We start from the raw sequence: 67,952 nt of genomic DNA on the forward strand, positions 1-67,952 counted from the left end.
TCATGGAGAAGAAGGCTCAGCAATTAGCATGGCCCCGATAAAATGTGCTGGTGGTTTGGGTAAAAGTTGGAACTTTTCCCTCAAAATAAAAGAATGCCTTTTGCATTTAACACCTTGAGAATTTCAGAAGGACGGAACCCGCCCATCCAGAGGAAGCATCGCTCAGCCGTCGTTGCCCACAAGCCAGTCATAAGGTGGAACACATCTGATCTTGCAAGCATAGCTCTCAGGTGGAACAGCTCATCATAGTGCCGCATGCACTCTTCAACAATGGTCCCAAGGTTTGCATCGATATTTTGAGCCTGCAGAATGCCCTGAAGCTGTGTCATGTGCTTGCTGTCATCTTCTAACCATCGGGCGTACTCCATGTCAAACATCAGAGCCCCTGCAATAACACATCCAAAGACCTTGAATATGAAATGTTGAGTGGTGAGGGTGGCTTTGTTCTGAGTGGCTGGAGGTGATGGTTACCAGAATTCATATCTCCAGACGCGCTGCCTCCTCCCGGGAACAGGCCCTGAAAACCATTGCAGGTCATGTAAACTCTATGCAAATAAGATCAAATGTTGATGCCCTGAGGCTTCTAGAGAATTTGAACCTGTGAACGTGCCCCCTGTAGTTCTTGCTCGATTTGCTGAAGCCTAATCCGACTTGTTTCTAATTGCTGCACATAGGCCTGCGGAAGACAGACATTTTTGTATATCTTTATTAGGCATGGTTCCAGTTAATACAAACATTTTTTTAATTTAACTTTTCCACCTTTTTTCTCAGCCTGCTCTTTCTTGCAGCTTCTCGGTTCTGAGCCAATCGCCTTTCAGTCTAAAATTTAGAAAAGTTTAAGCAAATATTCGGCAAACCTGAAGGTCCATGCAAGCAATAAGTTGTTATCAAATGCAATCATACCTTTGCGTCTAACAGCTTGCCATCTTTTCTTGTGGATCCTTGCTTCCTCTGCACCAGCACACCGAAAAGGTGACTTAGAACAGTGAGCAATGCTAGTTATACAGTAAGATACCTAGTCAACATCAATAAAGGTAGTATATTGGAGCTAAATCTCCTGTTGGGTGTTACTACTATTGATTTTAGGTAGCAGATATTTACCTGTTTTTCCCTCCATTCCACAGTATATCCATCAGCTCAACGACAAGCCATCAGACGAGCATCTAGAACTATTTTTGTTGTTTTCCCAAGGTACAATTCAAGGAGGTCACAGTGTTACTTCTATGATTCTATCCATCCCAGGTCCCACGGAGGCAGAAGAGTAGTAGTATGCCCCAATTATCATATGGATTCTTTTTTTGTCTTATTTTTCTCCGGGGAAAAAACTTCACCAAAATCAACAATAACAGTACCAATATGCTCTGGTTTTTCATTATAAAGCTTCCTTATTTTCTCCAGAATTTTTAGTAACCCATGAACACGACAAAGCATAGTATCACTATGTCACTATTACCTTGTCCTGGCTTTCTGTATGCTGCTGAAAGATTGGAGCAGTGGTTGCTGCCACTCCAAGGCCTTGCTCGTAGTTGTAGTCATCAACGGTCACCATCAAAACCTCCTGTTGCTGCCCAGAGTCGGCCCTCATGCTCCCTGGGGACACCAACTCGGCCTGCGGCATGGCGTTCTGACCTGAGCTCGATTCAGAGGTGCTCCCTACTGAGTGCGAGTTACCCTGTGCAGCAATTAATCAAGAGGAGCCGACAGACGAAGGCAGTGAGCAGTTAATTAACCAAGAACACCTTTGTCCGATGTGGTCAGCAAGAAACTGTAGGCCACTGTAAATGATGAAACAGAACCAGTGCTTACACTGTATGGCTGCTGTAGATGACTCATTGGCCATGAAGGGAAGATCTCCAGTGTGGGGGGCCTAGCTGCAAGGTATCCTGCTGCTGCATACATACAAATGGAATTAAAGGTCTTTTCAACCGCTCTCTCCCCTCAAAGAGGTTGCAAAATTGGACAGAGATAGAAGGAAGGTGTGAGATGTGGGACACTCCGGCCTGTGGGATCACACAATTTATGCTGTCTCCCAATTGCATCTGGTCATGGCTCGTCTGTGCTTGGCAAGGCAAAAGCCAAGGCATGCTGCCTGTGCTTATCTACGGTGGTGCTCTGGAGGGGGAGGCAAAGAAAGATGTCCTTCTCGGAGGTGGTTAAGGTACGTATTAAAGGATAGGGGTGTAGAGAAAAAGGTAGTCTTACTCTTATTACACTCTGTGTCCACATCACGTCCGATCATGCTAGGATCAATAGAAGTACAAGAGCCATGGATAAGGGCCTCCTCCAACTCACCAAAGTAAGCAGTAGCTGAAGGTTGCAACTCCCTGGACCAAGCAGTAGTGCACAGAGTTCAGCACCAATGGCAACCATATGAAATAGAAGGCAAAGCAGCTAAAAACCAACTTGTCAACAATGTAAAGGCAATGGCTCAAAGTGAGGGTCAGAGGTGTACAGATAAGGATGAGGGCTAAAAGGAGGAGCAGGAAGGTAAGATCACTTATGGGATCAAGGCCTTAGGCATTAAGAAACTATTTGGTTTGTGGGAAGAGGTGTAATCCAATGAGAGGAAGTTCTGGATATATATAGGAGAGTTTGTTATAAAGATAGTTAAAAGGAGGATATGGGAAGCAATAGTTTATAGCAAGTGAAAGATTTGAAAAATGAAAACTAACAGGTGCAAAAAAGAGCTTTATCCGTGTTGTCTTTGCATTTACTAGTAGTAGCAAGAGGGAGAATGAGGTATAGAGTATAGACTAGAGAGGAGAAGCAGCGTACAAGAAGTTGGCAGGTCGCGCAGCAGGAGCATGGCTTTGGATTCCACATGCAAGTGCTTGGCTGAATGGTAGAGCTCTACCATGATCACTTGTCACCCACCACGAACTCTCCTCACCTTGCGCCATGAGAGTGAGCAGAGCTAAGCTGCAAAGAGAGATTAATGAGCTACTGAGATAGGTTCACACATGCATGTTAGCACGCGTCCATGTGTGACATGTTCAAGAAAGGACCAGAGAAGGGGCATATATAAATACCATATGGTAGGCCTTTGCTTCCTTCCTTGTTAGTCTTCTCCGACAGTGGTAAGTCGAATCCCTCTTGTGGTTTCATATACTACTGTGCCCCAAGAAGATCTTGTGTCCTTTTGAGCATGCCCTATGAGCCTGTCCTGCCTTCAGTTTTCAGAGGCAAGAGAGAAATGAGGGCCGAGGAGGGATGGGGTGGGAGATGTGGTAGGCCTTTGTCAGGATTTCTGTCCCCCTACTTCTTCCAACCAACTTTCATCCCTCATTGGCTGCCCTCTGACCTCCCCTCTGGGACGAGCAAGTACTCAGTAAATAAGGATCACTGGGGAGATGGAGGTGGGAGGGAAAAAATGGCCCACAATACCATTTTCTAGAAAATAAAAAAATAAAATTGGGGAGTTGCTCTAGACTTTCATCCACATTTCTATCTGGAAATGAAAATCCTTGCAAGAATATTTTGGGAGCCAAGGTTTGTTTGACTTCGGAAATTAAAATCCTTGCAAGAATATTTTGGCTGCAGGAAACAGGGTTTGTTTGACATTATCTATGAGACTGTGACTTCGTGTTGATAGGTCAATATCACTGACTTGTCATGCACCAACACCACAGTATTTTCCCTTGAAGAGAAACTTAGACATTTCCACACTGCCTGGTTTCTCTCTGTTTGGGAATGCTATAGGTCAGGAGAATATATGTTCCAACCAAGTTGCCTGTTATTTAACTTATTAGTGCTTAACCCTTTGGATAAAGTAGGGTCGAGTATATTTGAAAGAAGTATGGTGGGTGAATTGAAGGTGCATTTATACTCACTGGAAAGCTCCTGAGGTCTGCGGCAGATTTGCTGAATCCTTTGGCTACCTCAAAGCTTTTCCCGTTCTGACTTATGCGGTGCACTATGGAAAAGGAGACTTGTTTATGCTCTTCTCCTGATGCCAAACATTAAGCAAGCTCATGCGGCTTCTGCGAAAAAAAAAATTGAAATGTATCAGAAATCCAGAGTGTCAAATTTCTGGTGGAGAATATTTTTGTATTGAAATTAATATATAATGTAGATGAATATGCATTAAGCGTGCTGGATATTTCAAAATTGAATTTGAATACCTCACCCTAAACCAGTTGGGTGCCATGGGCAGAAAATAAACATGACATCTGCTGGGATGTGTCCCCTTAATTGTGACAGTGATGTTAAGATATGACAAAATATTAGCTTAATGTAACATTTCCGTTTCATTGGTATTGTTGTGTCTTAGAGTACTGTGCCATGCATAAGAGAAATAATAGCAGATAAGTTGGTGATCTCTACTAAACCCAGCTACCAAACAACAAAATTTTAAAAGGTAGCAACATTTCTTCAGGCAAAGAAACGGTGGACAAAGTACATCAGAGAATCACACGGGTCATGTTAGCTTGTTTATGCCAACCAGCAGTTTCATGCTTTTGCATCAGAAACTTTTATACTGGAGAAATCCAGACAAGCTCATTTGTCTCTTAGATTGTGTTATGATTATGAGTTATCTGACTCATACAGGATTTACCTATATTGGCAAAAAAAATTCGACTGAATAATGGAAAAATTAAAATATGTTACTACCGCTCTAACAACATAAAAATGTTCCTTCTCAAAGTAAGAGACAACATCAAACAATAGTAGACAGAACTTAATAGGTAACAGTGGAAATATGCAGTATTTTGAACAGGAAGAAGTTGATAGACTAAGTCATGTGTGTGATGGGTGTGCTATCTATCTATCTATGTGCCTATGTACACTTTATCTACTTAGATGCTCTTTAGATGTTTTGCTTAGTTTCTAAGCCACCTACCCATATGAAAGGATCTTGATGTCGCCTAGAGGGGGGTGAATAGGCGAGTTGACAACTTCTTCTAATTTCAACCCACTCAAACAGTACTGCCAGGGCTGACCGGTCAGACCGGTCTACCAAACCGGTCAAGTGCTGTGTGGCACACCAAGTGCTGTTAGAGTCCCTCTTCAACTTCTAGCACCAACCAAACTTGGAGAGTAGCTTCTGTAGATAATTTCTGGCAGGACAAAGTAGTAGCTACACACAAGAAAGGCACACCCAAGTAGATCGAAGCGGAAGCACAAATATTATGCTAGAAATTAACGAATGAGGCAAACCAAAGGGAGACACAAGGATTTGTTTCTCCGAAGTTCATATTTACCCCTGTGAATCCTACGTCTCCGTTGAGGACCTTATTGGAATACGAGTCTATTTCAACTCCCTTCCAACAAGCCAGGTCTCTTTCGACCACTTTCCTCGTTTCCACTAGTTGATCTTTTTCCTTGCGGAAGTAAGATCACAGCCCTCATAAACGTGCCGCTGCTCACCACACCTTGGGAGCTAACCGGCGACGCTTAGCCGTCTAGGAGGCACACCTCCAAGAGTAACAAATGCTTCAATGCTTTCTTGACGTCAACCACAAGTGCTCAAGCTATGGATTGCTCTTCTTAGCTCACAGTTGCTCTCAATTGGCTTCTCTCTACCACCCAACTCACAAGATCTATCAACGATCACACAACCTCACAAAGAGGGGTTGGGGAGAGCTTTTCTTAGCTTTGGCTTGGCTTAGAATGGGCAAGAAACACTTTAGGAACTCCCAGAATAGCAACCTCCAATACCCCACTGCCCAAAAACTAGCCGTTGGGTCAAAGTTTCGGAATTTTCCGCAAGTTTCTTCGGAAAACTCCGCAACTTCTGGAATATTCAAAACATCTTCCGAAATAATCTGGAGCTCTTAAGTTAGCACCACCTAAAACACCCTGAGACCGGTCTGACCGGTCTGGCTGAGTCAGTCCCAAATCTCTCAAAACTCACTCTTGATCCACCCATAGGTTGAACCAACTATTGTTAGTTGATATGGAACATTTAGCACACTCAAGGACTTTTATCAAGGTTAAACTCATATAGGTCAACTAAGAGCACTTTCGGGTGTTGTCAGTTAGCTAATGTTGCATCCCTCTTGATAGTACGATATAGCTATACTCAAGAATAAATATAAACACTATATCATCCACTTGAGCTTGTAAATCTTCATTCACACCGTACTTTAATCAATAGTCACTTGAGGGCTTTCAACATAGCTATATCCTCTTGAGCACATCCATCTTGAGATAGTGACTTAGGATTTTCCCTTATTTATGATAAGATGTACTTGAATCGTTAAGCCACTCCATTTTACCAATCATAATAGATTAGATGCATTGCATTGCTTCTCTCGGTAAGGCTTGACTTGATACCTCAAAATCCTCAAGAGATAGCCACTTCACCTTAGCAAAGTTCATGGCTCAAGTCACCACTTGACCAAATCTTGCTTAGTACCTCATTGCAAATCCCTTGCTTGATTTCTTCATCCATTCATGCCATTTTGAGTTTAGCTTTGCTTTTGATATCAACAATAAGATCCCATTTGAATTCCACTTCAAATGCTTGTTCTTGATTGATAAAAAAATCTCTTATGAGTTGCAATCTTCCAACAAGACCAATAAGTAATCCAAAGGCTCATGTCCTTTTATTATATGCACATGAAGTCTTGCAACTATCCATTTGTGAATATTACTATTCTTTTCTTGATGATCCCTTTACTTTGTCGAACAAGCTATCATATGATTTGGAGATTTATAGATCAACCATCATAGAACATATCCCCAAGTTTCACTTTACTCTTACTTGTCATTGATCTTTTATTTGTATCATGGGATCACACACTAACTTGCTATCTTCATTGCGTGTAGGGAGGAGGAGGCAGCAGCGGAGTGGCGCCGGTCATGGCGTGTGGATGCGGCGCGCGAGGAGGAGGAGGAGCAGCGGGTGGAGGCCACGAGGCAAGAGGGCCGGCGGCGCGCTGCGGCGATGCGCAACGCTGAGTTGCGGGAGGCAGCTGCGGCTCGAGCAACACGCACAGTGGCCATGAAGACTGCGGCAGCGCGCGCAGCCGTGGCAGCCTGCCTCGCCGACGAGGAGGCACAGGCGACAGCGGTGGTTGGAGACAGACCGGCTGTGCGAGAAGGCGGAGGCGACGCGCGAGATGGCGCGGCGCGACGCGAAGGACCTAAGGCGCGCACCACAGGACGCCAGTGCAGAGACGCAGGACAGTCGTTCCGAGCTGGAGGAGGCGGACCGGTGGCGGAACGTGGAGGTGGACCGATGGGTCCAAGACCCGGGTCGAGGCACGAATGGCGAGCGTCCTTAGAGCAGAAGGAGGTCCGTCCACGAGTCCGGCCTCGATTCCGACTATGACTCCGACCTCGACTCCGGGCACCGATCCCCGAAGGTCGTGAAGACCATCATCCGGGAGTCCGTCTGCAGCACGTAGTGGCCGATGTTGACGAAGACCAACTACATGGAGTGGTCCTCGGTGATGAAGGTGAAGCTCCAGGTGCAGGAGATGTGGGACGCAGTCCAGTACGGTGACGTCGACAGCCACGAGGACCAGCGAACACTCAAGGTGTTGCTCACCGTGGTCCCGATGGACATGGCGGCGAACCTCTCGGGAAAGAGGACTGCCAAGGCCGCCTAGGGCGCTATCATTGCAGCCTGAGTTGGCAGCGACCGCGCCCGTAAGTCCACTCTGCAGAAGCTTCGGCAGGAGTGGGATCATCTAGCTTTCGAGCTGGGCAAGGACATCAATGACTTCGCCCTTCGCCTCTCCAGCCTGATGCAGTGGCTGGAGTGGTACGGCGATGAGATCAATGGGGAGAAAGCCGTTGTACTCACAGCTCGGTATCTCCATCGAGACACTGCTCGACCTCTCAGCGTTGTCGATCGAGGAGTTGACGAGGCAACTCAAGGCGATCGATGACTGCGAGGAGCTGATGTCTGGCGGGCCCATCACCATCGATGGCAAGCTCCACCTCATTGAGGAGCAGTGGCTTGCCCGCCACAGGGAGCGGTAGAAGGGGGAGCCTTCTTCTTCGATAGGTGGTCGCAAGCACGACAGGCTGCCCAAGGTGCGAGGAGGCACCGAGGGCAGCGCGCGAGGAGGTGCCCAAGGCGGCGCCGCCTGCGAGCGCAAGCTGGCATGAGACGACACGTGCCACAACTGTGGCAGGACTGGCCACTGGGCCAGGGAGTGTCACCAGCCGAGGTGTAGCCAGACCCACGTCGCGCAAGGTACGGAGAAGGAGCTGGCTCTGTTCCTGACTCTCGGGAGCATCGAGCTACTTCCGGTAGCATCGCCCGCGACGGCTCTCCTCCACCTCGACGAGCCGTGCGCACACGTCTTCCTCGGTGACAGTACCAGCGACGACAAGATCGACGGCTGGTTCCTCGACAGTGGTACCACGCACCACATGAACGGCCGCAGGGAGTACTTCTCCGACCTGAACGTCGACGTACGCGGCTTCGTCAAGTTTGGCAACTCTTCGACTATGGACATCAAGGGCATCGGCTCCGTTATTCTCGTTGCCAAGATTGACGAGCACCGACTCCTCACCGAAGTCTTCTATATCCCCGTGCTGAGAAACTCGATCATTAGCCTTGCGCAGTTGGATGAGAGTGGCTCGCGCGTGAAGATTGACGGCGGAGTGCTCCGCATCTAGGATCGACGACAGCGCCTACTTGCCAAGGTGGAGAGATGGAGCAACCACCTCTACGTCCTCTACACGGAGGTGGCGCAGCCTGTCTGCCTTGCTGCTCGCCGTGACGACGAGGCTTGGCGGTGGCACAAGTGCTTTGGGCACCTCCACTTCGAGGCCCTGAAGCGACTCAGCACCAAGGAAATGGTGCGGGGCATGCCGTGCGTCGACCACGCGGAGCAGCTCTGCGACACCTGCATTGTGATGAAGCAAAAGCGATGCCCTTTCCCTCACCAGGCGAGCTTCTGAGCCAAGGAGCAGCTTGAGCTCGTGCACGGCGACCTCTGCGGGCCGGTGACATCGGCTACACCTGGAGGATGGTGCTACTTCCTACTATTCGTTGACGACATCTCCCGGTACATGTGGGTGGTCCTCCTTGACACCAAGGGAGCTGCTGCGAACGCCATCAAGCACGTTCAAGCTGTTGCGGAGAACGAGTACGGCCGCAAGCTGCGCGTGCTGTGCACCGACAACGGTGGAGAGTTCATGACGGCTGAGTTCGTGTCGTACTGCGCCGACGAGGGGATCCAGCACCACTACTCCACGTCGTACACCCCACAGCAGAGCGGTGTCATCGAGTGGCGCAACCAGACGGTGGTGGCTATAGCCCGAGCGCTCCTCAAGAAGAGGAGGATGCCAGCCATCTTCTAGGGCAAGGCAATGCTGACGGCCGTCCACATCCTCAACCGCTTGCCCACCAAGGCCCTCGACGGTATGACACCATACGAGGCTTGGCATGGGCGCAAGCCGGCGGTTGCCCATCTCTGCGTCTTCGGCTGCCTCACGTATGTCAAGGAGCTGAGCCACGTCGACAAGCTCGATGACAGGAGCATCCTAGGGGTGTTCATCGGTTACGCTTAGGGGGTGAAGGCCTACAACATTCTCGACCCAGAGACACAGCGTGTGCGCATGACGCGCGATGTTGTGTTCGACGAATGGCGAGGTTGGGCGTAGGGCAAGATGGTGGATGACAGCTCGACTCCGACGTACGATGATGGCGAGTACTATTCCGGCTGCGACGAGCTCTCCACCGCCACCACCATAGCCAGCCACACCACACTCTCCTGCACCGACAGCTACTTCTTCGGGCACGCCTGCACCAGCATCGGCTCACGACGAGCACAGCCCGGTGGAGTTTGCCACTCCGCTCTCTCATGATGAGGATCGCGTCGACGCGTACCATGACGGTGAGCCTCTGAGGTATCGCACCATGGAGGACATTCTCGGCGACCAGCCGGTGCCGAGGCTGGTACCTCGCAACTTGGAGGTGGAGCTGCACCTCGCGTACGATGACGGCGAGCCTCGCTCTTTCGCTGAGGCTGAAGGACACGCGACATGGCATGCCGCGATGAAACTGGAGATGGAAGCTGTTGAGAAGAAACGGTCTTGGGAGCTAGTTGATCTTCCTCCCGATCACTGCTCGATCACCCTTAAGTGAGTGTACAAGCTGAAGAAGGATGAAGTTGGTGCTATTGTCAAGCACAAGGCTCACATGGTGGCACACGGGTTCGTGCAGCACGAGGGGGTCAATTTCGACGATGCCTTCGCTCCTGTTGCACGGATGGAGTCCGTGCGTCTCCTCCTCGCTCTGGCAGCCCAGGAGGGCTGGCGCGTCCACCACATGGACGTCAAGTCGGCGTTCCTCAACGGCGACTTGAAGGAGGTCTACGTCCACCAACCGCCGGGATGACGAATCCCCGGCAAGGAAGACAAGGCGTTGTGCCTGTGCAGGGCCCTCTACGGCTTGTGGCAAGCACCGCAAGCTTGGAATGCCAAGCTGGATTCCACCCTGAAGACTATGGGCTTCGAGCAAAGACCGCACGAGGCGGCCATCTATTGGCAGGGCAACGGAGGCAATGCTCTGCTGGTGGGCATCTACGTCGACGATTTGGTGATCATGGGCACCAAAGACGAGGAGGTGGAGGCATTCAAGGAGGAGATGAAGGCCGCCTTCCAGATGAGTGACCTGGTGCCTCTCTCCTTCTACCTGGGGATTGAGGTGCACCAGGACGAGTCCGGCATCACACTCCGACAGACCGTCTACGCCAAGCGCGTCGTTGAGCTGGGTGGGCTCACCGACTGCAACCCGGCTCTCATTTCGATGGAGGAGAGGCTGAAGCTAAGCCGCGACAGCACGGCTGAGGAGGTGGATGCTACACAGTACTGGCACCTTGTGGGGAGCCTTAGCTACCTCGCTCACACATGGCCAGACTTGGCATTCTCCGTCGGCTACGTCAGTCGGTTCATGCAGCGATCGACGATGGAGCACCAGCAGGCTGTCAAGAGGATCCTCCGCTACATCGCGGGGACTCTCGACTACGGCCTCCACTACCCGAGGTGTCCTAGGGTGGCACACATCATCGGCTACAGTGATAGCGACCACGCCGGTGACATCGACACCAGCAAGAGCACGAGTGGGATGCTCTTCTTCCTTGGCAAGTGCCTCGTCAGCTGGCAGTCGGTCAAACAGCAGGTGGTGGCCCTATCCAGCTGTGAGGCCAAGTACATCGCTACTTCTTCCGCTTCGACTCAGGCTCTCTGGCTCGCTCGGCTGCTCAGTGATCTCCTGGCAAGGACGCTGAAGCAGTGGAGCTCAGGGTGGATAGCAAGTCCGCTCTGGCTCTAGCGAAGAATCCCGTCTTCCACAAGCGAAGCAAGCACATCAGAGTGAAGTACGACTTCATCCGAGGTTGCTTGGAGGAAGGGAGTGTTAGGGCGAAATATATCAACACCAAGGATCAACTTGCTGACCTCCTCACCAAGTCGCTTGGAAGGATCAAGTTCCAGGAACTTTGCTCTAGGATTGGGATGGTCCAGCTGCTGCTCAAGACACGCAAGATTTAGGGGGAGATTGATAGACTAAGTCATGTGTGTGTTGGGTGTACTATCTATCTATCTATGTGCCTATGTGCACTTTATCTACTTAGATGCTCTTTAGATGCTTTGCTTAACTTCTAAGCCACCTACCCATGGTTGGTCTATATGTACCCCAAACTGCCCCTTTGTGGGTGTGGTTAATGTAAAAGATCAATTTGGGCCAACAGAAGTGAACAGTTAGGGAATTCTGGATATCCATTACTATCGCTTATGGTTAAAACATGATACATCCTAGTCAATAAGAAGGTCAACCTTAAACTAAAATGAAAGGTAGTGACAAAAGGTACCAACCAATGAGACAGGTATATGGCACAATGAAACAAAACAAGAGAAAATCGAAAAAAAAAAGAAGAACCGACTTGCCTGTCTGTGCTAAATAGCTCGAAGAATCAATTTTATTGAGAACGCATGGCTCACCGAACTACAATGGACAAGAAATTAAAAGACATTCACTGAGGCTGGTGGAGGATTGCTCGAATTGAAATAGCATGTAACCGGACTACAAAAGAATTTAAGCTTGTAAAATGAGGCTTCTAAAATGCAAGTTTCACTGTCACATGGCCAGCTTACCATCATTACAAGCCTCCAATCCAAACAGATATAGTCCAAACTGCTCGTTTGCCACTGTCCAGCAACCCAGTCCAGTTCCAGATACGCTATCAAGGGGGGAGCCGATTCATGCATTTTTGTGTTATCTATTTTCATTTTATGGAGGAAGGGGAAGGATCAATGCATGCTGGCTGTGATACAGAAGTCCATGTCAGAACTAAATTCCAAAATGTTTTAGATGTGGAAATGAAACAGCAATAGTTCTTTCCTTCCTGTTCCAGAATATCACAATAGTAACACCCTGCATCATGAATACATGATTATGCTACAACGGACTCAGTATTATGCAGTAGGCACATCCAAAATTCTCAGCTGCAAGATGCAGCTCAGACATCACCGCGCCAACCACGCGATTTCGTTGAATTGAGAGGGTTCCTAAGGGAATTTCGATACTTCACAAACATTTTGAATTTTTGGCCAACTCGTGGACAACTTAATTCATCTACCGCAACACCACGCCTAATTCGTCTCCGAGCTCAAACTTAATTCGGGAAGGTCAGAGACGAAGCGGAGAGGGGATATGCTCAGTTTGAGCTGGGCCATCTCGTTGTGTGGTGGTGCCTAGTCAAAAGGCCCACCCTTGCTTGGCCCAGTCGCGAATGGCCCATTAGCTCCAGTCACGCAACTTTTCCTTTTTTTCCTTTCCCTTTCCCTTTTGCCTTTTCTTTTCTTTTTTCTTTTGGTAATAAAGAAAACAAAATTGGAATACTCGTGTCGTCGCTGGGCTTGGCCACTCCGCCAGCACTCCACCAACTCACCGAGTCGTTGGCTCCGCCCGTTGCGCGTTGCCTACTCGCCGAAAACCTCGCCGAAGCCCCCGGCGCGGCGCAGAAACCCTTCGCCAAAACCCTTGGCGGCCGGATTCCCCACCTCCAGCCTCTATCTGGCCGTCTCCTCTGTAGTCGGGCCGGAGGTTGAGCGGGAGGATCTGCCGACTTTGCCGTCCACGCGGCGGCTCTCCGGTGGCGTCCTGCACGTTCACCAGCACCGCACCCTCTTCATCCAGTGAACAGGTAAAGAAGCGATTTTTGCCAACGACAACTCCATATTGACCCCATTCTCGGTTTAGCCTCTGTGCCTAGCAATTCTTGGTGGAAATCATTTTCCTGGATGAGATTTTGGAGGGGGTTATTCTTGAAACTTTGCCGGCTTGGTGTTTCCCCCAGATTAAACCCTTCTGTGGATAGGGATAATGAACTCCTTGGACCATCCAGTAATCCAGTTGTGTAGGGTAAGGTCGGCCATCGTAAATCGTAATGCATGTCGGCCTCAGTTTGAGAACATAAATCTGCGTATTTTTCCAGATCCATTTCGTGGATATAATAATTTACCTCGATTCCGTTTTGTTTTTGTATATTGTTAGTTCGTGTTTTTCACCCCTCTGAAACTATATCTCATTTTAAAATCCGGAGTTGAAATTAGATTGCTAGTTAGGAAAGTCAGTTGGCTTGCAAGTTGCAACCATATGGTAGCCTAATTGTTTGGCCCGAGTTTGCAACCCAAAAGCATCTGAAAGCTAGCCAATATTTTCTGTGTTCTCTTGTAAATTTTGTGTCATTTATAATGAGCAAACAAATACAGCTAGATTCCATTGTTTTGGCTACATTTACGAAAAAACAGAATTGAGCTAATATTCTTGTTTTCTTTTTTTTTTGTTGGCTAGTTTCAAGGCAAAAACTCCTCTGGAACTAGTTACCGAGGCATTTGAGGCTACATTCTCTTGTGCAATCAAAACTCTGATTCAGAGTACAGGATGGCAGCGCAGCTAGTCTTTTCCAATGTTTCCAGTTGCCAGTGCCCATTAGGCATTTCACCGAAAAATGTTGGGAACACACTTCTTGGTGAAAGTGCAAGAAATTTTCAGAGAAAGAAGTGGTTTTCTGGTGGTTTCTATCGTTCTTCTCGATTGGAGTGCTCTGCAAACTCCCGTCGAGCTGGGCCACGGCGTACCAAGGATACCTTATATGACCTTCACCCTGAGATCTCCTTGCTTTATGGAGAGGATAATGGTGCAGCTTCTGTATCCAGCAAGGAGCAGGGTATTGACGCTGCAGCTGAAAGACTGGTAGACGCTCCTGCCTCTTACCGCTACAATGAGCCTAGGATTAAAGTCATTGGTGTTGGGGGCGGTGGCTCCAATGCTGTGAACAGGATGATTGAAAGCTCCATGAAGGGCGTAGAATTCTGGATTGTGAACACTGATTTTCAGGCCATGCGGATGTCACCCATTGACCCGGAAAATAGGTTACAGATTGGCCAGGAATTGACACGTGGCCTTGGTGCTGGTGGGAACCCAGAAATTGGCATGAATGCAGCCAAGGAAAGCCAGGAGTTGGTAGAACAGGCAGTTGCTGGTGCTGATATGGTTTTTGTGACGGTAAGTATATGTTACTCTAGCATACTCTTTTCAATTTGTCATCAAATTGTATTTTCATTTGATATAACTACTGATATCTATCATTTCATTGAGAAGAAATATGGTAACCTCGAATTTGATACTCAAATTTATTTTGCAGGCTGGAATGGGAGGTGGGACAGGCACTGGCGGGGCGCCTATTATTGCAGGGATTGCAAAGTCCATGGGTATATTAACTGTTGGAATTGTGACAACCCCATTTTCATTCGAGGGAAGAAGGCGAGCTCTTCAGGCACAAGAAGGAATTGCATCATTGAGAAGCAATGTTGATACACTGATTGTAATTCCAAATGACAAGTTACTGACTGCTGTATCACCAAATACTCCTGTGACAGAAGCATTCAATTTGGCAGATGATATCCTTCGGCAAGGTGTCCGTGGGATCTCAGATATAATCACTGTAAGAGAATATGCTACATGCTATATTATATATCTCACTGTTTCTTAGAATAATTTCATTCGTGTTCCGTCCAAACATTCCTGTATTGAAAATTATATATTATAGACAACTGCGCAATACAAAATTGTTGATACTGTATAAAAATTATGCTAAAGATAGTATTTTTATACATCTTATTGGCCATGTTTTAATTTCATACATTTTTTTATGTTCCCTAATTCCCTTGTGTTTTCCTGATATGGCATATGAAATATGAATGCAAGTCCAGGTAACTGCACTCTAACAGGTTTTCAAACAGAAGCCTTATTATCTATTTGGTTTTATATTGTCCATATATGCATTACTAGCAACAGAGTAAAAGTAGATTGACATTGTCATGCACTTGGTTTTTCCTGAGTAATTTATTTTGTAGAATATCTTGTTGCTTAGCATGCCATTTTGAAAAAGTCCAGAAATTGAAACATTTTTAACATAAGCTTTCTCAAAATATTCATCCGTATGACAATTACATGTGATCTACATGACTACATGGCTAAACATGTCACTCGCTGCTACCTTCTTTGGCTTTCAGGTGCCAGGTTTGGTGAATGTGGACTTCGCTGATGTTCGGTCAGTTATGTCAGATGCAGGTTCATCATTGATGGGTATTGGAACAGCAACAGGTTAAATTTCAGAACTCAGATAACCATTATTTTTTCAGAATCAAATACAACTGTGAGGTTTGTTTGAATTGGTCCTAATAATGTTGAGTTTGCATTAGAGCATTTGGAACCTGCCCCAACCAACACACTGACAACTAACCACTCCTGCCAATCCTGTTGCCTGTTTGCAGGTAAAACACGAGCCAGAGATGCCGCACTTAATGCCATACAGTCTCCTCTACTTGATATTGGTATTGAAAGAGCTACTGGAATTGTATGGAATATCACTGGAGGGAATGATCTAACCTTGACAGAGGTAACATATATTCATACATTTATCACTAAACTGTCAGATGCCTTCTGTAATAGTTACAATACATTCGGTCTGAACCACACTGGCCATCGTTTTCTACAGGTGAACGCAGCAGCTGAAGTAATCTACGATCTTGTTGACCCTGGTGCAAATTTGATTTTTGGCTCTGTTATAGATCCATCATACACTGGACAAGTAAGTTGCGGAATCATAATATTTTTATTGTCTTGAAAATGATTTTATGCATCACAACTTTCACTTAGAGGTCGTTAAGATTCTCAGTTGTAACTAGATCTCATGGCCCAAGTCAATAACATGCTACACTGTTCAGGTTAGCATAACTCTGATTGCAACTGGATTCAAGCGCCAGGAGGAAAGTGAGAATCGATCTTCACAGGCACGTGTTGCATCGTTTGCCTACTTTCGGTCTATTTTGTTTCTTTATTCTCATGAAAACCGTTCATGCTCAGGCTGGAGGAGACAGCAACCGCGGTCACTCGGGTTGGTTTTCTCCCACTTCCCAGGAGGAAGGTCCTGCTTTGCAGATCCCAGAGTTCCTGCAGAGGAAAGGGCGTTCAGGGTTTCCGCGAGTCTGAACACGCACTGTAGTAGTTTGGTTCATTGCTTTTCGTTATCATGGTTTCCCCCCTCTTTTTGCTAGTTTGGTATGTTGCAACTTCCGTTTCTAGGTCTCTTTTGTAGCAAGATATGGATTGCTGGCTGTAGTGTTAGAGCAGATGTTTGAACCCTGACTCTGTGTGCAAACTAAGCCGCCTGAGTAGATTGGCTGGGCTTCTATGCTTCTGGACCTGCAGTGGATCAGGATGTGAGATCACAATTTGAACTCCATAGGAGCTATGAATAAAGTCAGCACAAGAGAGTGAATTATAATGTTCCCGTGTGAAGGATTATCTTCGATTTCCTTTGCTCAATTACGACTTCGCATGGCACGCAACAGATGGACTGATAAGGACGACCCTTGATTTGCACACGAAGCCTGCAGGCAGAATTTGCAACTTCTTCGCGAACCATTTTGCAAAATGACCGGGAGCACAGCACAACGCCTTGTTCGTGAACCACCAACCCGGAAGGGGAAAGCCCCGAAAGAGGAAGAAGCCAGGAGGAGCGCAACGGAACCGCAAGAAGCGCCACCAACCAAACGAATTTCCCCTCCAAAAAAGGAGCACGAAAGCCACAACGCACGCATTCGCCCCCTCGCGCGCTACCTCGCAGCGCGCCTCGCCCTCCCCCTCCTCGCCGTCTGGAGCCCGCGCGGGCGGCGGGCCGGACCGGATCCCGCTCCATGGCGGAGGGCTTCGGGCGGTGGGAGGCGGATCCGCTCTTCCCCGCCGCCGAGTGCGTGCAGGACTCCGCCGACAGGTACGGCCTCCCGCTCGCCCTGCTTTCCCGCCTTGATCTGCTGCTTGGCGCCGGGTCCCGCGCTCGGTTGGTAGCCGTAGCCTCGCGAGATTCGTGGCCATTTCGGGGAATTCGTTGCCTGGTTCAGGTTCTGGAGCCCCGGGACCTGGTGTAGTTTCTTAGGCACCTCCTTTCTTCTGTACTTTTGAATTGTTTGCGGATTACAATTTTAGACGAATAAGCTAGGCCCGGAATTGTATGCGAGTATGAATAGCCGTTACCTAAACTTTCATGGATGCTCTTCATGAGAAGTTATGGGAATATGCGAGTTTGTTTGCATAAAAGGTGACCTAAGGCCATTCGAAAACTTTGTCATGAACTCATGATTGAGGTGGAGCCGTTCAGGGAGGAGTGGCATGCATCTGTTCTTTCTATCTGTTGGTGAAACCTCGGGCAAATGTTAGCATGATTTTAGCTTGCCCAAGTTTCATTTTAGCCTTGTGTTTTAGCTAAACTAGCTTTGTTGTCAGCGCCTGACACTCATGTGCCTGAAAGGCTGCAGAAGATGAATAGCAATTTCTCAGTCTTTACAAGCGCTGCAGATTTTGTTCTGACTAGATTTGGAACTTTCAACTACAAACTTACAGCTTTTTGCTTCCTTAAATTAATATGATGCCTTCTGGGGAGCTTACAATTAATGTGTATATGATTTTTACTAGTAGGAACTAGGAAGATATGTGCAGATTATCTGTTTTATCATGATGAAGTACAGCCCGTTGAATGCAAACCTCAAAGTTATTTGTGGTAAATCTTGAATGGCACTCGTACTTGGGCTTTGCACTGCTATGGCTTTTCAAAAGCCTTTTTTGCTAGATTTGGATGGTGTGGGTAGTTAGAGGCATACAAACTGTTTCTGGAATTTGTAAAGATTTCTGCAAAAGGCTATACTCACAGTGCAGGGTGGTGTTACAACCACAAATTAGCTCTAAGCGGTCTACAAAGAATAAGTAATGGGCAGCTTGCTGATGGTACTGATAACGCATCATTTTGGATTGGTGTACAGGATGGAGGGCGTCTACCGCCTGCTCTTGCATGAAAGGAAAGTTATGCAGGATGGTACTTCAGATGCAAAGTTTCATGCTCCGATACAGTATGAGAGAGATGTGATTACTGCTCTTGGAACTACCAAATGGCAGGTTCAAACAGTCAAGCTTTCCATATAAAATATTTTTTTCTTGAATTACGCAGGAGAGCTGCGTGTCATTTCATTAAGGTAGAAAAGAATTAATATCTTCAATCATTCTCAGCCCTGTATGATTTGACTATGTTCTAGAAACATCCATTTGTATCTCTATTTCTTTTAAGGCCTTTATTCTTCTAACATGCAGTTGGAGCAATTTGAGAGGGAGGTGAATGCAGCTGCATTCTCTGACAAGTCAAAGTCGAGAGAAAATGCAATCTTAAAATTTAGACAATTCATTAGAGCTATAGCGGAGCAGATTTCTCAGGTGGAAGGAAGTTTGGAGAATCTTAGCATAGGTTCTAGTAGAACTCCAAAACATTTATACTCAAGTGAATATGATGGAGATGGACTGGCATCCTTTCTTTCTGGTAGCAACAAGGATGACCATGTGTATCATTCCACTGGTACAGATGAAATTGTTGAGCTTAAGCTCGACAATGTACCCTTGGTAAATGGCTATCATTCCACACAAGAACATAGAGCATATGAACACAGGAATTCAGAAAAGGATGTGGAAGGAGCAGGGAAACTTAAATGTTCATGTGGAGGAAATGCATGTGAAGGGGGTCATAATAATAGCAGTATGTATAGTTGTGATGCTGATGATTCTGTAGGTAGGAGGCTTTTTGGCAAAAACAAACTGAGTAGGCACTACCATAGTTTTATAAGAAACTTATGGTTTACAAAGCGGGGTCGTGAAAGCTTTACAAAGAGGAGGAAGGATGGAGAAGATATGGATAGCTTGAGAAATGGAAACACGCTACCTTCCTTCAATCTACATCAACCTAGAAGGGTAGGTCACTCTTCCTTAATCATTTATTTCATTTTCTAATTTTCTGCATACTGTAATCTAGGTATTGTTTTATGCTAAATCTAGAAGTTTGGCGCTTCAAATAAATTTTATATGCACTAATATTCACATGTAATGACTTTATAGTTATAATTCTTGCAGGCTATGTATTTCTGGCCAGAGGTCATCAAGAGGAGATTAAGTAGATCTGAGTATTTTACAGATCGTAATCGTCCTCAAATTCGTTTGGTGACAGCAGTACTAATCGCGCTTGCTGTTCTCTGTGAGTTTCTTTCTTCCATGAGTCATCTGCTCTATTTAAGAATTTAACTCTTATGATTGGTAATACTTTTTTTAGAACAAAAGGCTATTTAATCAAACAAAAAAAATTAAGTCAGCTATTTATACTTTATAGTTGAGCACCTGAAGAAAATCGAAGAATGGAAACCCTATTTCTCTTGGTATTCATCCCTCACGAGTGTATAATACTCCCTCCATCCCAAATTATAGGTCATTTTGGCATTTTAAGGTTCATAGATTTTGTTATGCACATATACATATTATATATCTAGATGCATAGCAAAAGCAATGAACTTAGAAAAGTCAAAACGACCTATAATTTGGGACGGAGGGAGTATCAATTGGTGGTAACTGATAGCTTTCCTGAAAACTGGTTACTGGAAATGAATGGTCCAATGTTGATAATACTACTGAGATTCATCTTGCGTATGATTCAACAACATACTGTTGATCATTTCTTTGACTAAGACAATATTGAACAGTAGAGATCAGTGTGAACTCTCTTTGTGATTCTTAAAATGCCATTTTATGCGTTTAATGTTCTTTTACTGTCAAAGGTTAGCAAAGTCTTACTTTGTTACTGATAAGCTATTCTGTAGATTATCTGTTTGAGATCTAACTGGCATCAAGCCAGGATAATTTTTATGAGATCTGCCCTCCTCCCTTTTATCTGATGTGATTGTGTGCATGCTGCAGGCTTGCTGGTATCCCATGTGAGGTGACTGTGAATCCAGTTTTGATTCCTGTTATTTTTATGTATTACCACGGTCCATGGTGTACTCTACCAATCATGCTGTGCTGTGTCATGGTTTCTGATGGAGAAGGATACATTATTCTTTTGAAGCATCTCAATGTTATGCTCCAAATTGTCATGCCGTGCAGACACAGGTTTGAAAACGTCTTTGTGCAGTTGATTGTTGTGGTTGCTTGTGATTAGAGTGACCAGTCATCAACACTTTGAAAAATTTTCAGTAATCCACGTCATTTAGTGAATGGTGCCACATGATCCATTGTAGTTTTTTCCCATCTTTCTAGTATAACTAAAGAATGCCAGATCGAGTGATGATTTTCTGGGAGCAGTTTCCTTGTGCATTATACAATTATGAAAGGGAAGTCCGAATTGAATCGAAATGGTTCAATGTATTGTACCTGGTCTGTTACTTCCCCCACCTGGGATATTGTATTAAATTTGGTTTCTTATGGACCTGGAACTCTCCTATTGTTCCTGTTGGTTTGACTACATCAGGTTCATTGAGCTATGACGGCCTTTCGGGTGTGCTCATTTGCTTCTTGTGTTGTTGCGCCTTTCTGTGAGCGTCAACTCTCGCAATCATACAGTGACATGTATGAGAACAACTACAAGTTTGTCAGTACCAAGAATATCCAAGCTTGGCTTTTCTTCTTTGAACTGAAAGCACTTCCATATCCCCCTGTTTTATTTTCCTTTCTTGGAATAAGACTTGCATCTAGTTCTGACTGCCTGATTGAGCTAGGAAGAATTTTATTTCTAAGAAAGTGGAACTGAGAAAAGAGTGCCAAATAGTTTCGAACTATCCATTATGTTTGATTAGGAAACTAAATAAATTGTGGACGTGGCTGAGAATTCTGTTACCGTCTCTAACTGAATTTGTATTTGAGCCTTAATCAAATATTTTTTTTGAAAGAGATTATTATATTAGATTCAAGAAAAGAACACAGGCTCTTAATTTTCCCATTCCATCAATGTTCTGTGAACAAGTACGGTTGTAAACTTGAAGTCCAACATATATAAGACAACTCAACACGTCTATATAATGTAGTTTAAAAAGCAATGTTTCTTGAACTTAAATTCGATATAATTTCTGTGCCTCCAAGCATAGTATAAGTATTGCTATGATCAAGTAGCTGGTCGACTCCAAATGAGCCCACATACTCCAGGTTTGAATAGAAAGCAATTCTGAATTGAGTTCAGGTCAGAGTTTTGATGACCCTGATCCCCCTCTCCCAAGTCCCAAGTCCCAACCTGTCTCACGCCTCACCACTGGGCACTGGCGCGTGGGTCCATCCCGTCAGTAAGGGCACCTGCTCTGGCCCGCCGCGCTGATCCCGTCCCCTGATCCCCACCAAGAGGCGCCTCATCCCGCGAAGCGGGCCGCCCTAATCGCCGCAAACCCCACTATCACGCCGTAAAATAAGCAGCTCCTCGTGGTCGGCTTGGCAAAAATCTTTGGCACCACCACGGCCTTTCGCCCAAGCAGCAAGCCGTGCGCCGACCCCCACGGCCCAGACCAGAGCAGAGGCGTCGCAACCGCAGCCGCGGCCGCGGCCAGTTGGGTTGGGTCGGAGCCAGGCAGCCAGCCGCCGAGCCGGGCGGGGGCAGGCGGACCAGAGGAAGCCGCCCTTATTAATAAGCCGCCGTGCGCGTACCCTGCCGCATCCACCACCCCAACTACCTCCTCCCCTCGCGATCCAGCCCCCGCCTCCGCCCCGCCCGGAAACCGGCGTCCGCCGCGCCCCGGCCCCGACCACCGCTGCGTCTCGTCAGGAGGAGGAAGAGGAGGTACGCATCGACCGATCCGTCACCTTGATCGCACGCGCGTAGCCACTGTAGTCGTAGACCGCGTTGTCTGATGTGACGCGACCCTCGTGCTTCCGCCTCGGTCCCGCGTAGCGGGCTAGCGGCAGCAGGTCCGCACTTGCCTGCCTGCCGGATCTGTCACTGTTGCTGCTGGGTTGATTTTCCACTCGTAGCGTAGTAGTGTTGTCACATCGTGGTAGTAAAATGTAAGAATTGGTGATAATTGCAAAGATACTGTACGAATTTCTGCATTTTCATCCGCATTTTCTGTGTTTTCGTATCACTTCGTTATGATCCAGCAGTAGTAATCATCTCTCCTGCACTCTCTCGCCAGTATAATCCAGCGGGATCACCGGGCCAGCAAGATGTCAACTGCCACCGCCCCAAGATTGTCCGTCCCCAAATCCGGGGTGAGCTTCCAGACCGCCGCTCCGGCGGCCAGGGCCCCTTCCTTCGTCGGCTTCACGAGGCAGGCACCCCACGCGTCGGGGCTCCGGCTCTCCAGCAGGTTCGTGGCCTCCGCGGCGGCCGTGCACATGGTGAAGCTGGTCGGGCCGGACGGGGTGGAGCACGAGTTCGAGGCCCCCGAGGACACCTACATCCTCGAGGCCGCCGAGAACGCCGGCGTGGAGCTGCCCTTCTCCTGCCGCGCCGGGTCCTGCTCCACCTGCGCGGGCAAGATGTCGGCCGGCGAGGTCGACCAGTCGGAGGGGTCGTTCCTCGACGACAACCAGATGGCCGAGGGGTACCTCCTCACCTGCATCTCCTACCCCAAGGCGGACTGCGTCATCCACACCCACAAGGAAGAGGAGCTGTACTAGAGTGCTCGTGCGTTCGGTGCTTCAATGGCGGCGCAGTCGCCGAGACCATGCCATACCATGGTAGAGATTGTTGTGGGGAAAGGGCTAGCTGTTGATGTCTACTGATGAACATCTGTTTCATGAGATCTTGCCATATGTGCTGTGACAATAATTGTTGTAACGCGGTTCTGCAATTCAAACTGCGAGTGTTTTTCGAGCAGCAATGGCAAAAACTGCACATTATGATGGAAGTTGCAAAATTGGTGTTTGAAGTTAAATTGCAGATTTCTTTCAGAGTTGTGGCAAAATTTAGTTTGTCCTCTATGTGCTTACTGGTCTGCAAGCTGAATGCGACTCCTGAAGTTCACACTCTATCACAATTATTTTGAAATATGTTTCCTATCGCCATTGTTTGGACACATTGCAGCTCCTTACCTGAAGTGAAATTCTCAGTGTTGAACCTCTGAAAAGTCTGTTCAAACTGTCCACTATTTCCTGCAGCTTCAGGTTTTCAGAAGGTGACTTCAGATCTTCAAAACAGAGATGCAGGACTTGGACCCGCTTACTATCTGTCCTCTGCGATATGCTATTTACCCAGCTAACTGCATGTTGAACTGTTTTATCTGACACCTTGATTCAGGCCACACTGGCCATATGCATTCTCCATTTAAGTTGGAATTGGTCTGATATGAGTTCATACGAATCGTGACAATAATTATTGTAACAAGGTTCTGCAATGCAAACTGCAAATTTTCTTCGAACTGCAATGGCAAAACTTGCATGCTATGGGAAGGGAAGAAATTCGTGTTTAGTCTGCAGATATCTTCTTCCAGAGTACCAGTGGCAAATTTTGGGCAGTCCTCCGTGCATACTGGTCTGCTTGCTGAATGTGAATCCAGAATTTCTGCAATCCAAACTGCAAAAAAAATTTATTGGGAGTGTGGGATGGTTGCGCCCTTGCATCATTTTGATGGATGATAGCTCTTCTTACTCGAAGTCCGAATGTTGAACCTCTGAAAGTCTGAATGCTCATATGCATAACATTCTCTGTTCTGACTGTCCCACTATTTCTCGCAGCTTCGGTTTTTCCGAAGGAAAGCTCAGAACCGCGGAGTCGGAGCTCAGATGCTCATGGATCTGCTTACTCTCTGTCCTGTGCGTTATGTTATTTAGCTCAACTACTATCCTAACTAACTGCATCTGAACTGTTTTTCTCAGTTGGAACTGAATACGAATTGTTTTTCTCGGTTATGCATAACATTCTCTGTTCTGACAGTCCCACTATTTCTCGCAGCTTCGGTTTTTCCGAAGGAAAGCTCAGAGCCGCGGAGTCGGAGCTCAGATGCTCATGGATCTGCTTTCTCTCTGTCCTGTGCGTTATGTTATTTAGCTCAACTACTATCCTAACTAACTGCATCTGAACTGTTTTTCTCAGTTGGAACTGAATACGAATTGTTTTTCTCGGTGAATAGCATTGCAGTATCAGGTGGTGTCGGGATTTTTAGGACCTCCTAAAATTTATTTATGTCACATCGAATATTCGGAGGCTAATTAGGAGAACTAAATATGAGCTAATTATAAAACTAATTACACAGATGGAGGCTAATTCACGAGACGAATCTATTAGCATCACATTGTCAAATCATGAACTAATTAGACTTAATAGATTCGTCTCGCAAATTAGTCTCCATCTGTGCAATTGGTTTTATAATTAGTCTATATTTAATACTCCTAATTAATATCTAAACATTCGATGTGATAGAAATTTTAGGAGGGAATAAAGAAACAAACACCCCTCAATATAGCTTCTGCTCCACATCATCGTGATAGTAGATCAGCATTAATGCATCTCCTTTTTGCCGTTTTCATGGTCCGGTGACGCATCTGGTCTTGAACCATTAGCATCGATTGCCGATTTGGTTTGCTCAACTTACCACTGAGCATCTGCTCCCAAACAGAAAAAAGAAAACAATGGGCATGAAAATGCTGGAGATTTCTCTTTTTTTTCTATTCAAATTTTGCAATTCAAATCAAGGTCGCACGTGCCCTTTGGAATTTGGAGCCAGGCGGACTTTTTAACCCTCAAACAATTCAGGAATCGTAGCTTGGATTTGATGAGATATAGAAACTGGACTTCTACCTCCCCTCGTGTTGATCGTTGAACGTTCAACATTCGCAGCAGCATTCAGCAACTACGTTCATATGTACGTTATTATCTTTACAAACCCAACGAGCCAAAGAAGAAGAAAAAAAATTCCTGGCAATCATGCTGGCATCTACAAAAAGATCAAGAATCTGAGATCAGACGAGCAAACTTTCAATGTCTAGGTCACGGTCAGGTGCTTTAATATTTGGTCAGCGACCACTACGAACCGGCCTTGCTGTGCGCCGCCGAAACGTCCCGTTTGGTTACTTTTGCTTATTTTTAGCACGTGTCACATCAAATGTTTAGATACTAATTAGGAGTATTAATGTAGACTATTTACAAAACCCATTACATAAGTGGAGGTTAAACGGCGAGACGAATCTATTAAGCCTAATTAATTCATCCTTAGCAAATATTTACTGTAGCAACACATTGTCAAATCATGGACTAATTAGGCTTAATAGATTCGTCTTGCCGTTTAGCCTCCACTTATGTAATGGGTTTTGTAAATAGTCTACGTTTAATACTTCTAATTAATATCTAAACATTCGATGTGACGGGTGCTAAAAATAAGCAGAGAAATCAAACCAGGCCAAGCCAACTCGACCAAGCTACGGCCGTTGATGCCACGAAGGGAACACATGAAGGTGAGGCCGCAGCGACCGGCACTAGAGCTATTCCTAAGCAGGCAAACACCGTGCACGTGCGGCAGGCGGCTGGAAGAAGGTGCTCCGGCGTGCACGACGGCACGAGGCTCTCGCCATCCCGTCTCCGTCACGCACCCGTCATACGCTCTCGTGATTTCACGAGAGCGTATGAAATTATATTTAGAATGGATTTGCTAGTGTCCGGACGTCTGATGGGAGGTGTTCCCACGGTGGGTCCACCAACAACATGTTAGCGTAACATCAAAAATCGATATTCGCAACATTGTAAATGCGAACATGTAACATCAGTAATTAATGCTTGCAACATTAAGATTATTCTAAACTGGCTCTATATATCCAATTAATTTAGAGAAAAATTCCACCGAAACATCGTATATATTTCAGGCAACATCGATAAAAAGAATAAAGAAAACGATCATCTCAAAATGTCATATCGCAACATTTATAAACTAAAGCTGCAACACCTCCAAAAGTTGCAACATTAGCTAAAGGGGAAAAACACTCTCGACCAAATCACTCATTGCAACGCCACATATCATCGATCCACATGCAACCACATTACTGTTTGTTGCAACGTTTTAAATCACAAGCTGAAACAAAGCAACAAATATGTTGCAACATGGAAAAACAAAAGAAAATTCCAACGAAATTATCATGTTGTGGCAATCGAAAAAGCCATTACAACATCATAAATTACCTGTTGCAGCACGTCAAAACACTTGCTACAACATCAGAAAAAATTATTGCAAAAAATAATATGCTTAGAATGGAGCACAAAGCAGGGGTGCTGCTGCTGCCGGCCTTGCCGCACGCGCCTCGTGCTTGCAACACCTTGTGCTCTAGGGATGGCAGTCGGGTAGGTTTGAACCCGAAACCCGCGAGTTTTAGGCTCGATGGGGCGGGTCCATCCCCCTCCCCCGGTGGGTTTGCAGGTTCGGGGACCCGAAACTGGGCGAGGTGGGGGCGGGTTTCTAATCCCCTGTGGGTGACCCACGGGCCCCTGAATTACATTCTAACCAAAAATTAAATGTAGCCTAGCCCAACAAGCAATTGGAAACCCTAGATATATTGGCCTGTTTGGCATGGCTCCACTCCAGAACTCCAGCAACTCCACCAAGAAATCCAGCCAAACACCCCAACTCCAAAACTCCATAGAGCTGTAGTGCAAATGGAACTGGAGTTTTGGAGCATCTCTTTTGCTGCTCCAAAACAACCTCTTTTGAACCTCCTCGTGGAGTTGGTGGGTAATTACCCATCAATACTACTGGTTACACAAAAAAACATTTAACCACAAAAAAACATTTCGTTCTGTTCCTCCCGAGTCCCACCCGCGCCTCATTTCTCCACCCGCGTGTGCCCAGCCCCACCGCTCATCGTCACCGAGCCCCGCCGGCCGCCCAAGCCCTGCCGCTGACCGCCCCCGTCGCCGCCTAGCCTCGCCGCCCATTGCCAAGCCCCGCCGTCCGCCGCCGTCTTGCTGCCCCTCCCAAGGGCCCCGGCAGTAGCGGGAACGCCAGCAACGGCAGGAAGGAGGCCGTGGCGCACGGGAACGCTGCGGCGAAGCAGAGGAGCGCGGCGAGGGCGGCCACGATCGCCGCGGACGTCGAGGCGCCCAGGGAGCGGTAGGAACCAGGGGAAGAAGAAGATGGGATAGAGAGGATGACAAGTGGGGCCTGAATTGGGGGGCAACAATGGCAGTCCACACTGAAATCGGTCTCTTTTGGAGCTGAGAGTACCCATCTAGCCAAATACTCCATTTTAGTTCTGGAGTTCTGGAGTGGAGCTGGCTCCACCTGGAGTTTTGGAATGGAGCAGCTCCACCCGGAGTTGGAGCCATGACAAACAGGGCCATAACTCTCCCAACCCTATCCTCTTCCACCCACTCCACCGTCTGGCCCTCGCCTGAGCACCGCGACTCCACGAGCGCCGCGCGCGCCGGCGCCAAGCGCCGTCGGCCGCCTACGCCTCACCCGCGGCGCCGCTCGCTCCTCGCCTGAGCGTCGCCGGCCGCCCGCGCCCCTCGCCCGAACTTTTGCCTTGCTCGGGTTTAAGGGGCCCCGTTGGGTTTCGGGCACCCGCGGGTTTCATGCACCCGCAAATTTTGGGAGCGGGTGCACATTGTCACCCGAAACGAGGTTCGATTTCGGGACGGATTTTATTCTCGGGTTTCGAGGATAGGTCCACGGAAGCTCCACCCGACCCCAACCCGCCCCATTGCCATCCCTACTGTGCCCACGCCTGCTGGATGCCGGCGGCGGCGGCCTCGCCGTCGCGCTCTCGGCCCACCTGCGCCCCTGTGCCTGCCAGCCGCGCGGGCTGCTGGCCTCGACGCTGTGCGCGCCCGTGCCCAGGTCGGCCTCACCAAGCGCTCGCAGGCACCGTGCAGCCCAGAGAGAGATTTGAGTGGTGCCTGGCGCGGATGAATTTCCCCCTGGTGAAAGGATAAGGTAGGAGGGAAAGGATACGGTGGGAGAGGATAAAGTTTTTATGGTACCCACGTCAGAGATTTTCACAGGCAACGAACGCACGAGTTCTAGCGTTATCGTATTTGGAACGTACGTATGAAATTTACTATGAAGTTTGGAAGGCCTGCTTGTATTGGCTAGCCATGAAAGGCAGATCGTATCAGCCACTATCAGGGGCCAGCCCCAGCCTGGGACGAGCGGCCGTCTCTGAAAGCGATGTGCTTCGTCCGTTTTAACTACGTCTTGGACCTTGTAAGGCATGGAAAGTGCTTGTATCTATGTGTGTATATAGCAGAGTACAAGGCGTACGCCGCAGCGACTGCTCTACTATAAAGAGCGGGGACGGGTAGCGCAGAGAAACGCGCGAGTTAATGCGAGCGCGCCCGCATCGCCGCCCTAGGCCCGAGGGACGGAGGAGAGGAAGGAGAGGGAGCCCCAGAAGAGCAGCCATGGCGCCGGCGGAGCTCCGCATCCTGGCCGTGCTCTCCTCCCCGCTTCCGCTCCGTGTCCTGCTGCTACTTTCGCTCCTCTCAGGTACGGGCGATAGGACTAATAGGGGATAGCGCCGAGCTCATTCTCTCTCCGTTCATGGCGTTGCTTTTGCAGTAGATGCGTTCGTCTCGCCCCTTGGTCCTTGCACATGCCTGGACGCCGTCCCTGATCCTCGAATCGCTCGATCGAGATTTCTGGCCCCTTAGTGATTGACGGGCTCCGCCATGCATGCAAACAAATTTGATTTTCGTTTCTCCTTTTTCTTACTACTTGTTTCTTCTCCGTATCCATCTCACCATTAATTTAAAAATAAACGGTTTGGATAGCTCATGTGGTTGTATATACATATGAAAAATCTATGTTGGCATAGAAAAGCTTCAGTTTCTGTGAAGGGCAACATCGCAGTGTCTTTGTTTCGTTTTTCTGAATATTTTTAGCACGGGGATATGAGACCATCATTCATGTGCGGCTGTGCATCATGCAAGACAGCTGCTCTATCCTCTTCTGCAGTGGCCTGATGGAGAGAGCATTGTTGCATCGCGATTCGCGAGGTCGTTTTCGTAGGTTGCTTGAGTTGATTCCAGGCGGCTGGTCCGACGTGTGTTTGACAGAGAAGACAATTAAATTTCCACGTCATACGGGCGATGCCTCGTTGAAATCACGTATGCCTGATTTTGACATTTGTTTGAAAAATTGAATTTTTTCTTCCGGCTGCATGCGCTGCTGATGAATAGCCGATCTCTGCACGTTTTATTCGGAAAATGACGTTCGTCCTACCCATGATTATTGCAAGCCAGTTTATGTGTGAAAGGGAACCGCATTTAATTTCCCCTAATATTTTTGTTCTGCAGACGTACTGGTATCTCTTGCTGCCGACCTAATAATCACTCAAGAATCCAATGAGAAATATCTGAAAATATACTAGCAGTTGATCTTTCGTCAGCAATTTATGTCATTATTCAGCATAATTTTTTCTTGCCATTTTGAGCGCCCCGCGGACCCCCCCCCCCCCCCCCCCCCCCCCCCCCCCAAAAGAAAAAAAAATCTGAAACGTTTAATTTTCCGTCCCCGATTGCAGCCGTCGACGTTGTATCGGCGGCGGCGCCGCCACTCAAGTTCGGGATCAACTACGGCCAGATCGCGAACAACCTCCCGCACCCGACGCAGGTGTCGGGCCTCCTGCAGTCGCTCAACGTCAACCGCGTCAAGCTCTACGACGCCGACCCGGCCGTGCTCACGGCCTTCGCCGGCACGGGCGTGGAGTTCATCGTCGGGAACGAGGACCTCCAGAACCTGACCGACGCACGCAAGGCCCGCGCCTGGGTGGCGCAGCACGTGCAGCCGTTCCTCCCCAACACGCGCATCACCTGCATCACCGTCGGCAACGAGGTGCTCTCCGGCAAGGACACGGTCGCCATGCAGAACCTCCTCCCGGCCATGCAGGCCGTGTACCAGGCCGTGGTCGCCCTGGGCCTCGCGTCGCAGGTGAACGTCTCCACGGCGCACTCCGTCAACATCCTCGCCAGCAGCTACCCGCCGTCGTCGGGCGTGTTCCGGGAGGAGCTCGGGCAGTACATCCAGCCCATCCTCAACTTCCACGCCGAGGTCGGCTCGCCGTTCCTCATCAACGCTTACCCGTTCTTCGCCTACAAGGCCAGCCCCGGCAGCGTGTCCCTGCCGTACGTGCTGTTCGAGCCCAACCCCGGCGTGGTCGACCCCAACACCAACCTCACCTACGACAACATGCTCTACGCCCAGATCGACGCCATGTATGCGGCCATGAAGGCCATGGGCCACACGGACCTCACCGTGAGGATCTCCGAGACCGGGTGGCCGTCCAAGGGGGACGAAGACGAGGTGGGCGCCACCGTGGCCAACGCAGCGGCGTACAACGGGAACCTGATGAAGAGGATCGCCATGGGCCAGGGGACGCCGCTCAGACCGGACGTGCCTATCGATGTGTTCGTGTTCGCGCTCTTCAACGAGGACATGAAGCCAGGCCCGGCGTCGGAGAGGAACTACGGGCTGTTTTACCCCAACGGCACGCCAGTGTACAACCTCGGGTTCAACGGAGCGTCGTTCAGTCCGTCGCCGACGCTCTCTTCTTCTTCCAAGCCGACGGTAAGATAATTCCTAGTTTACTATTGACAAAATTCTGAATCCAAATTCACTCGCATAAGCAAAACACACGATTAGATTTTTTTTCAGAAAAAAAAGATTATTTGAAACAACTAAAAAGCACGGCAAATAACATCTCTATAGGAGGAGCTTATTCTTCTATCTTACCCATAGTGTTCACTGCTTGCAGATTACATTTCTGATGGCGGTTGTTGTCCTACTCTCCGGCTTTTTCCTATGACCTACATCAGTTTTGTGGCGATAAGATTTGCTATTTTCTGACTAACCCATTTGTGCTTGCATCGGACATCATACTACCTGCCAGAGCCCATAATCTGACTTTGAGGTAAGCTGATCTTGGTCGTATTCCTGAGACATTTTGATAATTTTTTCTTTCTAAAGCTGTTTTCTCTAGCTAGCCTTTGTACGAAAACTTACAAGTCTTCTTTTCTTGTTATATATGGACGCATCAGTTGCTTGCATTGAAAGCATTTTTACATAACAAATAAAAAATGTATAGTATTTTATATAGAAGCAATGTTTTGGAACAAGTCTACTAGGCCGTGCATTCAGTTGTGTACGTACATCCAATTAAAACAGACGGTGAACAAGGAACTGGGTGGTCCTCTGTACTCGTTAGGCTGCACAATTGGTCGGACTAATTGACTAAGTGGTAATTAAGATTATCCTCACAACATCATACAACTATAAGCTCCTAATCTGGTTCCTGAGAAAAGTTTTAGGCCATGACATCGAGTAGTTTGTCAACCTTTGTCAGACATGATGTTAGGTGGTCGGTCATCCTGCCCTGGAGGCAACATATATGTTTGGCCGTTTTCGCCTCCGGCGCGGCAATGCCACGGATGTCTTCGGTTAGCCTGTTCCTCAGGGAGGCAGACCGGTGGTTGATCGGTTCTCTCGCTGTCGATGCCCTGGGAGCTCTGAACCGACCAACCAAAGAGGACCGCCTTGCTCGCGTCATCTCGAAAAGAATCCAATAAGCATTGGGCACGGAAGAGCACACGCATGAGAGCGTCCTTCCATCTGATGGCTACTTTTCAGAAGCATCCGTTCCTTTGGCAAAACCTGGAGCATGTTGTTGTTGAGCGCCCGCTGTTGTCGCCAAACCTTGAGAACAGGGCGTTTTCTGAGAGTTCCAGACTACCTACCTTTTCAAAATGAACAAGTGTTCCATTTAGTGTACAGCACACGGTTTGGTCAATTAAGGACAAGCACTCAAGCAGGAGTCTGCCCCTCTTTTGTTTACTATATATATGGTCTGTTGATTACTTGATTTGTTCCTCAAAAGGTCCGTTTGAGGCATTGTGGCATGCAACTGGAAAAATTCTAACGTTGTTCTCATTGCTTGTCTATACTTTGTATGCAGGTTAGCAAGATTTTTTGTTACCTTCATCAGTTGATTGGATTGTAAGGTTGTAGTCCTATATATATACCAGTCGAGCCGCTGTGAAATTTTGACAGTATGAGCTGAATTGGGATAGAACTGTGGAAGTGCCAAAGGCTGGTGGTTATACCGCAGCGAGCATGTGACTGAGCTCATAGAGTGGTCGTTTCGTTCCGTTCTTTCACTGTATTATACATTCACCTTCTTAGTAGGGGTGTTTGTTTCTTTAGTTCCTCCTAAAATTCTTGTCACATCAAATATTTAGATACTAATTAGGAGTATTAAACATAGACTAATTATAAAACCAATTGCATAGATGGAGACTAATTTGCGAGATGAATCTATTAAGCCTAATTAGTCCATGATTTGACAATGTATTGCTACAGTAAACATATGCTAATGATGGATTAATTAGGCTTAATAGATTCGTCTTGTAAATTAGCCTCCATCTGTGTAATTAATTTTATAATTAGCTCCTGTTTAGTCCTCCTAATTAGCCTCCAAATATTCGATGTGACATGAATTTTAGTCCGGACTAAAGATCCAAACACCCCCTTAGAAACTGTCCATCATCGTATAGTTCTTGGTGTGGTTTTGTTCAGTTATAGATTTTTGCGGTTGACGGCATGATATTTGTTTTTTCAAATTTCGCGGTAGCTTATTATGAGCACTCTTTTATATCAGCAAATTCCGATTCTCATGTTTTCCCAAATTGTTTCGTCGTAGACACGAAAACTTGAACTGAACGGTACAGAGGTGCATAAACACAATCTCATCCACTAGATCCAATCCGAATGGCCTAAGCGAGAAGTGGGAATTCCCTAATCCTCATGTTCATCTCTTAGCCGGACCAAATCAAATCAGCCTAAGAAGGATAAGGAGAACCTCACCTTACTACTGAAAAACTGAGCATTCGTCCCGAGGCTCAGGACCAGTTACATTTTGATCCAGTACTAATATGAGCATTAGTACCGGGCCTAACGGATAGTTTCTGAGATAGCCCCTGTGTCCCTTTAGTACCGGGTGGGAGCTCCACCCGGTACTAAAGCTCCAACCCGTCGCCTCCGCCCCCCCTCCTCTCTCTCTCTCTCTCTCTCTTAGCCGCTTCTTATCCGATCCATCCCCCGCCGCTTCTTATCCTCACACTGTTGGAGGTATGCCCTAGAGGTAATCATAGAGATGATGATATTCCATTTGTATCCATGATTTGTATATTGTGTTCAGTGAATATCCATTAAAGGCTACTTGAATTGACTTGCAATTATGTGAATTGTATGTGAAACTCTTTTACTTGTATGGTTATTCTAAAGTTGTCCCTAGTCGGAGTTCATGTGAGGACACACATGAATATTAGACTAGCACATGTATTAGTTGATGACTATGTTTCACAAGTCATGGACATGGAGATGTTGAACTAATAATGTGGACACATGTGGAGACATGTGCTAGGATTGACCCAACACGAGAAGTAGTTCTCTCTTTAAACAACATATACGCTTTGTCCTTAGACCTGAGATTGTCGCATGTATTCAAGATGTGGATCGACCTACTTAGGGGCTATCAAACGCTACGCCGTAACAGGGTAGTCATAAAGGTAGCTTTCGGGTTTGTCAAGAAGCATGCTATGAGACATGGTCAATCAAGATGGGATTTGCCCCTCTCTGATCGAGAGTGATATCTCTGGGCCCCTCGAGTGATCGGATCCGAAAATGCATGGCCATGCTACGTACGGTTAAGAGTTAACCTACAAAGGGATTCCGAATCACAGGATCGAGAAAGAGCGGTCGGCTTGAAGCTAGACCAAATATCGTGAGGCAAAGGGAATAGCATGTATATTATGTTGTGCCGGTTCGTCTGATATGATCTTCGTGTGCGTATAGGAGTTGGCACGTCTTGCTAGAGGCCGCTACCGACTATTGGGCCGAGTAGGAGTACTCGGGCCATGTCTATACGTATCCGAACCCATAGGGTCACACACTTAAGGGGCTGGAAGCCCAATTCGGATCTGATCCGAGTTGGATTAGGTTTAGAAGTACTAATGGGCTTCGGACCCAGAGGCCCGTCAGGAACCTCTATAAATAGAGGGGTGGGGGCGCCCTAGGGTTTACACCTTTTTGGCGAAACTCATCTGCCGCGCCTCCCACGCCCTCGCCTGTTGCAACTCGCGGATCTAGCAGTCCGGCTTGCGACGCTTCCTCCCTGCACGTGTGGATACCTTGGAGGTGTTGCGCCTGCAGTACTTGGACGAGCCGCCGACGAGCCACGACGAGCCGCGGCACGAGGGCGATCTTGCTGCACGTGGACGAGCTGCTGAGGAGCTGCTGGAAGTTGACGTGATCGACTACGTACGACTACGTTGATCGACTACGTACGACTACGTTGATCGACTACGTACGACTACGTGATCGTCTTCACTGCATCGACGCATATCTACATCTTCCGCACCAGTAGTGCGTCGAGTGGTAATCCCGTGATCCTTATACGGCAGTTCTTCCTGGTTTTACGCGGTAGAAATTTTGATTTGCGCTAGTGTAGCCTACCTCGTATCCCTACACACACTTCCTCCTCTATCTCCCGTCCGTCTCCCCCTTCCTCTATCTCTCTCGATCTCCTCTTTCTTACCCTCACACTTCCTCTCCTCCTCTGCCTCCCCTCCCCTTCCCCCTTCACTCACCCCTCACCGGCGGTGAGGAGCAACGGTGGGGCGAGGCGGGTGGGTGGGGGCAGCGGGAGCGGCGGCCGCAGGAGGGAGAGGGCGGTGGGACCGGTGGGAGGGAGAGGGCGGTGGGACCGGCGGGAGGATTTTTTTTAATTTTTTAATACCCTTTAGTACCGGTTATTTCAACTAGCTTTAGTACCGAACTAGTATTATTGGTTGCGAAACCGATACTAAAGGAAGGTTCCCAACCGGTATTCATAGCGCATTCCCTAGTGGTGCCTCTTACTCGTACCATTCAGATTGGATCCGATGAATGGCATAATACAACCACCTTAATAAAAATAAAAAAGTTCATTTTACTCCCCTCACCTATCTAGTTTGTCCGTTTAACCCCCGAACAAAGTTTTGGCTCACTTTACTCCCCTGAACTATTTCATTTGGTCTAATCTACCCCCTAATTAGATTTCTCTTTTTTATTTCTTCGTGTATGAGTTGAATTTTGAGTTCAAATTTCGTGAGCATATACAAAACATGATGCCTTACGTTAAAAAACATACTAAGAATTTTTCATGGTTATTTTCATAGGTTAGGAATATTTAATACAAAATTAATCTTAGATATACAAAACCGTACGAAAAGTAATCATGAAAGATTCTAATATATTCTTTTAACATGGAACATTAACATAAGTCAACGCACAAAATCTGAAATTAAAATTCAATTTGTATGCGAAGAAACAAAAAAGAAAAATCTAATTGGAGTAGATTGGACCAAATGAAATAGTTTGGGGGAGTAAAGTGAGGCTAAATTTTACTTAGGAGGTTAAGTGGACAAAGTAAATAGGTGAGGCGAGTAAAATATATTTTTTTCTAAAAAAATACTAAAAAAATATGGCATTACCTGGGTGACGTGAGAGGGTGAACTAGATCTGAGCAATATGTTAGTCGAATCGGGGAACGAGGGAGATGCTCTTAGATCCGGTGGCGTGGTTTGGTCCTGAACCAAACAGAGAGAGAGTCTGGCTGGTCGCCGCTATGCATGAATGGACAAGGGCGGGCCACACGCACGCGTGCGAGATCGGGGCTATAGGCCCATCAAGAATCTCTTATAAGCCATCATGTTGGGCCTTCCGGTTCCATATAAATGGCTAGTTTCTGAAACAAAATGGGGCCCATTCGTCTTCCCCCATGACGTCACTCTTTCGTCTGTTTCCGTTACGCTCAGATAAAACATTTCTGTGCTACCGTCGTGACGTAGCTTAAGCCCAGAACAATCGTCGGATTGCAAATGAACGATCACGATCATCTCTGACCAGCGTAGGAATCCCATCTCCGCGTCCAAGGCTGTCAGACAGACCGTAGCAGCCGCGACTCGACGAGTCGCGCCTCTCGCCTCCTCCGGCTGGTCGCCCCCGTGGCCCCGTCCCCACCTCGCCGAGCGAGCCCAACCGGAAGCTCGGGCTCAGCCCCCTTGCACTCGGCTATGGCGGTGCGCGCGACGGTGTCCCGCTTCCCGGCCACGCCGGAGGCGCTGGAGTCGTCCGCCGTCCAGTGGGGCGTCGCCGTGACGCCCTTCGCCGCCGCCGACGAGCGCGGACAGCCCCCGACCACCGGCGCCGGCGGCGACCGCGTCCCGCGCTGCGAGCACTGCTGGGCCTACTTCAGCAGCCACTGCGATCTGGAGCGCTGGGGCTGGTCCTGCGCTCTCTGCGGCACGCTCAACGGATTCGACGACGACACCGCGCGCCGGTTTCAGCGCCCCGACGCGTGCCCCGAGCTCAACGCCTCTTTCGTCGACCTCGAGATCCCAGGTACTGCTACTTGCAGCTGCCTGCCCGGCTGGTGTGGGATGAAGTTTGACCTTTGGGGATTGAATTCGTGCAGTGGATGAGGCGGAGGGTGGAGGAGATGGCGTGCAGGCGCGGCCTGTTTATGTGGCCGCAGTGGATCTCGCTTGTAAGTCCAGTCCTTTTGCTCAGTCCGTCCCCGATCATGGAATTCTATGCCTCCTTTCCGCCCTTTGCAGTGTTGGGAAGCTACCTTACATGTCAATTCTGGTTCATAACCAAGAAAGGAACCCAACTAGATCGAAAAATGAAATGCAATTTCTGGTTAAGTAGAATATAATAAAATGAATGGATATTTCTCAATTCACATTTTTGTTTCTATTTCAAAACAATAGCAAAACAGCTACATTATGTGCTTACATTTATGGATATGTGATGGCTCACCATGCATAGATCAAACTTTTGTTATGGGTTGGCAAATAGTCTATAGATCTTGTGTTATGAGCTATAGAGTAATCTGTGACTTGATTGTTGCATTGTCTGACCTTCAGGTTCTGAGGAGTTTCTGGAACTCATCAAGAGTTCGCTTCTGGCTGCCCTAGAAGGTATAGAATTCTGAACATTTTGAACTTCCTGAGTTTTGGTTCCTTGAATTATTGTGTTTTGTGAATTCAGTTTGATTCTTCCTCATTCGGGTTTTCACCATACAACAGCTCTTATTCCGGGCTCCCTATTTGGGCTTATGACATTCAGCCACAAGATTGGGGTGTATGATCTCCAAGGGCCGATTCCAGTTGTGAAAAATGTTTTTATTCCACCAGACTTAGAGGAAGATGGTCTGCCTGTTGCCCTTGAAGATGCCATGCCCCTTCTTTCTTTTTTGGCCCCAGTATGTTACAAAATTATCAATTGAACTAAAAAGTGATTCAGACAATCTGAACTGATTGTCTAATGGTAAAATAATTTTATTTTCAGGTTGACACATGCAAGGATCGAATTGCTGCTGCCCTGGAGACACTGCGACCTACATCTTCATGGGAGCGAGGTGCTGCTTCTGGGCAGGAAGAGGATACTGTTTTGCTTGGCGGACGAGGCTTTGGAACAGCCATGTCTGCTTTAATTGACTATCTAAGTTCAGAATATGGTTCTACTTTTGCTTTGGGTAGGTCAACATACTTAGCATATCTTTTGCATATCTGGTGTTTATGCTGACCAGATAATTTCTTTCATAAGATGTATGTTTGTAGACAATTTAGTACCTACTCCCTCCGTCCCAAATTACTATTCGTTTTGGCTTTTCTAGATACATAGTCTTTGACATGCATCTAGATATATATTATGTCTAGATACATAGCAAAAGTTATGTATCTAAAAAAGCCAAAACGAATAGTAATTTGGGACGGAGGGAGTAGTATTTTTATGCCTAATTTACATTTGTCCATTGTCAAATGGAGAGCAGCTCGGGTGTTTGCTTTTCTATCTGGTGCTCCTGATTATGGAGCTGGTCTGTTAGACACCAGGAGATATGGGGAGCAATATGCTAGTAAAGGGGTAGATGCTGACCTTGCATTGCTCCCTGAACAGATACCTTTCTACAGAGACCTGGTAAGCATGAGTTTAAAAGTTAAGAATTACTTCACTGTCTCTGCCATGTGTTGATCTTTTTGAAAATTTGAAACAGGCAGCTGTTGCTGTTCAAGCAGGAGTATGCATAGACATATTTGCTGTAACTGATGAGTACACCGATTTGGCTTCGCTGAAGTTTTTGAGTATTGAAAGCGGTGGATCGTTATTTCTCTATGCAAATACTGACGATTCAACACTTCCCCAAGACATGTATGCTTGATTGAATGAATGTTTTTGTCGTGTTCTATTCGTAATATTCCACATGCAAATTTCTGAATAAATGTGAATTATCTTTTCTTGCTATTTCCACTAACAGATACCGCTTGCTAAGCCGACCATATGCATTTGGTTGTGTTCTAAGGCTGAGAACATCTTCAGATTTTGAACCAGGCAATTCTGTAAGCAGTCAAGCTATTTATGTTCACTCAAACCCTTCTACACTTGTAGCCAGTTCTAACACATCTGTCATTCTCACAGTATGGACATTTCTTCCCTGACCCTCAATATGAAAATGTGCAACACATCATCTGTTGTGACTCATTTGCGACTTATGCATATGACTTTGACTTTGCTCATAATGACGGTTTCTCCAGGTATAGTATTTGAACTACTCTATGGTTGGTTACTTTCTACTAAATGATGTATGTGTTAAAGGAAGATATTTTATTGTCTCCTTGAAGGCAAAAAGCCCATTGGTTGTCTGAGTTGCAAACAACCTCTGGTCTTCTATATTTCTGTACAAGTGTGCAATTTACTTCATATAGTAATTGGATAACTGTAAAGATTCTTGCAGAACATATTCCAGCACAGGTCCTCCCATTAATGCTGCTGTGGGAACTGGGAAAGAAGCTACCAGAATTAGAATTTTCTCACTGCAGCTAACTTTTTAGTTTGTTGTGTTGTGAAGTTAGATATCCTGGAAGGTTAACAATGTGATGAAGCAAATTTCTGTGACCATCATAGTATGTCACAGTTGAAATGTTGCTTTTTAGCTGTTTACCCGTAGGAAATGGCAACTATTTGCAAAAGGCACCCCTAGTTTTCCTCAAATCATTGTTAGGCTTTACTTGTATGATAATACGAAAATCTTTTGCTCTTGCTGGACCCTATTAACTTGATTATCTGTTGTACTTGTTAGTGGTGGTTAAATATTGTATTTACACTTACAGGCATACAGATCCCGCTGTTGTACAGATCGCTTTTCAGTACAGTGTGATTGAACCTGTTGAAGAAACATCAGGCAATGAATCACGATCATCTCCAAGGTACATAAGGGACAATAAATTGGTGCTTATGTTTATATTCAGCAGGAAAGATAGCTCGAGCATGAATTTTCTCTAGTTATTGATCAAGCTAAAACCATTAATAATACAATAGCATGGATCAGGGACTATCGAGTATCAACAGTTTCATATCGCTCAATTCACTTCACAGTTCTATTCCCAATTTCCCATTATATATTCAATATAATTTGTTATATGCCTTCACTCTTGTGCTATCAATTAATATTCAGATTTTTCAACTGTTAACTTTCTTTTTTTCTTGCATTTGTCTTGTGCTATCAGATATCGGCATGTATATTTGATTAAACTAATTATCGTATTTACCATAAAGTGACTCAAATTAACCTTATTTAATTTGTTCCCTCTTCCATGTTGATTTTGCTGCTGTCGTGCGTCGGCTTTTTTGTCTTCTTCTAATGTTATATCTTTGCAGTTACAAGTTTTGTTTAAAGAGGCGTTTGAGAATAAGAACATTGCAGTACCGTCCGGCTAGGAATATCAGTGAAATTTATGACAGTGTAGATCCAGAGGTTGTACTGCATATTCTTGTTCATAAGGTAACCTTATTTTTCCCAGTTACATAAAGTAATTGAGCTCTATTTTTTTGTTTGAATCGGGTACATTGTTTCCTCTAGAATTAGTCGAGTGATGAATTGAAATAGAAAAAAAATCAGCTTGTACCAAATGAACAGAAGTGATTAATCGTGGTATATGTTTATAGAATTAGAAGTGATGCAATATCAGGATAATTGAATTAATTTGCATGGGAAAGGGGGAAGATTCTCTTGAGCTGATATGGTTCTATCGCTTCTGTTGGCCATTATATCTTCAGGACGTTTTGTTTTCAAGAAAAGGTGTCAAGTTAAATCGATTAATATAAACCTCTGTACACTAGTGAACACCTTTGATAAAATGCAGGGAAAAATGTTATTTTTTCTTTTTTAAGATTGAGCTGTATCCTTTCATTACTTCACATGGTCATTCACCAATATTTTCTCATACACTTGTCTCCAGGTTATTTCAGAGTCCTTGGATAAAGGGGTTAGAGAAGGCAGACAACAAGTGCATGCTTGGCTAGCCCTCCTTGCAGCCCGGTACAATCAGGCCCTTAGCTCTGATTCTCGAACTCCACTATCGAGCGTCGACATTGACTTCTCGCAGTGCCCACAGTTACAAATGGTACCACAACTCGTGTTCGCACTGTTGAGAAGTCCTCTTCTTCGCTTGCATGAAGAAGGCGTACACCCAGATTACAGGATATATTTACAATGCCTTTTCAGGTTCATAACCTTTTTAAAATTGTTACGCTTGGATTTGCATTCTCTTTCTTGCAATTTTAATTATACTAAACTTGACTAATGTTTGCTCAAATAGTGTTCATTTAGTTAGAATATTATTTGTTATTCTATGAAACAAATATCTAAAACATTTCATGTATTAGAATTCTCACTTAAAGAATAGAATTTTGTAAATTATTCCTGTTGCTACGATTTCTTCTTCCTTGCCATCTATTGATGTAAATAAATATCCTCATTTCAAATTCGTAAATTGACTTTGACTGTTTTTGCAGTGCACTGGAGCCATCTTCTCTTGCTAAGGCTATATATCCAGTTTTGATATCATATTCCTCACCTGACAAGCAAGCATTCCCACGGCACACTTTAAGCCGTGCTGCTCTAATCATGAGCGAGAGCCCAATATTCCTTCTGGACGCTTTTACCAACCTTATTGTTTACTATTCATCAACTGCTGATCCTTCAATTCCTTTTCCTCCACCCCGAGATTGTAAGTCCACCATTTTGCATTTGGTTGGGCATGTTTTAAGTGGTGCTTATATAATGCTATATGATTTACTTTTCTTAAATCCTGAAGCAATATTGTTTGGGGCTGGAGACAGTATAGTGGGTGATTAGAAATTAGGCTCTTAGTGTGGTTATTAAAATGATTTTTTGAGTTTTTCTTATGGGGGAGCATAGAACCACAATACTTGTTTATTCCAACTGCTTTTCTGTCACATACCATGCAGGTCTGTTGAGAACAATGATTAATAAATTGAAGCAGGATAGGTGTATAACACCAAAGCTTACATTCATCCATGGAGCGAAAGATGATTCAACATTGTTTGAGAGCTATCTCATCGAGGAGCAAGATGTTGATGGTTCAGGCTTTACAACTGGTTCAGGGTTTGTAGCCTTCCGTGAGAGCGTCAGGAATGTTGCTGCAGAAATCGTCCAGGAAGAAATTGGAAGCTAGTTTGAGCTTGATTATCCTTCTGGTTCCGCTGCAGATTGTATCGACAGGGTCGCATTGATGCTTTTAACCTTTAATGTTATAGTAGCTAACTGTATGTTACTTGCCAAAACAAAGAAGGAATGTCAAGGAATAATAAAAGGTGGCCACTTTATAGTTACTTCTGTCAGCTCAATGCTTCAGGCATTATTAGTCAGAGAAAACTTCTGTACCAGTTTTTTTGTCACTTAAATTTATCAGCCGCGGATATCTATTGATGCAAAAGAGACTCAAGAATTTTTTTTCGGGGATCTGATTTTTTTTATCACTCCTTTGGAGTGCCGATTACCTGTGTCACTGAGACGTGGGATCTGATTTTTTTTTTGTCACTCCTTTGGTTGCCCAGGTTGACTGATTCCTGGAGCACCAACTTTATTATGCCATCGTGCTAGTGTGGATGTTTTTACGTAGTCCCTTCATTTCAAATTATAGGTTGTTTTAGCATTTTTACATTAACATATTTTGATATGCATCAAGATATACACTTATGTCTAGATACATAATAAAAGTTAGGAATCGAGAAATGTCAAAACGACTTTGGAACGGAGGGAGCAGCGAATTAGCTTCATTCACGCAATCTGCCTACTGTATGTTTCTCTTTTGATATGTCGAGATCTTGACAAGTTGAGGTGGTCAGGGCATCAAGCACGCAGGCATGCTACCCAGGTTATGACCAGAGCAGAAGCTGATCAGACAACTGACAACCTATATAGGGATTTCTGAATCCATTTCCGTGTTCATCTTCTACGAGAAACTCTACGCGTGCAACAAGACATCTCTTGTATTGCATGGCAGGTACTCCAACACAAACAAAGATTAACACAAGGAGATTCTCCATAAGACATCACATACAATTAAAAACACGAACGCGTTGAAGAGGAAATGGTAAACATTTGGCACTGTCAACAGCCAACAGCAAAATTGCTATCCCAGACTCATATCGATCGATGCCGAATTCAGACCATCATCACTGCGGCCACGCCGGCGGCGGCCAGGAGAGCGGCCGGCCGCACGAACGGCACGGCGGCTGCACCGTCACTGTGCTCCCCTGCCGCAGGAGACGGGGCGGGCACCTCCGCGACCTGAGGTGACGTCGTGCCAGGCGCCGGTGCCGGCCCATGGGAAGGCGTCTCGGCCGGCGCGGCTGCCGCAGCCGTATGGGTGCGGCCTCCGTTGTGCTTCCCCTCCGTGCCGGCCGATGTCACGGTCGGCACGGCCATGGCAGCGACCACCACGGCCAGGAGCAGCAGAGGCATGATCAGCCAACCTCTCGGCAACATTGCCATGGATCGGAGCCGCGGAGCCCTCGGCACCCACGTAGCTTCGACGGAGGTGTGCTTGCTGCAACCAATACAGGATCAGACGACTGGAGACGGCACGGCCCTGCCGCACCGTCGCAGCAGCGTGATGTTTTTATACACAGCTCGATGCGCGGAATGGAAAGCGTTTGATGGTGGCGAGAATATGGAAGGCGCGCAACGCGATTGTGGGGGCTTTGATGATGATTTAATTCCTGATTTCTGGTTTGAGCTGCGTCCTCTAAAATCTGATTGTCTCACTACGCGGAAAAAAAAAATGAAACGGAGCAGTCATTATTTGCATGATGAGTGTTGTACACTGGCGTGCAGCTGGCGCTGGCTGCTGGCCCAGGGGTCTTTATTCTTCGTTTAAATTTGAATTTGAATTGTTTTTGGGCATCGATTTAGATGGCATGGTTTAGAATGTGTTATTTATCTTAAAATCCAGCGGGGATACAGGAGGCTGGATGACCGGCGGTGGAGGCAGACGGCGGGCGGAGTGGCTGCCGCCGGCAGCAGGCGGAAGAGGACGGTCGGTGGACCGGTTGCCGGGAAAAGGGAAGCTTGATTGGAGCTGTTCGCGCGGCAGGGCGGCGGCAGAGGAGAGAGGACTCGGCGTCGGGATGATGTTGGGGACTTGGCGGGAGAGTGAGCGCCGAAGCGAGCAAACAAGAAGCTGCTGTCAGACGAAGAAAATGAATGTGTTTGCTTGATCACGAGTCACGACTGCTGGACAGCCATCGGGTGGTCAAATCCGATCACCTGAAAATAGGCTAAGATCCAGGCATTACCATTAATGTGAAAATTGCAGCTATGGTTCCGGGTTTACGTTTTGCAAGATGATGTACCTCGACGTTCCCTAACACATGATTTTTAAACATTAAACCTGCCAGGAAGAAGGAAGGAAAATGTAGGATTTGTTAAAAAAATACTTGCTTTCTTCACGAACTATATAAACTTTGACAGCTGTGGGATTTGAACCCACGCCCTTTCGGACCAGAGCCTAAATCTGGCGCCTTAGACCACTCGGCCAAACTGTCTTATACAAATTACCTCTCAAAAGAAAATATATATCCATTAACCTTGAGGAACTTCATGATTGAGCTAGACCAATAAACTTTTGGTGCACTTTTATCGACATAGATGTGGTTATTGCAGAATATTTTACTTTAAAACACGTCATACGGACACAAATGCTCACGCACACTTATCCTTGTAAAGTGCACACACTACTTTTATGAGTATTTGTAAGGGACTAGGTTGTCAAATCTTATACCAACAAATTCAACACTACCCCGCACATAAGCACCTTCAAATGCTACACTGGCATATATATACATACATATATATATATATATGTATATATATATAGGATTATACTATATATATATATATATATATATATATATATATATAAATATAACCCACTAATGATAGTTATCGTATTTCTCTACAACCACATTGCTCTACATCAGGGACAGGTGCGGCTGGCGTAGTTCGCGCCATGTGGTGCTATCGTCTGGATTATACTTTGTAGCTTTCATTTTATCTATGACTTTGATCCCCTTAATCAAAATTCTTTATCTGTTTCTGTTTAATATTCTTTTTTGAAACGATTCTGTTTAATATTCATATTTATTGCAATAATGTATGTCATTGTGCAACTTTCTTAAACACATGTGCCCAATTTATTCTCCTTAATCATTTTTTATTTGTTTCTCCTTAAAATTCCACTATACCTCACATACTATATTGCAACTAAAATACATATTTTTTTTGTTGTGTAGATGGCACGCCTTCTTTTTTAATTTGTTCAGTGAGAATTTTTCATGTATTCAATTTGCACTTAGTTTGCATTATAATATTCCTCATGTTTTTTCAACAAATTGGGATCTAATTTGATAGATTCTGATGAAAAAAATATGGGCATATATATAGACCTCACACGTCATACTAAAAATTTTGTTAAGATTTGATAGGGTGATAATAACAAACATCATTGGTACCCCAACACCATTTTGTTCTCTGGGACTGCCAAATATTTGGTTTGGTCATGATAATCCAAATAGTCAAATACCATGTTTCTGGCCGCGTTTTGACCATGCCCGTATTCTTCTTTTTCAATGCCAAATCTGATCTGGCTTGTTCATGTCACGAAACAAACAAAAAGACAGGCCCCAGAGCTTACACAAGAGAGTACGTAAGCCAATGATGACACAACCAGTCCATGGTTCAAGACGTGCAGGTACCAAGACTACTTCGGTCGTGATCCAGGCAAAGCAAGGCCACTGCTGCTAGTAGCATCCTCTCTTTTCCATGTTTCGTCAAGATTCCCAGGGTCAGCCGCTTGACGCATACAACCGCCGGTTGTGTTGTTTCCCCGTTGACGGACGCAGCCGGAGCAGCAGTCTCCGGACAACACGGGAGCCTTTGCCTGCCTGCACGAGACGACGAAACAACGATCTCTTCCGTGGCAGGCAGGGAGTCACATCGAAATCAAATCCAGCTAGCCAGCTGATGGTTTGATTTGGCTCCATACCCAGGCCCCTTCCCCCAACCCACCCAAAATAAAAAAGAGATCGAGGATTTGATTCTGAAATTTTTCATAAGTTGTTTAATAGAGAAGATATTTCTTGGGCACACCTGATGTGGGAGAAATACTATTCTAATGAAAAATTGCCAAATCACGTAAAGAAAGGTTCTTTTTGGTGGAGAGATGTGTTGAAGTTGCTAGACAAATTCATAATGATGGTTAGATATGTCTACTTTGGAATAATCTATGGAAAGATAGAGTACCTGCTCAGGCATATCCTTATCTCTTATCCTTCACCAAAAAGCAACATATCTCAATTCAGAAATCTTAGGATATAATGGAAATACAACAATTGTTCCATCTCCCTCTATTAGCTCAAGCTCTTGATCAACTGGTTCATCTCGCTCACAGTTTGGAAGACCTGGCTTTAAACAATGATCCAAATGTGTGGACATATATTTGGGGAACCTTTCTTTCTCATCATCAAAAATAAATCAAAAGTTTACTGCCATCACTATAGATAGGTCCACCAAGTGTTTAAATAGCTATGGAAGTCACGTTATCAGAACAAACATATCTTTTTTTGGTTGGTTCTCAAAGATAGGCTCAACACAAAGAATATTCTTAGAAGGAAGAATATATTCCTTCCTTCATATGATTGTGTTCTATGTCAGCATGGAAGCGAGGAAACTTTATTTCATCTGCTGCTTGGTTGCTCTTTTGCACAGGAATGCTGGATTCACCTCGGCCTGTTCATAAATCTTTATGATGAGCCGTATTCAATATTAGAAAGCTTTAGAACTCAATTGCAGGTGCAGTTCTTTATGAAAATTATCAACATCATTGCATGTGCATCATCATGAGTTGGAGCATTTGAATGGCTAGAAATGAATGGATCTTTGTCTCTTCCTCAATGCAATTATGTTTGATTCGCTTCAAAGTAGTTTTTACTCAGGTTATTCTTAGAGTAAAAGAGGATTGGAAACTCCCTATATCCTTATGGCTAGAGCAGACATTGTAATCTTTTTGATTTTCTTCTTTTCATTTCGTAATTTTTGTTCCCTTTTTAACTTTTAAATATAATATAACCAGTAGGGTTTTTTCCCTCTGCTCTAAAAAAAACCGTAGACCGGGTCGCACGCACGAACGCATCATCGGATCGTTAATTACTCGAGGAGTAGCTAGCATAGGCCCGGCGAGACAGCGGCAGCCGGCACCGCCGGAGCGGGGACTGGTGCCACCGTGCCAGCCCGCACGCGCTCGGCCACGGGCCACGGCAACGCACTGCGGCTCCGACAACGGCCGAGTACTTGCGCTTTGCGGTGCCGGCAGGGCGTCGAGCCAGCGCGCGCCGGCGCGCCTCCGATGACGCTGACGCCGTCTAGGGGGGTGAGCTGTTGCCCGCCGGTTATCGGGAGGGGGTGATGATGCGTGTAGGCCGTGCAGGGGCGCGACCCGGGAGAAAAGGACTGCGTACTTTGACTGCGTCGCGCGGTGATCCGGGCGGGGTGTGGTGGGCGTCGTACGCGCTCGGTGGCTGGCTAGCTGGCGCGCCGTGTGGCGAGCGAGGGAGCAGGGGCGGGCACACGACGGGACAGGGGTCGTCGTGCGGCGGGTCCAGGCGACCGCGACGGCAACACCAACTGCAGAATAGGCCCCGTTTGTTTCCACGGCCACCGCGCGGTGTGGCAGTGGGCCGCGAAAATCCCGCCGAACAGGGCGCGGTCACCGTGCGGTGCGCCACCGTCGCGTTCATTTTTTTAACGGGGAGCCCCGCAACGCCCGCTGCATGCGAATCGGAGTCGCTGCAGCACAGCGCCGCGCGATCCCTCCCCGCAAAAATTAATAGGACCATTGGCTGCTCCTACGATGTAGATTCGAAACTTCCATTAATTAGGCAAGAATAGACAGTTGGAATATTTGTCTTACTAAAAATACGGTCAACACTATTTTTTTCCTGTTCGTGAAAAAACCAAAATATGCACGAATTTTGACATCCCACAACCACAACTCCCTAACGGCAAACACCCATTTTTTTATAGGCTAAGATGTATGTCTATTGAAATTAACAGGGTACATAAACTGATAATTCATACTAAGACTATTTCTAAGTTTAAAAGGCTATCACTTATTCACTTACTGTAAAATACATATAAAGGTAAAAGGCAAGCACATACTCCGTATAGGAACTGAACTTTGGGTGAGATCTATGAAACATTATTGTTTTTTTGTAGCAACTTAATTATGTATCAGGGTGTAGATTCAACAATAAAAAAACTACTCCATACGTTTCAAATTATAACCACTTTAGTATTGTCTTAAGTCAAACCCATCAAATTTTACAAGTTTACTGAAAAATATCACATTTACAATACCAAATAAATGCACTATCGAGATATATTTTCATGGTGGATTCAATTAAACTAATTTGATATTGTAGATGTTGATAATTTTTTTCTAAATTAAACTTGGTAAAGTTGGAAAAGTTTTGCCTAACTAAACTGAGCTAATAATGGAGGGAATGGTGTGTGTTAGCAACCAAGAAAACAACTGTGTAGCATATATAAGGGAGGATGTATGTAATTTTCCAACCAAATTTAACACAAAAGATCCCAACGGATGCCAAACTAGCTAACCACAGCCAAAACTTGGGTTTGCCCTAGTGTTTTGGGGAACAGCAACAAGCGCGGTGTCTCCACGTAACCTTGATTTGGATCATCATCCTTATGTCTGACCTGTTAAAACACCGTAACCAGAAAAGAAAGAAAGAGCAAGAAAGCGAGCCGGTTCGGTTGCCGTAGCGCGTGGACCTTTTTCGGCTCGGAGTTCCAGTTCCATCGACAAAATACATCCAAAGTGCGCAGTTTTACAGAGACCGCACTCACGCGTTTCGTCGATCCGGGCATCTGGTAAACGAGCTGGCCACTGAAGGCTTGTGCTTAGCACACCCTTGGACAAACGGCACCTCGCTTTCAGCGGAACAGTTTCAGTAATTCTGGTTTTTGCTTTGCTGAGAGTAACTTTTGCCTGCTCATCACCACAAGAAAAGTCCAACGCTGAACAGTTTAGAATGGTCGTTCGACACCAAATTTAGAAGAGGGGAGAAAAAGTTCTCCATGGTAAAGCAACCAAACGCAGAAACATGGCAATATGAATTACCATCTGACACGAGACTTTGAGTAGCTGATCATTTTGCGCAAGTCAATTGGCACCATTTTCTCCGAAAGAATTTGTCAAGATTCCAGTACTCGGACATGAAAAGTAAACAAAGTGCGTTGTTCATCGAATTATCGGTCTCGCTGCGCGGTTAATTCCCACATCCACCTCCGTTAATTTTTTTCTGCCCGCTCTCACATTCGCCCACAAACTAGTAACTAGGAGCAAAGGGTTGTCAATGAGTTGGATCCTTTGCCGTCTCTTTCTGTGATACCAGCACTTAATTCAAACATAATCCGCGTTCTTATTATTAGCAAGATCTCGTTTGATTAGACATCAGATCACATATTGTACTATGAATCATTGAACATGTCAAGATAATAAATAAGCGAGTGGATGTTTTTTTTCAAAGAAGGAGAGCCCTTTCTTTTTTACTACAACCAACAAAAGCAAAAGAAGCATGATTTCTGAGGAGCAGCAACCAATTCATGCGTTGCCACTTTTTTTACTAGGACACTTACATTGATCCATTTGCATCCATTTCAACAAAAGAAAAAAAAACTCCCTTTGTCAGCATATCTCTGTAGTAGGAGAAAGTCTTCAAAAGGAGATTTTGGCCTTTTGCTTTCTCTTGCAGTATATATATTGTCAACTGATGCAAAATCAATAGCATCTTAAAACTCCGTTGAATACAAATTTATTGACACAACCTTTGTACACTAAGAAAATATATAATTTGACTAATTATGGGCCAAAGTTTACAAGATTTGATTTTTTTTCAAATCTGAATGTCTTGCATTTATGGACAGGAGTACCAAGAAGGTCAGATGAAGCTGAACGTATAGGGTAACATAATACGTTTTCCCTGTTGGAATTACTTGAAATAATCTTAGTCTCTCGTCGAACATTTTAGTACCCAACAAAGAGGATACTATGAACCAATGTTTTCTTAATTATGAGCATTTTAATCTATGATGAGAGGTTGGAATGTTCATGACCGGTTATCGTACGACCAACAAAGAATCTGGGAAAAAATAATCCTAAATATATCGAAACCATCTATTAAATTTTTGTAAATTGACTAAAAATGCATATCATGAAATTCTGAAAAAATTTGAAACTCGGCACATCTATGTATACTTGATGTTATTATATAATTCTTGCAACAAGTTCGAACCGGATGAAGTTTAATACATGTGAAAATGATAAATTTCATATGCATATGTACACTAGATGACCAAAAGCTTTTTGATATGATTGGTGGCTTGTTAATTATATCAATCCATTAGCAGCCACAACGAATCTAAAGGGTGGGTTGCCGAGAGGTTAGGCACTAGCACCCACAGCTACTGCCCCCAGACCCTGCCATGGCTACTCCGTCCACACGCCTATTGTACAATTAATTCCGTTCAATAATGTCTTTTAATTGTTCGTTCCCACATACATATATCCAGTTAATTGTCCTCTCAGGCTCTCAAGATGATGAAAGCAACCGAGTGATCACTAGTACGTAGTAGTTCTTAATACCCAAAGCAGAATGAGGATGAAATAAAAACACACAACTGGCTAACTACACAAAAAAGTGAGCACAGTAGGATAAGAAGACTGACCCAGTCCTCCTCCCCGCCACACAACGCACGTCGCAGTAGCGCACCATGCAACCCCCACTCTTGAGTTTTCCACAGCACGAGAAAGAAAATTCTTCGCGATCAAGCGCGCAACCATCGCCATGTCAACTCTCGGCAACAATAACGCGCATCCAGCGTGCCATCCTATATAACCGGACGCTACCTACCTGTGTGTTCTCACTCGGTTCTTCTCGGAGCCCCACGCCTCGACGAGACCACGAGCGAATCGATCACTCCGCTCCGCCATGACCGATCAGCTGGCCCCCGGGTTCCGCTTCTACCCCACGGAGGAGGAGCTGCTCTGCTTCTACCTCCGGAACAAGCTCGACGGCGTCCGCAGCGGCGACATCGAGCGCGTCATCCCCGTCGCCGACGTCTGCGCCCTCGATCCATGGCAGCTCCCAGGCACGTACCGCGGGGGGAGTGCATTTCCTTGGTTGATTAGTTGGCTAACGATATGCTTCCATTGCATCCATGCAGAGGCGTACCGCGGCGAGTTCTCCGGGAACGGGGAGCCGTGGTTCTACTTCTGCCCGCGGCAGGAGCGCGAGGCGCGGGGCGGCCGGCCGAGCCGGACCACGCCGTCGGGGTACTGGAAGGCCGCGGGCACCCCGGGGTTGGTCTACGCCGCCGACGGCCGCCCCATCGGGACCAAGAAGACCATGGTGTTCTACCGCGGCCGCGCGCCGGCCGGGGCCAAGACCGAGTGGAAGTTAAACGAGTACAAGTCTCTGGAGGAAGAAGACGAGTATGCCGCCGCCGCGCACGCCGCAGTTCCGGCGCCGAGCTTTGCTCTCCAGGTAATTGATGCTCCATCCGTTGCAGCCGCTAGAGTCCAGCACGCTACTTGCGTTAATGCCTTGTCACCTCGCGATCTGTTTACTGTAGTCGACGAGTCTTGAGGGAAGCTGCGAGACTTGCGATAGATGCTGAAAGGTGCATTGCTGTTTCTGTTGGTTTCTGTGCAGACGAGGAGCGAGTTCACCCTGTGCCGGCTCTACACCAAGTCCGGGTGCCCGCGGCAGTTCGACCGCCGGCCCGGCGCTGCAGCCGCGGCCGGCGGTGGCAGCGAGAACCCTGCTGCGGCGGCGTTGGCAAACGGGGAGGAAACGGGTCGGAAGAGGAGAAGGGCTGCGCCGAGCGAGGACACATCGTCGAGCGACGGCGGTGGCGACCCCTCCACGCAGCAGCGGCTCAGACAAAGAGGCGCCGATGAGGGGCCCAACGACGACATGGTCAACTTGTCAGAGTTGCTGGACTACTGGTTTGATACTGAAAATTCATTTTGATGGACGATCGTGCTAAGGGGAAAAAAAAAAGAACGAGCTCTTTACGGTAATTTTGGAGTTTTCTTTGGAGCAACACGATTTTTAGAATTCGTTTCCCTACTGCAAAATAAATTTGGAGCAGTAGGTGGCTAATTTTAGGAGATTCGTTAATGTAGATTCACCTGTGTAACCCAAGTTTATACGAGCTTAAATTTTGTACCAAAATGTTTTGAAAAAAAGATACCAAAATGGCAGGATGGGAGTGGGACTTCAGATAATGGGAGTGGGACTTCAGATAAGCTAGTCAACTCTTGGGTCTGCTGTACTTGTCCTTGTTGCATCGCAATATGCAAATTGTTTTAAGCAAAAGAGAGTTAGAATGCATGCCACTTGTGTTTTGGCCATGCAAGCACACCAAGAATCTTTTCATTTAAGGCCAGTTTGGTGCGGCTCCAAATGACTCCGGCTCCCTCTGACATTTTGCTCTGTTCACGCAAACTATTTTTTTCTCTCTTCTCCCTCAAGGAGGAGCCGGTGGAGCCAGTTTTTTGTGGCTCCTCTAACTCTGGCTCCTCTGACGCTACAGTAGTGCGTTAGTGGAGGAGCCAGAGCTGGTGGGAGCTCGACAAAACTGACCCTGTATCGTCATTCCTCTCGGGTCTGTAGTGCCGATTGCAGCGATGGCGACATCTTATAATGTTGGATCGGACCAAACGTGCCCAAAATGATGATGCAATAGCTGGATATCAGTTCTCAAATTGACTATCCGTGGAACTATGCAGAGAAGGAATGTAAAACATATTCCCTGTCCATTTCATCATTGCTGGCAATGCTGTCACGTTGACCAGCATAAAACTGTTACAAACTTTGTTTCCAGGCAATATCAGAACCAAATGAAAACATATTCCCTGTCCATTTCATCTATGATTGATCGTTAAAAAACTTGCTGTGATTGAAAGTGTTCAGAAATGAGAAAACATTATCTAATAGCATTTCCTAAATCATAGTATTTTATTTTCTATAAGACGAACTTGAGATGGAATTAAAGGCGGAAGAATATTGGAGATGGATCGGAACTGTCGAAAAATTAAAGGAACCTACTGGTATCAGTCAACAACTGATAACTCGAATTGGAAATGTTGAACTATAGGACCATAACTTAGTCCACAGCTTTAGGCATTCAATTAACCATGACTACTGAGGCTACATAACATGAGCATATACTTTTTTTAATGAACAGCAGAGAGGCCGAAACTGATTTTTTTAATTAAGTGGAAGAAAGAAATGAAAAATATGTACAGCAAGATTACAATTTACAAGGACCATGGATCCCAAAAGAAGAAAAAAGGTTACGGTGGGTGCAATTTACTCTAATATATTGTCTAATTAGCTCCTTGGCATCATACTAGCTCTGTGTGTAACAAGAGTTAGAAAGACCTTTTTCCCACTGTTCGAGGAAAGAGTTCATCATAAATGATCACAATTTCCATGATAATCGACGATCCGAAACAATGTTTGGCATCTGGCAAGATGTAATTTTTTAAAAACATTCCCATAAACACGCATGCACGATTATCCCTCAGATGTCAGATGTTGGGCCTGAATAAGCTACTGAACTGGGCCTTTTATACTGTCAGATGTTGGGCCTGCAAAAACAAGTCCAACCCAGCGTTGTATTAAAAAAGTTCCAGCCCAGAGCACAAAACATCCTAACCGGCGTAACCACGTCGCAACGCCAACACGCAGCTCCGCAGCGTCACCAGATTTTGATCGTTCAGGATTCAGGGAATCAGAACAATATCCAATGTCCTATGTCTAGTCAAGGAATCAGGTTCCGACCGGCCAAGCCAAATCCAAGCTGGAGCTCACGCGTACGGCGACGAACGGAATCTGCACGACGCGCGCGAACCTTCACCTCACCTCACCTCCGATCCGTATCAAAGCGCGCGCGTACTCGATCCAGCCGACCCTGACGGCCCCCAGCGATCTTTTCAGAGTTTCAGACCGAGCGATCTTCGTCGTGGCGAAGGATAGGCTGGCAATGGCAATGGCATCGATAAAAGGCGGACGGTGATGGAAAAGGGTTGGCACATCTAGTCATCCTCCAGATTCAAAGCAGGGGACGGGGCAGCTGGAGCGGAGAGCCCCGGATCAACGAGTTGTTCCTTATTCGGTTGAGATCAGGAAAACCGGGGACGAACGAGCGAGCGAACGTGAAAGGAAGCTGCCAAGACGGCACCCCCTCTGATTCCTGGGTTCCGCCAGCACAGTAGTACAGGGACGGTGCGCACCTTTCGCCTCGATTTGCAGGCTTCTTTTTCGGCGAGCAACAGATCTATCGGATCTCCGGCGTGACGTGCCAGCACTGCACCCTCGATTTGCACTGCACGGTGCACGCGATCGCGCATGCCTGAAAGAGAAAAGGAATAACACTTGCTCGCCCTAAACAAGTGGCGGCAGCAGCTTCACTGGGCATCGGCATCGGCCGTCAGGCTAAAGCGCAAGCCTCTCTGGATTGGAGAGGAGAAAGAGGGCGGGCGCAAGCTCGCCCCCGCCGGCCATTCGCCCGCCGTCCAGGGCACACCGCCGCACACGTCGGTGTAGGCCCTCCCGACCCCCCAACGCCGATCGAAACGGATAAGCTAAGCATGCGTTTGATTTTCGGACCAGGTGGGTTGGGTCCCCTACAACTCATTTTTTTTATTCAACCCATCTCGTGTTTGGTTGATAAGGATATGTTCAACCCAGTTTCTTATTTGGTTATAATAGTTACGTGAGATAGGATGGATGTCATCTTAACACCGTTAGCTACAATAGATTGTGAAGCCCGCATGTTAGCAGTGGGCTCACTTGTCATTCTCTTGTATTTTTTTTCTTCTATCTTATCTTCTTCCTCATCCTCGAGACCTCCACCCGCCTCTGCTCCATCCACCTCAACTCCCCGCTAGCCCTACCTCAACTCCCATCGGCTGTCGCCACCGCCACCGCCACCGCCGGCTCCGCCGCGGCTTCCCCGCCGACTGTCACCACTGCTCCCCGCCAGCCCCGCCTCGTCTTCCCCGCCGCCGCCTCCATGCCGCACCCACGCGGCCCTGCTCCATGGCTGATGCAGCCCCGCGGGGCCTTCTTCGCCACCCCGTCCAGTGCCCCCCAAACCGGAGCTGCCTCACGCCACCCTCCCTTGCGTAGAGACAACGGAGGATGACGTCATTCATCTGGGTTGGATGGATTTCTTCATTTTGAGCGGACCGAATGAACCCGGATATTGGGGGAATATTACCTTTTCAAGCAAATACTTGCTCAACTGGATCTGATCCATCCCAACCTACTTTAACCCTCAAACTAAACACATAGTAAGGGTGTATTTGGTTAGGCTGTGTCTTTTGAAAAAGCTGCTGGGAGCTGTGGGTTGTGGAAAAGCAGCTGTGGGAAAAGCAGAAGACCGTTTGGTTAGAGCAGTTGTGGCTTTTGAATAAACTGTTGAGTGGACCCTACATGTCATCCACAGTCCACCTCACTCAACTCTCTCCCTCTCTCACTGACGAGCGGACCCTACTCGTTAGCATCTTCTTCTTCCTCTCTCTTCCCTCTCGCGTCTCGCATCTTGCCTGCACAACAGAGATGCAGCTCTGGGATCTGCCAGCACATCGAACTGAAGCACACACACGAGTAGGAGTTGGCCATCAACAACCGGCACATCATCCAGATAAAAATCAAGCCGTCGCTCTGCTCCTCATCCTTTTCCTCTCGAACAGCAAGAGCTAGGTGAGGAAGTGACAGGAAGGAAGCTAGGGAGGTTGGGGAGGTCCTGGCGCAGTTGATTTGGGAGTGGTGGAGGAGGCGCAACGGATTTGGCCGGTGAATAGGTGCTTGGCGCCAGCGGCCGCGGACGCGCCCTGGGCTCAGCGCGTGGGAGGCGCCGGCCCAGTACGCACGGCGGCGGTGCCCGCGCCCGGCTTCTCTCATGCGCGACACAAATCAAAGAAAAAAACCGAACCGTTATGTTCATAACCAGTGATAGGTCGATAATTTTTTTACCCCAAAAGCACTTGAGAGTAGAGGAAGGTGCTTTTAGTTTTCTACTAGAGCAAAAGCAGTTTTTGGATAAAAACACCTGTGACTTGCCCTTTAATTAGCTTTTGGTTTTTACAAAACCAAAAAGCAAAAGCAGGTCCAACCAAACACAGCTTAGTGCGGCGGGCGGGACGGGCGTACGTGCGCGTGCCGCGAATCAGGAGCCAAGGAGGAAAAAAAGGATCGGGACTCGTTTCACCCGGATCGCAAACGAGATGACGGGAGTTTATCAACTAACAAAAGCGGGCGCCTTTGCTAATCCCGGCTGATGGCTGATGACACTGATGATGAGCGTGACGTGACAAATGGAAATGCTGTGGTGCCCCGATTATATAATGGGCTGCGATCTTATCCGCGCGGTACGGTGCCTTGGCCCGCGAGGCCCACGGCCGCCGACTTGGGGACTGGGGGATAGGCGGGCCCGGTCCGAGCGTCAGCCGAATCCCCGAACGTGGGCGGCGTGTGCAGCCGACCGTCCACTTGTTTCCCTCGAGCACGTGGTCCTTCCAGACCTTTTCTTTTTTTTGTCAGCAATTGGAATTAGAATGTTCCGAAGGCCTGCAAATGAAATTGCCATGAAGGCGATCAAGCTTAAGCGCCATGACTGAAAGAAAAAGAGAAATGATTAGCCGTGAAGACATGCTGTACTTCATTCGCATAAAAGAAAAGTAACACGTTGCAATAGTATTTGGGATCTCCTTCCATGGTGAAAAATTGGCGCGCCGCTGTTTGTTTCCGACCGAGGGATCGGCATGCCGCACTCGCTTAGATGTCTTGTCCATGCTTCTCCGTTGTACTGTATCCATCGTCAAGGTTTGCAGAAATATTTGGCAAACAGTCCAGCCCGCCATAACATGCGGCCTAGCAGTCTTTCGTCTTGGACGGCAGCATCCAAACATGACCAAACGTTAATTCCAATTCTGGAGTATGCACATTTCACTTGTATGGCACCACCACCAAAGCGCAGTGCTATTTATCGCTAAACAATCCTGGCGCTATCCGTCCTTTCACCGTGGCAGCGCGTGCGCATCCACCTCCGAAAGCAGCTAGGCTTGTGCTTTCAGGCTCCAGCCTCGCGGACAGGTCAGGCAGAGCGAGAGCGTCACCCGTCAGCCAACGCGCGTGCCGGCCGCGGGATGCCCCAGTTCTCATCCGGTCTCCGGTCCTCCCGTCGCCACCAGCCTACCACCACCCATCCATCCATCCATCCATCCATCCGGGGAATCTATTACCGAGCGGGACATCGCCGAGCCAATCCGCAAGGCACTGTTGGTTTGGCTGCGGCCGTGGCCCCGTTCCGGCGCCACCCGAATCAGGAATCCGTCCAAAAGCCGCGCGCCTACTCGGTCCGCACCGCGACAAAGCGTCTTTTCGGGCGTCCTCGCCAAGCCCTTTCCACTCGAGATCGCGAATCATTGGCACACGGCAGGGGACAAGCACAGTCCCCTCGCCGACATGGCAGCCCGGGCCTAGCCTAGGGGAACCTGTGGCCGCCGGCGGCATCTGTGCTAAAGATATCTGCAGGCTCTACGGCAGTACCCCGGAACGTGATGAAATTCGAGGGAGCGGCGTCTTTTCTTTCTGAAATTCGAAGAAATATTGGTTAACCAAGGAAAGCTAGCCTGATCAGAGAAAGGCACGGGCTCTATCGCCACATGCCTTGCGGCTACGGTCCCTCCAAAATGTAGTGCTAACGAGCGTGCTCAATTAAACAAGTATACCAAAAATCTTTCCAGCTAGGACTATCCACTTCTACATGTCCTGCTGCTAACGTCATGTTTAATCGTTATAATCTTAGTGGCCACTGCCGCTTTTGAATTCAGAACCTTTATGCTTCTACGTAGAAAAGTGTCTCTATGAATCCATGATCATCAGAACGCACTCGTACTTCGCGAATCGCCGATGCAGCATGCAGGTGAACGGCATCATTATCCACAGCAAGGGGCACAAATTCAAGGCAAGCGCCTTAGATCATACTGTGTCCAAAGCTAACAAAAGTTTACATTATCCTGGCCATGTCTCCTGGACCCCTGCTCGATCTCACAGCAGAGAATTCTCACGCCCTCCACGAAAAGCGACAAGACGACCCCTGGTGGCCTGCACTACACCTGCACATGAGCACTGGCAATCTGGATAAACATAAGCACAGCGAGAAAGCCCCGTGCTGAAATCTCCACTCTGCTGGGAGGAGGACGGCGGCTCTCCTCGGGCCCACCTCGGTGACTGAGGCCCGGAACACATGTGGGCCACCGTTGGAGCTGAGCGTGTGGTGGTGGATCGGTGGTCAAACCGTCGCCTGCCACACAGCACGCCGCCGATCGAGCAACCTTCTTCGTGGTGTTCTTAAGCTTGGATCTGGGCAACAGAGGGCGCGAAAACGACAGATCAGTAGGTGGATATCGCTTTCGCGGTGTAAAAACACATGATCAGCGACTCCCCCCGGTCCTGGATCCATCCAGAGCGTGTTTGAAATCCGGCGGGCTGGTGCGCATCGAATCTTTTAAATCCATGTCATATCTACCGACTGCCGTTCGACGGAATCTCTCGAGTTACATTGTACAAGAGCGGCACGCAATTTGGATGCACCTCAAATTTAAGTGAAACTCCGTTCTCTCTCATAAAAGTGTCGGTACCTGGACCACAGATATCCAACTTAGAAAAAAAAAATCCATTCCTTAGAGTGAGTGTGTGCACGCGTATACGAAGCATTTGTCAGGTCGAGCTAGGCTGAAAAGTTCGAAAAATTTCGGGCATAAAATTTGTTGCTCAATGCTGCCCCTAGGGCAAATTAGGGCTGATTTTTCAGGCTAGGCTCGATCAAGCTCGAACCTTTCATTCTTTTTTAATTGTAAATAATTAAATTAAATTGTCAGGATTTTAATTTTAATTTTTGTTTTCCATAAGGAAAGATCGCCGCCGTCTGGTAGAGCTCTACGAATCTTAGCCTTACAACAGGCGTGGACGGGTCAAAACTTAGTGGGCTCAACACGGGTCAAAGCTCAGTGGGCTCAACCTAAAATGCTCAGATCTAGTCTATACTAAATTTCGAAAAACAAAACATCCATCCCCTTACAGAGCTCAATATGGCATAAGCATCACGCCGGGAGTTTGCTAACATCCTAACATGGCAAAATTGAGTTAGTACAGCAACAGAGAGAAAAAAAAAGTGTCCTACACTTCCTATTGCATAGGGCATCTACCCTATGTGTCACACTTTAGTGATAAATGGATACATTGTGGTGCACACACAGAATAAAACAACTCATGATGTTATCCTAATAAGTCCTCACAAACGGCTCTTTTTGTAAGAGCTAATGCTCCTTACTTATGCCGTTGGTGGGATGTGTGTGGGCTTATAAACTCTCATCCTCCTCCTTAATGAAATCAAACCCACAAAAAATTTTCAGTATCAATTACAAACTTGAGAAAGAAAATGCCCAACAACACACAAACTGAAATAACAGCAGCATAACTAGTGATAAAAAAAGTCAAAGCGCATGCCCAAATGCCACTTTCAGCTTTGGTTCAACGTCAGTCCGCAGTGCGTGTACCAAAAGAGGAAACTCAACAACCCAACAACTACTGAAACAAACTCCAACCAGATTCCTCCCTCCTAGCTCCCTGCTTTACACACTGCCATTCCATCAAGGCATTAGCGAGACAGTGACGCATCTACCTCGCTCCTCCTCAGAGCAGGTTTAATAAGATTGTACATTAGCCAAAGTTCATGTAATCTAGAGATATGTTTGGCTCTAAAAAAAAGTACACAGGCCTGCCTTGCTGGTAGCAAGAGAAAAAAAAATCAAGACACTGTGAAGTATTTGTGTGCTTGCCACATTCAGGCCAATTGACAATCGCACAAAGAAACCAAACATGGTGCGGACAAAGTTCAAGCAAATCTAACAATAGTAACGCTCACTAGTCAAACATGATTGCCATCACTAGTAATCCACAAACGATTCCCTTCACCTTCACCTCTATCCTAAGCCACCAATTAATGAGTGCACTTAATCACTAATATGGCGTGGCGGGCGGCGCTTGCCACGCGTACGCTTATCCTCTGCCACGCCATGGCTTCTCTCACGCCCAAAACATGTGCCCGGCGCACAGAGTGGCATCGCGCCCCGCCCGCCCGCCCCCCGCTCCAAATCTATAAAAGGCGCCCTTCCCCTCAGTTCTGAGCCAAGACCCAACAACCAAAGCGCGAGCGCAAGCAAGCAGACGCCTCCGCTTAGCCCGGTGACTTGTAACGCCCGCCCCCGGCCTCTCTCTCTCTCACTCGAGCGAAACGCGCGCAGCAATGGCCTTCTACTACGGCGTGAGCGGGCAGTCGTCGTCGCCTGCGGCGGCGGCGTGGGGGGCGCCGCCGACGCCGAGCAGTAGGCCGTGGACCAAGGCGGAGGACAAGGTGTTCGAGGGCGCGCTGGTGACGTTCCCGGAGCACGTGCCGAACCGGTGGGTGCTGGTGGCGTCGCAGCTGCCGGGGCGCACCGCGCAGGAGGCCTGGGATCACTACCAGGCGCTGCTGACCGACGTCGACCTCATCGAGCGCGGCATGGTCGAGGCTCCGGGCTCCTGGGACCACGACGACGCGGCCGCCGGCCGCGGCCGCGGCCGCGGGGCCGGGAGCGGTGACGAGCGCCGCCGCGGCGTGCCCTGGACCGAGGAGGAGCACAGGTACGATGCGCGCCGCCATCCGCCGTCAGAATCCGATGGTCCTCTTTCTTTTTTCTTTCTTGTTACTCGACGTCGTGTCTTCTCCGGGTCCCATCTTCCCACGTCGGATCTCCTCCTGGCCCACCAGATCTATCTCAATTCTCACAGTCACAGGCAGGCAGGTATGTGGTAGGCCCGGCTGAATTTTTGTGTGTCTCTCTGCAGGCTGTTTCTGGAGGGGCTTGAGAAGTACGGGCGCGGCGACTGGCGCAACATCTCGCGGTGGTCGGTGAAGACGCGCACGCCGACGCAGGTGGCCAGCCACGCGCAGAAGTACTTCATCCGCCAGGCCAGCGCCGGCAGCCGCGGCGACACCAAGCGCAAGAGCATCCACGACATCACCACCCCGTGATCGTTCGTGGTCGTGGAGCACACAAGCGCAGGCAGCAAGATCCGGCCCAAGCTATCTATGTGCCTGCATTTACCGTAGCTTCTACCTTTGCGAGACGGAAAAAAACAGCCGTCCCTGTGGTTGTAGAGATGTGGGCAAAATTAAGCTAGTGGTTGGAATCTGGCATCTGGAACTTGTATTAAGCAGTACTACTATATAGTGGAATAAATTGTGCTTGTGTGTATTTTGAATCAGCTGGCTGTTTATAGCAAATTTACCTGCCTCCGTTCCATCTTGTCTTGCAATCTAATCCAAGTCAATAAAAAAACATAATGGAAACTTTTATCTTAACTTCGTTTTAATGGGTTGTCTAGATGGAGTTGGAGTTGCAAAAAAAAAGTTTGCACGATGGATGATCTTACACTTTCCTAGGATTTGCCACACTTGTTCTTGATTTGGCGTGATTTGATGGATCAGGCATCACTACAATGCCTACACTCTTCACTCTAAAAATTTGGTATGATTGGAATGTGCCACAATCCCACGTCTTATGACATGCCAACATATGTTCAAGGTAGCCTAATGATGTGGTGCATCGTTGGATCACAACCATATATAAACTTACACGACTAGTAGACTTATATACATGCTTGAACAGCACGTAGTTAGAATCTGCAAAGGCATGCTATGTCAAAAATAGCATTGACACAAGCCTCCTAATTTTGTGCACCCTTTTTAGCACCGAAAGTTGCATTCGCTCGTGGGAAACACCACAACCTAGCTCACGCAATTATTTGTTTTGTCGTGTCCTATGCCGAAAACAAGCCGTGGTCATCTGGCCAATATAGCTTGGACCTATAGATCGAACCAAATACTCTTGATAAGTTTGTCATGTCATTTATATAGTCAATGACATGGTGCATTGTAGGATCATAGTCATGCATGGATAAACTTGTGGGAGTATGTTTTGCAAGGCCTGTCACATGGCTTAGAAACCCACTAAGTAATCACGAATCAGACAAAAACCATATTTCAGCCACACAATTTGGTGTGCCTGCTCACTGCATTCAAAGTTGCATAATCTTTCTAACAATCTATAAAATAAAGAATTGGTACAAGCTCACATGGTTGTCTTTTTGGCATGTCTATTGATAGAACTGAAACTTGTTGTGACCGATAAGTGCAACCTGCATATTGGATTCGTTGAATGCTTATGGCAATCTTATCTAGGTCTTTACTGAATCTCTATCTTGAAATCTTATTTGAGTTAGTGAAGAGTTTTATTGACAAGACCACATTGCTATGGACCTTGTTTAGTGATTATATAAGTGGAGTAGGAGTAACAATCGGTAAAATTATGCTTTTAATTTAGTGACCGAGGGCTTTATACTTAGAATAGATGTGACATACTTGTTCTTTGTTTCATAGGCATGAATGTTACCGTGTCTAGATTCATAGCGTTGGCATCATGAATAGATGCTACATACAATATAATCCCGCAACATATGTGAGCAAATATAAAAGCCCCAATGGCCGGAGCATCATATTTATTAGTCATAGATAAAACTTGAGGGGCTAGTAGACTATGCAAGCCTACTTGAACTATGTGGTTTATAGAACTTGCCAAGGCACATTCCTTATCAAGTTAACCCCACTGACTATAGATCTACCCTACCATACTACAACCAATATCCAAACTCATGTATACTTGCCACTATCTAATCTAGGAAACATTGCAAGATCACATTCACATGTCCTATGTGGAAAAATGTCATTATCATATGATCAGTTAAGGCTTAGAATATTGGATTAGTCTAGGTATAATGATAATGAACAACAAGTTTACCTCTTGTGTGTTAGGAAGTTATTCCTCTTACCTAGGGGTGGTAAAGGGCCCTCTAATTTAGCCTAGCAAATTTAAGGATTGGACTCAATAAGGGTCGGGCCATAAATTAATATGATTTTGAACTAAAAATAGGTAGGGCTAAGTTGGATTGTGAAGGAGGCATAAGGGCCATGATCCATTACCACCCCTACTCTTACCTTGTGTGTAGGAAGTTATTCTTCTTAATTACAGATTCCAAATTAGGAAGTTATTCTAATTTGGCACACTCTTTCTAGCACCAAAAGCCACCTTACCTTGTGTGTTGTCTATCTAGGAAACAACACTGCTAGCTTGAGCAATCATATATTTTGTTTTGGCATGTCCTATATATGCTAGAAGAAAGTCATGGTGGTTTGGTAAATGCGGCTTGGACCGTTAATCATGTCAAATCCTCTTGGTAAAATTTTCATGTGATTCATGTGATAGATGGCATGGTGCATCGTAGGATCATAGTCGTGAACAAACTTATGAGAATATGTTGTGGATGCCATTCACATCATGGCTTGGAATTGAATCTGTTGTGCGATCACCCATCATATCAACACTGTCACACATTGTCACCACATAGAGTATGTGGTACTACATAAATATAATCTCATGACATATGGTCAAATAAAAACAGCCCCAAAACTAGTAGATGATACAATACTAGTCATAAATTAACTTGAGGGGCTAGTAGACTTTGCAAGCATGCTTGAATTGTGTAGCTAATATCTATGACCCTATCAGATTACCCCCAGAAACTTTCTACTTTTGTATACTCTGTCCAGTGTGCAAATTCATACAAACTTGCTTATCATTTAGATGCAAGCACATTTACTCTTTTTTCCTATCATGGAAACAAAAAAGCATGTGAATAGGTGTACCTTGGAAAGTTGGATCAAACTCGACTTCATAGAAAGTTTGTGTAATATTCCAAAAATTTGTAATATTTATGTGAGTGAAATTTCCAAAAATTTAAAACCTTTTTGTTTGAATTGTGTGCTTGTTTAAAAACGAAAGTCAAATTCTCTTCTCAACCCAAAGTTCCATTTCAAAACTTGTGTGGATTTATTTGGATCTTTTTGAATTTCTAGTTGGATCTCATGTTTGAGTGTGTGTTTGAATTTTGAATCTAATTCAACATTCAATCTAAATATAAATTTAAACCTATATCTAAATAAAAACAAACATATCTAACCAGCTAACAACCATGTCGGCTGCAGCCCACCGGCCTAGCCCGCTAACACCGCCACCGCTTCGACCTAGCCAGCCGGCCTGGCCCACCAACTGCCACCTCACCTGCGCAGCCCAGCGACCAGACCAGCTAGCCCAGACAGGTCGCGCCGCCAGCCCAGCTCGCGCGCTGCCCGGGCCTTGCTCTCCCAATCTTTCCCTCACCGATGCGCTGGCCTGCCTGTCGACACCCCTGTTCACCCGTCTTCAACCTCCAGGCCGTACGCTCACGCGCTGCAAGCGTGCGCGCCAAATGGGATGCGCCTGCCCCGTTGTCCGTGCTGGCGCGCACTACCGTGCTTGCCCACACGCCCATGACCTTGCCCGTGCCCTCGCTTTTGCGCTGGCGGCCTCGGATGGCCGCCACGCCACCCGCGTCGTGCGCTGTCGCATCCCGGTCGTCCACGCCGCCACGTCGCGCCCCCTTGAACCCTAGAGCGCTACCGCACCCTCTCCGAAACCCTAGCCACCCTTGCCACTATATATAGGACCAGCCGGAGCCCGTCCTCGCCATCCATTCGGGGCTCCGCCCTTGCGCCGCCAGCCACCCGAGAGGGAGAAGGGGGAAGGAGTAGAGGAGAAGGAAGAAGGAGAAGAGGAAGAGAGAAGGGAAGGAGGAGAAGAGAGAAGGAAGTTAAGGAAGGGAAGAAAGAGGAGGCTGTCCGTGGGAAAGCCAGAGTTGCCACCCGCCGCCATCCGCGAGAGCGCCGCCGCCGCCCGCCTTCGCCATCTCCTCGCTGTGAGCCTTGCCGCCCCTCTCTTTCTGCTCACTGCTTCGTCGTGTGACCGGCCTTCTAGCCGCTAGTAGGGAGCTCCGCTGCATGCCTCGCCGCGGGCTTAGGACATCGGGACCCCGCGCGTGCCACGGCCGGGGGCGAGCCCGTGACCGCACACACCGCACCGTGCTCGCGTCTTACGATCCGCACCCGCGCCGCGCGCTGGCCGCACCGCGCCACGACATCGTGGGCACGGTCACCACCACACCTCACCGTTCTGCCGCCATGCCGCGCCGCCGCCGCGTGCCACGTGGCTACCACGTGGCAGAGCCACGTAGGTAAAGTGCACCACGTGGCTGCCATGTGGCGCTGACATGTCCAAGGCTCGGGCCCATGGTGGGGCCCACTAGCAGGGCCCACTGGTAGGGTCCACTGACCTGTGAGGCCCACCACTGACCGGTGGGACCCAGTTGATGGGTCAACGTTATCGGATTTAGTAGCCCGACAGTCCATCAAGGGGTTACCCAAGTGGTTGATTTGTAGGCAGGGAGGATTGCGAGACCAAGAACTTGAAAGTGATTGCGAGAATACGAAGGTTTAGACAGGTCCGGGCGTCCGGAGAATAATACCCTACGTCTTGTATTTTGGTGGATTGTATTTCTTGGGAGTTGAGATATGTTGTGTTGACGTGGTTGCCCTCGGGAGGCGCCCTTGGCCGCCTTATATAGGTTGATGACCTAGGGTTACAAGTTGGTTTGAATTTAATCTAGTTGGTTGCTACATGGAAGGTAATATGAGTCAGTTTACAACTAGTATCCCGCAATATCCGGGCTGATTTGAATCACCCGACCTCCTTTACTTGCGCTCCAAGTATCTTCACATCCTTGGCCTGCATGTTCTGGTCGGGCGAGCTACTTGTCAGGATCGGCTAGTATCCTGGTCGGTGGGGACCCATGGGGTACCTGAAGAGGTCTTGTGATGCCAAGAGGGGGGTGGTGAATAGGCACACTTTAATTTTTTTTCCTGAAAAACTCGCAGCGGTATTAGAACTATCGGAACTTCTCACGCAGTGCCGGAATTTCCGACGCGTCGGAACTTCCGGTACTGTGCCGGAACTTCCGACAAGATATAAGGAGTAGAGTGAAATTCAAAATGAAAGCTGATTCTGCCATTTCTATTTGAATCAAAGTATTGTAAATAATGTAGAGGCTACTCCAGGTGATGAGCAACCTAGGAACTATACAAATAAGGTGATTGGATACAAACAAGCTTCTAGGGCACAAGATAGTAAAGAATTCAACAACAAGTGAGACAAAGGTTTGTTACCGGAGTTCACTCTCACTAAGAGAGCTACGTCTCCGTTGAGGAGCTCACAAAGAGCCGGGTCCTCACTAACCCTTTACCTCCCTCAATCAACCACAAAGGAAGATTGAGTCACTTACTATTGAATCCACAAAGGATTGGGTAATACAAACGCTCCCGGGCGCACCACACAAAGAGGGCGCTCTACGGGCGATGCCTAGCTGTCTAGAAGCAAGCTTCAAGAGTAAAGAACATGAATCGGAGCCAGAGATGCTGGAGATGCTTCTTGAGATGAACTTCTCGGACTTCAACTCAACCCTCAAGTCACACACCTTCTCAGTCTCACTCTCACTCAAACCCTAGCTCAAGGATTCAAGGATTTGGCTCAAAAGGGAGTGAGGATGTGAGGAATCAATGTTATGGGGTGTTTGTCTCAAGTTAGATCAGCAGCAAATGAAGGAGGGGGTAGAGGGGTATTTATACCCAGCCCCCAAAAACTAGCCGTTACTGTGCTGGTTATGTACCTGTCAGAACTTCTGACACAGTGTCAGAACTTCCGATAGGGACACCCCAGCAGGACAGAGAACTCCCGTTGGGAGTTTCTAGAAACTCCCGACCCCCTGTCAGAACTTCCAACAGTGTCGGAACGTCCGACAGGGATCAACTAGGCAGACAGAGAGTCCCTGTTGGGACTTTCTGCAAACTTCCGACGCCTGTCAGAACTTCCAACAGGGACTGGAAATTTGAGGTTAAGGGTTATGTCCGTGAGTACTTTGTGTCACTCAAGGTTTTGGTTAGCATCTCATTAAAACACCTTTGCATCCCTAAGCAATCCATCCGCATCCCTCTTTATAGTACAACATTCCTAAACTCAAATTCAAAATAGAAAAGATGAATTAAAACTTCTTTTGAGCTCAACGCCTTCTTGCCTTTGTATGTTGTGCTTCTTTTAGAATTTTTTTGTATGCCTTTGCCTTCTCTTGACCTTGAAACCTTTTAGACACTCAATAAGCGTGTTAGTCCCCTAATTGTGCGCATCATCAACACCAAAACCCACTTAGGGGGCCAAATGCACTTTCAATCTCTCCCTTTTTGGTGATTGATAACAACACAATTAGAGCTCATAAGAGATACAAAACACTTTTTTTATTGCAACTATATAGGTGAGCTCCCCCTTAAGATGTGCATAAGTGTATCAATGGCCTCAATTGCCAAAATGTACAAATTAAGCGGGCTCCCCCCTATATCTTTGCAATCGTGGGGTGTAAAGATGTGATAAACATAGAACCGTGATACATATGACAATATGGGGCACTTCAAATAAAGGTAAGAAAATAATACACCATCAAAGCCATAGATAAGCAACACACATGGAGTCTAAACCACACTATCTATTATACCAAATAAGTCTTACAAAGTTAAAGTTTTCACTTGGCATACCAAAACATTACACCACACACAAATGTCTTAAGTCCACAAGCCACACTAGGAAGAATAAATATAAGCTAAGATACATCCATCCACCACATCTCCATTTCATCCATGGTGAGCGTCACTCCCCCTTTGGCATCAAGCGCCAAAAAGGGGAGGCCCTGCCATGGGTCTTCACTCGTCGGCGTCGCCATCATCATCTTCCTCTTGCTCATCTTCATCATCTTCATCCCCTTCACCCCTTCGGGGGTATAGGCAGCAGGGACATCATCCTCTTCTTCTTCTCCTTCTCCTCCTCCTCCAAGGATATCTTGTTCAACCCCATATCCACCTTGGGAAGAATCAAAGAAGACAAAAGGCTGCCCAAACTCCTCCCAAGGATTATTGAACACTGGTGGTGGAGGGAAGTCAAGAGGATCACGAACCGGAGAATGTGGAAGATCACTTTTAGCCATAAGCTCCTTTTGCCTCTTCTCTATCTTCAAGAGTTCTTCATCCATGTATTTCTTATGGGCATATATTTCATCCGCATTGTGCTTTATCA

General features: G+C 46.9%; 8 protein-coding genes and 1 non-coding gene across 16 annotated transcripts in view; 7 read left to right on the forward strand and 2 right to left on the reverse strand.

Moving 5' to 3' along the window:
* The window catches only part of LOC117851043 (transcription factor TGAL5), a 4,878-nt gene extending 1,633 nt beyond the window's left edge, over positions 1-3,245 (reverse strand). The window contains exons 1-10 of one of the 4 annotated variants that reach the window (XM_034732941.2): positions 3,030-3,245; positions 2,776-2,919; positions 2,203-2,324; positions 1,807-1,889; positions 1,454-1,672; positions 904-951; positions 760-819; positions 599-676; positions 472-517; positions 114-385 (exon numbers count right to left, since the gene is read on the reverse strand). In XM_034732941.2, the coding sequence (XP_034588832.1) occupies positions 114-385; positions 472-517; positions 599-676; positions 760-819; positions 904-951; positions 1,454-1,672; positions 1,807-1,889; positions 2,203-2,324; positions 2,776-2,900 (1,053 nt within the window). In that variant the 5' untranslated portion in view covers positions 2,901-2,919; positions 3,030-3,245. Of the gene's footprint in view, positions 1-113; positions 386-471; positions 518-598; positions 677-759; positions 820-903; positions 952-1,453; positions 1,673-1,806; positions 1,890-2,202; positions 2,325-2,403; positions 2,514-2,775; positions 2,920-3,029 lie in introns of those variants that run through there. The other 3 variants (XM_034732943.2, XM_072292762.1, XM_072292760.1) reach the window with 3 other exon arrangements.
* A 9,571-nt stretch (positions 3,246-12,816) lies between these two features.
* LOC117849519 (cell division protein FtsZ homolog 2-2, chloroplastic) lies at positions 12,817-16,760 on the forward strand. Of its 2 annotated transcripts, XM_034731091.2 has the most exons (8): positions 12,818-13,112; positions 13,763-14,476; positions 14,616-14,915; positions 15,487-15,577; positions 15,748-15,872; positions 15,972-16,064; positions 16,201-16,266; positions 16,340-16,760. In XM_034731091.2, the coding sequence occupies exons 2-8, from the start codon at positions 13,853-13,855 to the stop codon at positions 16,463-16,465; spliced, it is 1,425 nt and encodes a 474-aa protein (XP_034586982.1). In that variant the 5' UTR covers positions 12,818-13,112; positions 13,763-13,852; the 3' UTR covers positions 16,466-16,760. The 2 variants fall into 2 exon arrangements, with proteins under 2 accessions (XP_034586981.1, XP_034586982.1); XM_034731090.2 differs by having other exon boundaries at positions 12,817-13,112; positions 15,748-16,064.
* A 141-nt stretch (positions 16,761-16,901) lies between these two features.
* On the forward strand, positions 16,902-20,761 carry LOC117849521 (uncharacterized). Of its 2 annotated transcripts, XM_034731093.2 has the most exons (5): positions 16,902-17,249; positions 18,292-18,424; positions 18,617-19,264; positions 19,424-19,544; positions 20,258-20,761. In XM_034731093.2, exons 1-5 carry the CDS (start codon positions 17,173-17,175, stop codon positions 20,281-20,283), a joined length of 1,005 nt encoding a protein of 334 aa, XP_034586984.1. In that variant the 5' UTR covers positions 16,902-17,172; the 3' UTR covers positions 20,284-20,761. The 2 variants fall into 2 exon arrangements, with proteins under 2 accessions (XP_034586984.1, XP_034586985.1); XM_034731094.2 differs by lacking the exon at positions 16,902-17,249 and having other exon boundaries at positions 18,292-18,501.
* A 1,203-nt stretch (positions 20,762-21,964) lies between these two features.
* Positions 21,965-23,226, forward strand: LOC117849522 (ferredoxin-6, chloroplastic). The gene is made up of 2 exons (XM_034731095.2): positions 21,965-22,100; positions 22,453-23,226. Exon 2 carries the CDS (start codon positions 22,484-22,486, stop codon positions 22,937-22,939), a length of 456 nt encoding a protein of 151 aa, XP_034586986.1. The 5' UTR covers positions 21,965-22,100; positions 22,453-22,483; the 3' UTR covers positions 22,940-23,226.
* A 5,284-nt stretch (positions 23,227-28,510) lies between these two features.
* LOC117849520 (glucan endo-1,3-beta-glucosidase 14) lies at positions 28,511-32,839 on the forward strand. 3 transcript variants are annotated; one of them, XR_011897789.1, is made up of 4 exons: positions 28,511-28,731; positions 29,768-30,810; positions 30,998-31,153; positions 31,586-32,291. XR_011897789.1 is itself a non-coding variant. In XM_034731092.2 (3 exons), exons 1-3 carry the CDS (start codon positions 28,569-28,571, stop codon positions 31,046-31,048), a joined length of 1,257 nt encoding a protein of 418 aa, XP_034586983.1. In that variant the 5' UTR covers positions 28,511-28,568; the 3' UTR covers positions 31,049-31,289. The 3 variants fall into 3 exon arrangements, 1 of the variants encoding a protein (XP_034586983.1); XR_004639036.2 differs by having other exon boundaries at positions 28,512-28,731; positions 32,195-32,839; XM_034731092.2 differs by lacking the exon at positions 31,586-32,291 and having other exon boundaries at positions 30,998-31,289.
* Positions 32,840-36,278: 3,439 nt separating this feature from the next.
* Positions 36,279-42,101, forward strand: LOC117849750 (protein transport protein SEC23 D). Its single transcript, XM_034731416.2, has 14 exons — positions 36,279-36,681; positions 36,755-36,826; positions 37,209-37,262; positions 37,371-37,546; positions 37,633-37,819; positions 38,117-38,262; positions 38,339-38,493; positions 38,600-38,681; positions 38,761-38,876; positions 39,453-39,548; positions 40,000-40,123; positions 40,581-40,846; positions 41,137-41,351; positions 41,593-42,101. The coding sequence occupies exons 1-14, from the start codon at positions 36,354-36,356 to the stop codon at positions 41,817-41,819; spliced, it is 2,244 nt and encodes a 747-aa protein (XP_034587307.1). The 5' UTR covers positions 36,279-36,353; the 3' UTR covers positions 41,820-42,101.
* Positions 42,102-44,113: 2,012 nt separating this feature from the next.
* TRNAL-UAG (transfer RNA leucine (anticodon UAG)) lies at positions 44,114-44,193 on the reverse strand. Its single transcript has one exon. It is a non-coding gene; the product is annotated as a tRNA-Leu (tRNA).
* Positions 44,194-50,475: 6,282 nt separating this feature from the next.
* Positions 50,476-52,177, forward strand: LOC117850143 (NAC domain-containing protein 90). The gene is made up of 3 exons (XM_034731946.2): positions 50,476-50,875; positions 50,951-51,270; positions 51,439-52,177. Exons 1-3 carry the CDS (start codon positions 50,716-50,718, stop codon positions 51,757-51,759), a joined length of 801 nt encoding a protein of 266 aa, XP_034587837.1. The 5' UTR covers positions 50,476-50,715; the 3' UTR covers positions 51,760-52,177.
* A 7,800-nt stretch (positions 52,178-59,977) lies between these two features.
* LOC117849983 (transcription factor DIVARICATA) lies at positions 59,978-61,113 on the forward strand. The gene is made up of 2 exons (XM_034731746.2): positions 59,978-60,489; positions 60,694-61,113. The coding sequence occupies exons 1-2, from the start codon at positions 60,113-60,115 to the stop codon at positions 60,878-60,880; spliced, it is 564 nt and encodes a 187-aa protein (XP_034587637.1). The 5' UTR covers positions 59,978-60,112; the 3' UTR covers positions 60,881-61,113.
* Positions 61,114-67,952: the final 6,839 nt, after the last annotated feature.

This window comes from Setaria viridis, chromosome 3 (assembly GCF_005286985.2).
Source record: "Setaria viridis chromosome 3, Setaria_viridis_v4.0, whole genome shotgun sequence".
Lineage (NCBI taxonomy): Eukaryota > Viridiplantae > Streptophyta > Magnoliopsida > Poales > Poaceae > Setaria > Setaria viridis.

Excerpts from the sequence above, each read along its gene's own strand:
- LOC117849519 (XM_034731090.2), top strand. The coding sequence starts at position 13,853 with ATGGCAGCGCAGCTAGTCTTTTCCAATGTTTCCAGTTGCCAGTGCCCA. Across the intron at positions 14,916-15,486 it reads GGATCTCAGATATAATCACT|GTGCCAGGTTTGGTGAATGT; the intron begins GTAAGAGAATAT and ends TTTGGCTTTCAG. Across the intron at positions 16,267-16,339 it reads GTGAGAATCGATCTTCACAG|GCTGGAGGAGACAGCAACCG; the intron begins GCACGTGTTGCA and ends GTTCATGCTCAG.
- LOC117849521 (XM_034731093.2), top strand. The coding sequence starts at position 17,173 with ATGGCGGAGGGCTTCGGGCGGTGGGAGGCGGATCCGCTCTTCCCCGCC. Across the intron at positions 18,425-18,616 it reads TTGGAACTACCAAATGGCAG|TTGGAGCAATTTGAGAGGGA; the intron begins GTTCAAACAGTC and ends TCTAACATGCAG. Across the intron at positions 19,545-20,257 it reads AATCGCGCTTGCTGTTCTCT|GCTTGCTGGTATCCCATGTG; the intron begins GTGAGTTTCTTT and ends TGCATGCTGCAG.
- LOC117849522 (XM_034731095.2), top strand. The coding sequence starts at position 22,484 with ATGTCAACTGCCACCGCCCCAAGATTGTCCGTCCCCAAATCCGGGGTG.
- LOC117849520 (XM_034731092.2), top strand. The coding sequence starts at position 28,569 with ATGCGAGCGCGCCCGCATCGCCGCCCTAGGCCCGAGGGACGGAGGAGA. Across the intron at positions 28,732-29,767 it reads GCTACTTTCGCTCCTCTCAG|CCGTCGACGTTGTATCGGCG; the intron begins GTACGGGCGATA and ends CCCCGATTGCAG. Across the intron at positions 30,811-30,997 it reads CTTCTTCTTCCAAGCCGACG|ATTACATTTCTGATGGCGGT; the intron begins GTAAGATAATTC and ends CACTGCTTGCAG.
- LOC117849750 (XM_034731416.2), top strand. The coding sequence starts at position 36,354 with ATGGCGGTGCGCGCGACGGTGTCCCGCTTCCCGGCCACGCCGGAGGCG. Across the intron at positions 37,547-37,632 it reads TTCTTTCTTTTTTGGCCCCA|GTTGACACATGCAAGGATCG; the intron begins GTATGTTACAAA and ends TTTTATTTTCAG. Across the intron at positions 38,682-38,760 it reads ATTTTGAACCAGGCAATTCT|TATGGACATTTCTTCCCTGA; the intron begins GTAAGCAGTCAA and ends TCATTCTCACAG.
- LOC117850143 (XM_034731946.2), top strand. The coding sequence starts at position 50,716 with ATGACCGATCAGCTGGCCCCCGGGTTCCGCTTCTACCCCACGGAGGAG. Across the intron at positions 50,876-50,950 it reads CGATCCATGGCAGCTCCCAG|AGGCGTACCGCGGCGAGTTC; the intron begins GCACGTACCGCG and ends GCATCCATGCAG. Across the intron at positions 51,271-51,438 it reads CGCCGAGCTTTGCTCTCCAG|ACGAGGAGCGAGTTCACCCT; the intron begins GTAATTGATGCT and ends GTTTCTGTGCAG.
- LOC117849983 (XM_034731746.2), top strand. The coding sequence starts at position 60,113 with ATGGCCTTCTACTACGGCGTGAGCGGGCAGTCGTCGTCGCCTGCGGCG. Across the intron at positions 60,490-60,693 it reads TGGACCGAGGAGGAGCACAG|GCTGTTTCTGGAGGGGCTTG; the intron begins GTACGATGCGCG and ends GTCTCTCTGCAG.